Raw genomic sequence first — 72,089 nt, forward strand, 5'->3', positions numbered from 1 at the left:
TTATGTGAGGCCATTCTGTGAGTTGGGAAAAATAACAATATCTCAGTGAAGAACACAGAAAGTGTGTACATTTTTTTATGATAATATATAAAACAATGCAACAATTCATTTCACCATGCCCTGTAAAATTGTTCACCTGAATTGTATTTTCCCCTGTGAAACATATTGATCAGATGTTGGCAAACAGCAACAGCAGATAGCATTTTACTGTAGGGCCTATCAATAACAAATGCTGTTTTTAAAACCCTCAATTCTCTTGTCAAATAGAAAATAAGAATTGCTTCAAGCTATCCTTCAAACACATGTTTTGAGAAAAAAATGATTCAGCACCAATACCAACAAACAATGTGAAACAAAAACAATTGCTAATCTTGCCCAAGCCACAGATGTAAAGAGCGCCTGCCTGAGTGAATGATCATCATTGATTGCAGTAGGGGCGGAAGGCCAGTGGAGGTGGCTGCAGGGGGGAAATAACAGGGTTGATGGGACATGGGGAGTCCAGCCATCCACTGCCCATGGGGTTCTGTCCTGTGCCATCCACGGCCCATGGTGCTCTGTCCTGTGCCATCCATGGCCCATGGGGCTCTTTCTTGTGCCAGGGGTGAATGGTAGGTGAGCCCACACCCATGCTATGGTACCCTCTGTCAAACATGACCACACTGTACAGAGTTGTTCCCATGCCATGGCACCCTCTGCCTCACTGAAACATGACCCCACAGTGCAAAAGGGTGGTTTCCACCTGTTTCCGCCAGGGTTGGTTCCAGGCCATGAGACCTTATGTCTCAATCAAACATGACCAACCACATAATGTGCCATAGTACCCTCTGTCCCATTCAAATATGACCACACAGCGTACACAGTTGGCTCCATCTGTGAATGTCAGGGCCATGGCAATGTCTGTCCCAATCAAACATGACCACTCAGTGCCATGGTGCCCCATGTCCCACCCAGACATGACCACACAGAGTTGTTTCCACCTGTTTCTGCCACACCCTAAGCAAAAGAATGACAGAAGCCAATTAATCCAGTCTCCGTTGCTTGGACACATGACAGGATGTTTTTTATTCCTTTTTTCTATTCAAGCAGGAATTTTATTTGTTATTATTCTATTTCTTTGACCATTTGTGTTGAAATGGCTCGTTCTGGACCCTGGAGTGAACTAGTCTCGCAGGCCAGACCATTCATTTTGAATTACTTCGTAATTCGCGAATGATAATGATTACGTTGCCCACCACAGCAAACTTCTGTTGCTAAACGTGCTAAATTGTCTGTTGCTAAAACGAAAATGCTGAGCTGTGTACCCGACCAAATCCATTCCTAACCCTAACCTGTCAGTATTTGCAACATTTCTGCTGCTTTACTTTTGCCCAGAACAGCAAAACAATAGGGCAATGGCAAAATTGGGCCCAGACAAAAAACACCTCTCACCCTATCCTATCACAAGGAGAGCTAACATGCAAAGTCATAGTGCACACACGTGATAGACAGTTCAAATCAACATGTTATCTCAATGCTTTGGATGATGCCATGTTGCTCTGCCATGTAAAACTAGTGCTCTTAGTAGAGTTGGACAGCCCTCAGACACCGTTCTTGACAACACGTTCTGTCTTGTTAAGCACTTCCAAAACTGTCCCTCAGCAGTCACTCCAAGTTTCACTGGATACTTTACTGGATATGTTTGTGTGTGTGTGCGTGCGTGTGGGCGTGTGTGTATAGGTGGGTTTGGGTGGGTGGGTGGATGGGTTGGTTGGTTGGGTGTGTGTGCGCCCGTGCGCGTGTGTGCGTGCATGTGTGCGTACGTGTGGGTGTGGTGGTTGAGACAGGAGCAGAAACAATGTCTTCTACTCACAGCGTAATAAATATTTATCAATCCATTTGAATAATGCACTTTTTCACTACAGCATAGTGTCACTGATCAGAATGGAAAGGGACGGGAAAAAACATTTAATAACAAAAGACATTAACCATAACCAAATACGTAAGTCCGCCCAGCCTCCAACATCAAGTGAATGGCTACCGATGATATCAGGAGTAAAATCTTTAAGTATATCACTCACTTGTCAAGGGAGGTGCTGTGTGAAGTGTGGGCGTCATCAGGCATCAGTCAGTGTACCGGTAAGAAGCTCATCTGAGCCTAGCGAAGGGATTGTGCTCAAGCCTATTTTCCAAATACACTCTAGCTCTCTAGATCCTCATTCCACATCAATACGCTGCTAAATACTGTTTAAGCAGGGGATTAATCAATGGAAGTTGGCGTAAAAGGCAGAGGAATGATTAAGATATGGATTATGCCTGTGCTGACGGCGTGTGAAAGTGATTTGTTTGCAGTTTGCCAAAAAAGTGCAATGTTGACAAATGTGGTAAATAAGTCATTACTGAGACGTTTTCTCATGTATTGTTGCATTTTGTAACTATGTCTATGTGCCTGTCTTGAATAAATTGTAGTTCTACTGCATGAGAATCGCAGATTAGCCTGAAAACCCATATGGTTGTTTGCCAATAGTGATACTTTTCATTTTATTCATCCATTCCGCTATCCCCCATCTCACATTAACATTAACTGGTGTGATTTTGGTGTAAATTGGCTATCCTTCTATCACTACTACTATGTCAAAGGATGGCCAGCTCTAGGCCTACTGTACAGAATCACATCCTCATTAGGAGCACATGGAATCATTTTCACCTTAATACCACAGCAGAATATGTTGCCATGGTGCAATGAAATGATTCCCTCATTTTTTTTCCCTCATTTTGTCTCACTCCAGAATGTGTCAATCAAGCTACGGATGGAAGAGCTTTACTTTCATGTGGCTGCCACATCACATGACAGCTACTGTATGTGCTTAAGGTTTTTTTTTGTCTTCTGCCTTTTCTGGATACTATGCAGTAGTTTTGATTGTCAGGTCGTATATAGGAGCAGACATACTGTATAGTCTTGTCCTGTCCAGAACGTCAGTCTTAATGCAACTTTCAATCCATGGACTTCATGCAGCCTCTACCTGTAAGCCCCTCCACACATACTACTGTGTGAGTGTATGCACGCATGCACACACAACTTTTATTGTTTTGTTTTCTTTTAGACTCTCTGACAGACTGAAGCGGAATACTTTCTGTCTCTCTCTCTATTATTTTAGAAGGATGACTTTTATTCGATGTGTCATATATGTCCTATAGTATTCAAATCTGTATTCTCTATATTCTCTGTTATGTATTGGACATATTGGATTGTGGCCGTTGCCTTTTGAATTGCTGTGTTGTGTAATTGGGTTTCAGGGAACATATATCGATGTAGGAGATAAATGACAGCCACACACACACACACACACAAGCGCACACACACACACACACACACACACACACACACACACACACACACACACACACACACACACACACACACACACACACACACAAGCGCACACACACACACACACGCACACAGGATGTGCGCACACAGACACACACACACACACACACACACTCACACACACACACACACACACACACACACACACGCACACGCACACGCACACGCACACGCACACACACACACACACACACACAGATGGAACTCTTACCTTTGGAAACTGCAATGTCAGTGGCTTTGTGGCACATGCTGTGAGCATACTATAAAGCCTTGCAGACTTTATACTTTCTCAATACTTTCTTTGGTCTTAATATTTTTTTTGTATTTCACTTTTTCAGCTCCCGGTTCACTGTCACACTTTATTAGGCAAGATTCACACTGGAGCGTGGCAGAACGGCAGCGAGAAGACTGCTGTCTTTCTGCTTAGTCTCAGTGGGTGTGTTCTACTCAGCCTTTCACGCCGTCAGCGTCCAGTTCAAAATCTCCCCTTCGGCCAATGCTAATTTGCTACTTTGTCATTCATTTCAACGGGACACCGGTCGTTGCTGTTCAAAATCCCCTCAAGTTCTATTTTCCAAATGTAGCGTGGAGTGGAGCTGGCTGGAACCAGAACATTGCTTCTCTTGAGAGACTTGTATGCAGGACAGTTTGAACAAGTGCCCATGAGGGAGTCAGTTATTGTTCCCATGGGTGCCGCTAGGGGGAGAAAGATGTTACAGATTCTAAGGGCCCAAGCACAGACAGCACTGACAGGGGCCCCAAAATTTGAATCTTTCATGGCGCCCAAAATCTTTCTACCTATAAACCTACTCATCATTCTCTCAGCCATTACTTCTTTTGTTTTCAGAGACCTGCAGAAACATCCAGTGGTCATGAGGAATTGAAATGTATGTGTGGTGTCTATGTAATGGTGTACAGTGTCTGTGTAGATGTATGAATCTGCTCAGATACTAGCTTTTGCAGTAGACTCATTAGCAGGACTGAATGTGTCGTAGCAAATAAATCTTGTTTGTTAGGTGCCACAGTCTCGCTCCGCTCCAGAGGATTGTAGTAGTTATTTATTTTCAGATACCGTTTTGCATACTGAGTATTAAACAGCCATTGTGAGGATGTCAATGGATACTTTTTTAGTGTAATTTATTCAAGATATTTGTTTATTTTTTGCACGGGAGATAAAGATTTATTCCTCACCTTCCCTCCCACGTCCCTGCAGTCACATCTGCTTATGATTAGCTTCATAAATGTTTGTGTGTATTAAGACAATCATTTGATGCAAATTGAAAACACTACGTCGAAATAAAGTACCGCCACAGTTGCTCTCATTTCATTTTATTTTCAACAAGTGGATTTTTGAATTTGCTCAAAGGTTAAAAAAGGAACCATTATGATTGTGATTTAACTTGCTGCCCCAACTATAATCAATACAATTGATAGTTCATTGATGCGCTGTGAGGAAGCTGCATGGCTTTTATAAACCTCAACTGGATGATCTGAAAGTAATTATGTCTCCAAATGGAGGTCTGTTGTCAAGGACGTTTCTCTCCACTTGCTGCAACACCAGCAGAATTTCAATCAGATCTGAGAGGAGGTATAACAGGGGACCTGTACCAAGACCTGTACCATTTACCTGCACTGTAGATTCATTTCCCAGAGTGACTTGCCTGACTCAGGAGTAATCATGTGTTTTTCTATACAGTTGGTGGAGAGTTATGTTGGAGCTATCATATATCATCACACCAGTTCTCTTTGTAGTTGCCTGTAAATGATGATGTTTTTGGGGAGGGATACAGCTGTGGAGCTGCATACATGCTGCTGGTGTGCAAGGGCTTTTACCATTGATTAAATCATGAAGTTAAAACTGTATTAGTCTACGAATAGCAAATATGTCACCATCTCTCACTGAACTCCATTGATCTTCATTATGTTGCTTTCCATGATTACAATGACCTCAAACATACACCTAAGGCCAAAGTTGATTTTCTGGAGAGGTGAGAGTGAATCAGTGATTAAGTATGACAGCAGATCTGCGTATTTGAAATGTTTTGAAGTTACTTATCTGCTCATTTTCACATTATGTTCGATAGGCGACAAAACTTTTGTCTTGTGAAAATCTGCCCTGTCTGTGTTCATTAAAGGGTCAATCTTTCTCTGGTCCATGACATTTATTTTTGTACATACTTTTACATAAGCATGAGAGACAGGACATGAATAATTTGCAGAATTATATAGCCTTACACTCTGACACTATGACTATGACCCACAGAGTTCAATTATCAATACACTACTGCAGAACGGTTTTCTTTTCTTCTTTCCACACTGTGAATTCATCATGGAAACGAAAGCACAACATTGTTCTCTTCCTGAAAGTCTCTCTCTCTCTCTCTCTCTCTCTCTCTCTCTCTCTCTCTCTCTCTCTCTCTCTCTCTCTCTCTCTCTCTCTCAATACATATTCAAAAGTGTTGATTTGTTTTGGAAATTAATGCAAATAGTATTTCTGCTGTGATTGGCCATTCCGGTTTGTTCACACTTTAACAGAGTGGAGCATGAAAATATATTTGTGTGGGTTGTTATTAAAATTGAGTTTTTTGACTGGATTATCAATTTCCAAAACATAATCTAATCAGTTATTCCAACTTGTTCATAATCAACATGCAAATGCTGTGTATTGTAAAATCAGGGCTGAAAAGACTAAGCTAAAGCTATGCATAAATATTAGTGAAAATGTTTGAAATTATTTTCTCCATTGACTGTGCTGGTCATTAGCAGACCCACTGGCAATCTTTAAATACATGAACCATAAATTACCCAACAAAAAAGAAACAAACACATTTGAACTGAGAAGTCAACAGTTTTGGCTGGCCATTTGCTACTGCAGGGCTAGGTTTTGGGCATGAACTGGTGTGGACAGCTGCACTCTTATGGACAGACAAAGGGAGCTACAGCCAACATAAAGAACTAGCTTCATTGCACAGTACACATTGGTTTTGTTTGGCCTTTCTTTAATAACTGTAGTGTATCTCCCCCCCCCCCCCCCCCCCAACACATGCCACAACCTCTACAATGCTGGATAAGATTATGGGAAATAGGCCCCCAACTGGGCAGTCATAACTCCTTATACTGTACAAACACTAAACTCTGCATTCTATCATGCAGAGGTGATAAAGACACCCAGCGTGAGATGTCAAGCGGCTTGTACTAATATATTAATGATTATTCATGGAGACTTAAAATACCTTACACTAACAGCAGGAGAAGAAATATTACACATTCTACCAGATAGGGTCCCCGCCACTGCACACAATTGCAAGTTTTTTCCCACTGATGATATGCTGTTAACAAATGTGTGTGGCATAAGGGAGACCCTGGTGTCAGATTTCTCCTACAAATCCCATCTCCATAGAAGTTGGGATACAAGGTAAATTGTGAATAATAAGAAAATACTGCCATTTTCAAAACGTCTGATACTTACATTAGGTGGAGAATGGCACAAAGAAAACACATCAGCCATCAAAACTGACCAAAATTATTGTTTTAGGACAGTGTTTCTCAACTGGTGGGTCGCGACCCAAAAGTGGGTCGCGGAAGGGTCACGGGTGGGTCGCGGAGCCTTGGTGTAAAAAAAAACGTAATTCTAAAAAAAAAATAATCCAACTTTTCCTGCAACAATTTACAACTTTTATTTTGATAGGCTAGTGAACTCAGTGTCATCTGTTGTCATAGATACAATCTGAATGTTTATGCAAGATAGACAGCGTGCAACCAGTCATTCGATTCTTGGTTACATTTTGAGAATTGCATTGAATAGACTTGAACGCTAAAAAAAATTGGGTCGCGACCGAATGAGAGTGGAAAATGGTGGGTCCCAAGACTGTTCCAATTGAGAACCACTGTTTTAGGGGATATTCATGAATATGTAAAAACAATACGTCTCAAAAGAGTTGGGATGGGGACAATAAAAGGCAGCAATTGTCGAGGAAGACTAAAAACAAAACAAAAGACAACATTTAACAGTTAAATACATTAACCGATTAGATTATTTTATATAAAAAACAGTGTTAATTTCTACCTTAGACAGATTTCACCACCTTAAATGGTGGGTGTATTCCTTGTCATGTTTTGCAATGTTTTCCTTTCTGTAGTGCTTACAGTGTGACAGGTCTTGACCAAAAGCCCGCCATTTTATCACCTGCTGGTCCTTATGATGGCGTTAAACTGTTAAAACATAGTAGAGAATATAATTTGTCCTTACTATGTGGCAGTAATAAAAGATGTCCCTTCAAAATATAGAGCATGCGGGCTGTTCAGGCTGTTTAAAACCCATTTATATCATTCAGCACTGTATTTAACTCTACAGATGAGTGAGAACAACTTAACCAATGCACTACTGCAACCCCAGTTTCCCATGTCTTCTGGGTCTATTTCAAGTGAGCTCGGGTGCATAGTAGAATGGTAAACTCCTCTATCGTTTTCACACATGAAGCGTTCTTAATATGGTCAATTTTCAATAGTCGTAATTCTTGGAGTGCTAGAGTGAGACTACAGCCAATATATATTTCATGATATCATGAATCTATACAATGATTTTAATGAAAAAAATATGTCTTTTATACACTCAATCATGGTGAATCAAAGGGAATTCAAAAATGTATGTAATAACTATGGTAGTTATTTGCTCTGCATCTTTAATTCTGAGTGACTCAGCCTCTTTGTGATGGTGTTATACCTGGACACTCATATTGTCCATCAGTACAATTCATTTTGAAATGTTCTTCTTTGTTGTTTTATCTTATTAGGATGTTTGTTACACTGATCCCCGTCCCAACTTATTTGAGACGTGTTGCAGTTATCAAATTAGAAATGAATACATACTGTATGTCCCCCAAACAATTTTTTCTTGGTTTGAAAACTTAATATGTTGACTTTTCACTAGTCTCCATCTAATGAATGGATTGAATGTTTTGAAAATGATATCATTTTGATTTTATTCACAGTTTACCAAACGTCCCAACTTCACCGGAGTTGGGGTTTGTATTTACTGTATGTAACCTGCTTTGGTCAAGATGGATTGCTCCATCAATTTTCTGATGGATAGTCCAATGCCCAAGTAAGCAAAATTGCAGATTAGAAGGGAACATGTGCTTGCAGCAGCATTTTTTAACCATTATTCTGAAAATTAAAAACTTGTAGACTCTGCTGTTGTACTTTGGTGAAATTGCTGACGTATCTCATCAATCCTCTGACTATATATTTATTCCTGGGGTAATTTCATTTTTCAAAGACTTGTAGTTGAATGCAGGGCTGATCTGGTCATTGTAGGTTTGTAGCAGGCATGTTAATGTGGCCCTCAAATCTATAAGGTGTGGAAATATAGTAGTGAAGGGCATGGCGATTCTTTCATGCCTTTGTCTCTGTGGACTAGGTGAGCTACTGAGCTCTAAATTATGAATTAAATACCTGCTATGTGTAAGCTATCACATTAAAAGATAAAGTGGCGCCCCTTTGCGCAGATTTAAATGCTCATTGGACAACCACTTCTGCTACTGACTGACAGTAGTGACAGAGACTGGTGATTCAGCCATGAATAGAGGTGCTTAACTCGAATCTTTGAGGCGTCCGGATTGATTGGATCATTCCAAGGAGAGTATCCGGATTAGACGGATCACTCGGATCACACGGATCACTTATTTAAAATAGGCCTAAATAAAAATAAATAATAATAATGTATTTTTTTTTAAACGTTTCTGCCGTTAAATAGCTATGCCTTTGTTGTTCCATTTATCAATTCATGTTGATAAATCAAAGAGTAAGACAGTTTGATCAACAAAACTCACTTTATGAATGTCACAGTTCCTAAACTCATGCTGCGATCCGACCCACCTCTCCTCACTAAACATGCAACCACAACTCGAACAGCCTTTGGCAGCAGTGAAACGGCATGTTCCTGATTTTGCAATAAATAATGTGTGTGTTTGTATTTAAGAAGACTAAAAGTCAAATATTTGGGAGCAGAAGTCTAGTTGAGCAGGGATAGTCAGGAGGCGAGCAGCAGATGACCACTCGCTTCCGCTGCCGAGTTGCCTTGCGACTCGCACACTCGTGGCAAAAACGAAACTTAAGCGTTGATCCGATCCGTAGGGGATTCGCTGCTACCAACAACTCAGTCAGGATTTGTCTCACCGAGTCGCCGAGGGCGCCGCTGCTGAGTGACTCGGACGAGGGGAGTGACAGCAGTGGCTTTAAAGACTGTAGCCTACGCTGTAACGCAGTGAGTGATAGAGTCACGTCTGTGGACTATAATTTCCCTAAGAGTAGCCTACAGAGTGAGATGTTAAAGCGTTGGGCACTGTTAACATTTAGAAATGTAGAGCTCAACAGAGTCAGAAGCACACACATAGGGAGCGGGGATCCGCGACTCAATTGGCCACAACAGGCTGGACGGATCAAACAGGCTCGATGAATGACGAGGCGGGAGTTGGTTCAGTTTTACTCAGTGAATGTTCGTGACTGAACAGCATAGTAGGGAGATTAGAGAATGGCTGTTGTAGTCAACTAAAGAGGATATATTCCGGTTTCACAATTTCTCGCGCTGTAGGCCTAACTGCCATTTTGTTGACATATTAATGAATTGCCGTCTGACCCGCCTTTGGCGGATCAATGCACGACAGCCATCCGGTCTGTTCGGATGAGGTCTTTACCCGGCTCTCCAACCGGATCCTCCGGGTTTTATATCATCTCTAGCCATGAACGAAGTGAACGAGAGGCGGGGAACTAGTTCACTTCGTTCACTTCAAAGACTTGTTCAAAACGACCGGTTCGTTTGTGAACGACACATTACTAGAATATAGTATAACAAGCTACCTAGACATCCAAAGTTAGGTTATGTGAGGTAAGGTCTCCAACTTTAAAACTAGACATTACTGCATATTTGAGTTACTTTTGCTCCTAAATGAATCCTGGCAAATTTGGCTGATGCAATTTTGTCAAGGGCACGGTGATGCATCCCGACAGGCTACAAGTTGACTCTTTGCCATGAGCAAATGAGGAAATTGCTGAAAAGACCGTGGCTAAGATAAAAAGCTCAAAGCAGTATTCCGTTTTCGCACAGTATAATTAGATCCCTGGGGGTGAAATGAAAGCCTGGTGAGTGACAGAGGAATGAGGAGGCCATTGATCAGGAGCGAAATGTGTTTTATACCTGAGAAAAAAGGAAATAAATGAAAAGAAACCCGGCAAAGTTAGAACAGAGTAAAGCAGCGATTGGGGTTAAGAGGGTCTCATTTACTTAAACCCAGTGCAGACCTTACTGTCCCAAAATTGTAATGACCATGTATTAATCTGTTACTTTGGCCTCTCTGTAATGTTATAGTGATGCTTTTTATGATTTAGTTGAGTATTGATGATTTGGCATTAAATCAGGTGTAAACAAACAGCATTCCAAATGAAGATTCTAAGCGTGTCTAAATCTGGTGCAGTATAGGAAGAGTACATGAAGAGTACATGTTTGTACTATCTTTGTGTTGGGGTGTCAGTGTGATTGCAATTATGTGTGCTTCCTGTATATGTCTCACCTCGCTGAGTTGTTGTAGCAGTTGTGCCTGGCAGTGCGATGAACGTGTGTACTGGCTAGTGTTGTGGCTGCGGTAACCAACCACTTACTCAACTGAATGACAAGGCGAATTGATTCTCATAAGCATTTTTAAGAAATCTTTACAGTTTTAGATAAGCAAGAAGCCACTTGAGTCTGTGGGTTTGTGTTCGCTTTGTATGACCACTTGTACAATTTGACTGTGGTTGGATGACAGGTAGTTTATGTAGTTCAAGAATACTGAAATTAGGGCCCGAGATAGAACCTTATGGGCATCCTTATGCATTTCAGATGCAGATCAGATGACACCCTTCAGTATTACATGTTTTAAGTTCTATCACAAAGAAATGTTCGAAACCATTTAGCTGCCATACATGCATGTCTGAAGCACAGACCTACATAAGCACATACATATGTCTGGTGCACAGTGGTGGAACAGTGGTGCACAGAGGTGCACAGTGATGGAATGATCATCACTAGGTTTGTGTGTGTGCCCTAAATGTCATGTTAATGAGACTGGATGTTTGGTGTGGTGGTCATATTGCACATTTGGCACCCCAAGGGCCTGTGTTTGAAGCTGGACAAGCAATGTTATCCCGTTTTGCTCGTGTCAGAAGTGGGATTGCTTTTAGATATGCCATTATAGACACCCCCACATGTGAGCATAATTCCATGCAAGTGACCACAATGATAGGGCTTATCTCTAGGACTCAGGACCCCAGTTATGGGTGAAGCCCAGAATAAATGCAGTATAGTGGGAGTTGCGTGGGGAACACAGTGAGTGTGTAAATCACAAAAGATGTGCCTCCCAAGCAGGAAGGCAGAGTCGACTAATATCCTGTAGAGAGAGACTATAATAGATAGACTAGAGACAAGAGTTAGTGTGCTTTGACTTAATCAATGAGTCTGATTCTTTAGGTACCCAGTACCGCTATTGTAGTACCTATTGTTCTCCCCCATAGATTTAGAGGAATAATGATCATTAGTTAATACCCTATTTCCACTTCTCCACTAAAACTCCCTCTCCTCTACATTGAGATGTTCATCACTGACATTGCTGCCCTCATTACTTTTGGCCTACCTGACTTCAGATGGAATTTCTCTAACATGTACATCCTGATGCGCTCATCTAGAAGCATTCTTACATTCATTTTGTTTGTCAAAATGTGTATGAAATATAAGATGTAAGATATGTATAAGATATTGTCAATTTTAAAAAGTACTTCAAGACATTTTACCGCATAAAATGCATGTGATGTTGTGGTAACACAACCACACACAAACAAAACAATAATAACAATGTCACCCAAAAAGTACCCCATTATCGCACAAAGAAAATCAAAACAATCACAAAGTGAAACCCTTTTTAAAACCTGATAATAGTCTTCATACAGCCTTGTGCACATCAAGGTATTTTTATTTCATTATTTTATCATGTTTAGTTACACTAATTATGAAATATTAGATCTTGTGTCCTTGGCACCCCAAGTGGCCCAGTGATTGTCTGTCAAGAGACAAAGTCCTGCCTTCAAATGCTACAACATAGTGTCACCCAAACCACTCTAAATTGTTCTTCCATGTATTTTCTTGCATTCTGATTGGTTTTGATCATTTAAAGAGACACACACTGGGTATGAGGCTTTGAAAAACATTGTGTGTGCCTGAGGGCAACGTTGTGCAGTAGAGGGTTAAATTACATTTAACAAAATCACTTCTACTTTTCAAGTCAGATTATATGGGCATGCTGTATTAATACTATTATTTTATATGTATATTTTAGCTCAATGCATATATTATTCAAAAAAAGTTATATATGTGCTATTACAATGTTCATTTTACAATTTATAGTTAGAAATCAGTGATCTGACAGTGTCATGTTTTTGCTTTGCAAAGGCAGCCTTGAGTGGGGCTGAAGTCATTAGATTCTGACAGGCTGCCCACGGACAGGGAGGTTTGACCTCGCATGAAAATCATACATTTCGCCTAGACAGTCATCAGTATGCTCATTGAGGACTAACTGTCTTCTTCAAAGTGTACTTAGATGGACTGAAATATCAGAAAAGGTCAAATAAAAGCCACATTTCAAGTTAGTCCCGCCTTGCATGCAAAGCAGCTCAGTGCATTACAGCCAGCATATACAGTCACACATAGTGTACATACTGTATATTGGAAAATAGTTATTGATTTTAGACCTGATGGTTCTTAACGGGGTGATGGGATGCTGTGCAATGTACAAATGTTACAATGTTTCACAATTAGTTTTTGAGATTGAATGTTTTTTATTGCTACACGCTAAGCCACATGACTTAGTTATGTATATCTTGTATGACTTACTATGTTATTTTTTCAGCACATGTGAATTAACTGAGTCGCTCTTGTACATTCAGGGAGAGCACATTGCGATCAGTAGACTGAAAGGCTTTTAAATCAAATCTCTTTTTTAGATAATTTGGAGAATACTCTGGTGTGAAGCAAGGTAATGGTGTGACATGCAGAGTGGGGTGGAAAAATCCTCTCATTGCTAAATTGTAAGTGGACCGAAATTCTACTTTGCTTTGCAGCTATACGAAGGAATGAACATTTCAGATGTCAGGACATTCCCTGGAGTATTACATTTCTACCATTTAAACTGGGTCTTCCTCCAGCAGATTTGCCCAATATGATGTGAGAGAGGGATGGACGCAGGCAGTCATTGGAAAAAGGAAAGTCTATTAGGCATCCAAATACATGCCATGCCATTACGTAAGAGGATCAGGACACAGGTGAAATGGCTCTGAGACCAGAGCAGGGTTTTAGAGTGTTAAGAGGACTGTGCAGAGTAACATCAGGTGTAAGTGGCTTAACAAAATGTGGCTGCAGCTGTCTGTTTTTCGGCTTCTGTAATCATGACTAATTCTGCATGACTAGTTTCTGTATAAGTGTGGGCACTCTAGCATGTGTGTGTGTGTGTGGGGGGGGGGGGGGGGATTTGGTATAAATAATGTGATGGTAATGCATACTGTAGTATAAGTTGCAGCAGCCTTCCCATTACAGAAAATGGATTACAGAATAATGGTATTGTTGAGGATTGGGGGGAGGAATAGATAATACATTACATTTTATGTGGGGGAAGCAGTATGTAGGTATAATATGTGGGCCTACACATTTGTTGTGCCAAACAGCATGGACCGTTTAACTCTTTAATGAAAAGCACACAATGTTTACTGTTTGTGGGGACATGTGTGCACCGAGAGTGTATTCAGTTTTCATCAGCCTGATCCTGAGCCTGCTTTACAGGTCTGTGGGCATTTCTCAAAACCTAGTGCAGTCCACTTCCAAGTGTATCAGCCAAATTAGTCACGCCCAGTGATTGGATACTCATTATTAGTCACACCCACTGATTGGATATTCTGTAGAGTTCACCAAAGAGTATCCAATCACTGGGCGTGACTAATTAAACTAATACACTTGGAAGTGCACTGCACTAGGTTCTGAGAAATACCCTGTATCTTTGCCTGTCTGATCTCATTAGAGTAGTCAAAAGTTATTTAGTACATCTCTCTCTCTCTCTCTCTCTCTCTCTCTCTCTCTCTCTCTCTCTCTCTCTCTCTCTCTCTCTCTCTCTCTCTCTCTATCTCTCTCTCTCTCTCCTCTCTCTCTCTCTCTCTCTCTCTCTCTCTCTCTCTCTCTCTCTCTCTCTCTCTCTCTCACTTTTCTTGTCAAGTTATATGAACATTAGCAATAGCATAACCCATCTGTCATATTGTAGTCTGTTATCTTCAGTGAGCATGCAGCAAATGATGTAGACAGATGAATGCAAAGTGGCTCACAATCTCTGGATAGCCGCCAAACCAGCAGCAGCACCCTGAAACGTCTACATCCCGGACCACTGATCGGGGCCAGGGGTGACACGTGACTTCCCCTCTCCTCTCCTCTCCACATCCCACAGAGGTGTAGGACATGCTTGTTATGGCTGGGGATCATTTCGGGTGACCCATCCAGTTCAGCATATGTTGAGGTCTGCATCCCAGCTGTGGAGCCCAGGAGCCCAGCCGTCCAGCCATGGTGGTTCATTACTCAGCTCAGCTGCCCGGCATGGCATCTCCTCTGCCCTGGGGATGTGTTAGTGGCTCCACTGGCCCACCAGCGTGGCAGGAGAGTGGACTTGCAGGCAGGGCCTCTGACAGCCTTCTCTGAGCCCAGGACAAATTCATCTGAAAGTGCCCCCCTCTGTAATGTACTGGTGACATAATGTAATGTAATGGTGACATAATTCTGGGCCTCCTCTCGCTCCTGGGCCCGAGAGAACATACCTGTTTGTCCCCCCACCCCCTGTTGGCAGGGCTGCTTGCTGCCTTCTGCAGAGCTGCAGCATACAGAGCTGGCCCAGGACTCCAGATGGTCTAGGCAGATGACAGAGTCCTGAATCCTGGAATGACAGGGATGGGAAAGATGGAGGACATTCATTCATTCATTTACAGTAATGCAACGTTTCAGTCCTCCAAACTTCTTCAGGAAAAGAATGTAAGTTGTAAGTTTGTTGGTGAAATTGACAGTGTGGGGGATTTCTTTACACTTGAATGACAGCCCCACTGGGATAGCATCATCCTACTCACCTCTATAGCTACAGAGGTGTGAAAATGTGTTATTTTGAGAAGGATGGACAGAAAACATTTATATCTTCTCTATATACATAATGATTGGTAACGCACATCTAGTATTGGATGGGAGGGACATACTATGATGTATAGGAGGACAAAAAAGTTTTTGTAACACTTTACTTAAAGCCAACATTATAAGCGCATTTATAACAAATTATAACGCACATTATAATTACTTACAACGTATTATGACTACACTCATAATGCTTCATGATGCTTTATATTAACAGTTATGAATAACTATGAATCTAGCTTATAATGCTTTATAAATCCAAGGGTGTCATGAGTGCTCATGACTGGCTATAAACTACAGGCTGCCTGATGGGGCTTATAGTACATTTTGAGTACCTATACCCCTCTATGCACAGACCTGGATGATAAACTGTCATAAGGGCTCATACGATGCTATAATGTTTCATGTGAGATCACAAGTCGTCAATGTGTGCTCTAAGTAAAGTGAAGTTCATATGGATGCATCTATAATGCACTGTATAATGCACATCTATAATGCATCATAATGTACTGTACTATAAGCCCCATCAGGCTGCCTGTAGTTTATATCCAGTCATGAGCACTCATAATACCCTTGGATTTATAAAGTGTTATAAGCTAGATTCATGGGTATTCATTACTGTTAACATAAAGCATCATGAAACATCATCGGTGTAGTCGTAATGCGTTGTAAGTAATTATAATGTGCATTATAATTTGTTATAAATGCGCTCATAATGCGCTATAGATATGGGCTTCATAGAAAGTGTTACCAAAGTTTTTTTTTAAATCTGTTCTCTAACTAACCAAGAATTTGGACACCCTTACATAGCCTGATGGCAGATACCTGGAAGGTGAGGGGTAGAAAGCTGGTCAGCCGGAATGTTTTGCTTTCACGATACCATCTGCGTATCCTCCAACCGTCAAATTTTTGGATGATCCTCCACACTTTTAAAAACCCTTTTGATTGGATCCCATCAGCGATTCATTTTCGCTTATTCATTCAGATATTATTCTTATCTTCATTCTCCTCAGATGGTTTCGTGAAGAAACAACCTTGCGTATAGTTTGGCGAAATGCAGCCAGATGGGGATGGGGGGAAAAATGAATGCCAGTTACTTATCTTATGTAAATGAGAGTAAACAAGAGTTGATCAACCAAACTGGCTAATATTGAATGCCAGTGCAGGCTGAAAGAAGTGTGGTGTTCCAAGAGGGTAGGTCATATGGCAGCTGCGGAGAGGGGTCAGGCACACTTGTTGTTTAATTATTGGGGTATTACACCATGTTCTTGATAGTAAGACATACTGTTACAATTTGTTTTTAGAAGTGTTCTCTAAGATATCAGTTTGGTATTTTAAGACTCTCCTTCTATGTATTGGTCTCTACTCAAGGTACAGGACGACAGTGATAGGTATGTGTGTGTGTGTGCGTTCATGTGCGCCCGCACACACATGTGCATGCCTGGCTGCTTTCGATTTGAATGTTTATTCCTCCATGGCGTGGTATGCCTCCTCTACAATGCTGAGCTTGCAGAAGTCTCCCAGTTCTCCATCCCCTCTAAGCCGCCATGACACTGAATGCAGCCAGCCTCCTTAGGATTATCTAGTGTGTTGGTGCGTGTGTTCATGTGCGTGCATGACGGCAGTATGGGAAGGGACACAGAGAAGGAAACAGAGGGAGAGAAAGAAAGAGAGAGCCAGAGAGACGGAGAGAAAGGTTTTGGGTGGGCGATTCAATTCTGAGTCTTGCCCTGGTCACGGCTAATCCAGCACACCACAGGCAGAGCAGCAGCAGCACAAGCTGAGACACGTCCCCTTCTGAAAGGTCTCGCGGATTGTTTATCACACACAATGTATGTGAGTGGAATTGAAAGACTCAAATAAACCATTCAAGTGTGTGCATGTGCGTGTGCGGTTGCATCTGTGTATATGTGTATGTGTATGTGTACTGTATGTGTATGTGTGGGGACATTTGTGTGTGTGTGTGAGTAGTATGTGTGTCTCCCTGTTTTCTCCACACAGAAGATGGCCTTTCGATTCTTTCATACAGTAAATTGAACTATGGCAATACATCTGACATCAAAGGAAAAACAGGGAAGTAATGGTGGCTATCAAAACGGCCTGTTATCAGTCGGTTCTGAGAAAAGGGTGATATCTTCAATGGAATGGTGGATACATGATGCCACCTGTCATTTCTGCGGTGGCAAATATGATCTCATCTTGGACGTGGAAAATCAAATATGTGCTCTCTTCCCCGAAATGAAATGTGTCCAAGCAGATAGCCCAAAATGGAATCCTTCAAAAAGTCTGAAGGATATGTTCACTCGATAAAGTTGTTTCAATCAGGATTGCTGTTTGTTATGGCTGAGCAATGTCCAGTTCCGGAAATGAGAAACACACAAACAAGAAAATAAAACTTGAGGTTCGTCTCAGCATGACTTACGTTCTTTTTTATTGCTATGGCGATAAGAAACACAGCATATTGTATCGTATTGCTGATTGGTAAAGTAAAGCGGTTGACTGGTATATAAAAATGTTTGTATACGAAGTTACCACATTGTTCATACAAGTCCAATACAATACTGAATCTTTCATACATGCATATACATTTGGCATCATATAATATTCCTCTTTTACAATAATATATTCCACAATAGTGTGTTTCACTTTGTGGTGCTGCACATCAGACTTCTACTCACATAGGCACTTGACTCTTGACATATTGATCTAGCCGCATGGCCAAGCTAATCATCTGATATGATTGAACGATCCAGTCCATCTGTTCCTGTACGATGAAACACCATCCCAGTGGGAGGACGGAAGAGTAATGATTTCTGTACGACGTCCAAAATCACATCAGCCCTTTCGGATAACTATATTGCAATGTCAATTCAAAGTTAATGACTCTCTCACGGTCCACGTAATATAACAAGACAGTGAAGGAAAGTGTGTATCCCGACAGTGAAGCCCTGTCATGTCAATGAAGGTTTGGTTTAGTTTTTGGTTTTTATATTGTAATGGTTTAAAAATGTTAACTTGTCCCAGTATAAAAACGATGGACTCAGCCATTAATTTCCATGTCTTAAGCATCTGTACAGCAGCAAAACAAAATTAACCTACATCTTTAATGAGCTCATAATTATGTGATGTCTTTTTTGTTGTGAGGAAGCAGCGCTTAGTTGGTACTATATGGAGCAACTATTTTAATCTAACTTTACCCCATCCAATTTTACCACAAAAATAATGTTGTTCTTCTTCTTGGAGTTGGGAGAATGAAGTGTGTGTGTGTGTGTGTGTGTGTGTGTGTGTGTGTGTGTGTGTGTGTGTGTGTGTGTGTGTGTGTGTGTGTGTGTGTGTGTGTGTGTGTGTGTGTGTGTGTGTGTGTGTGTGTGTGTGTGTGTGTGTGTGTGTGTGTGTGTTTGTGTGCATGCGTGTGTGCGCGAGTGCATGCGTGTACGTGCGGGAATGCGTGCATGTTTGTGTGGGTGTGTGTGTGATTTTCAGGGAGGGGGTGGGGGGTGGTGTTGTTGGTTAAAAGTCTTTGAAATGGGTTTCCAAGAGCCCATATATCTACCCAGTGACCCAGTAATGAGAAGAAAATAGAAAATAAAACCTCATCGGCTAAACACAAATGCATACAGTACACAGAACACCACAAAAGAGGCAAACTCATTACAGCTCCCCATGAAGCACAAATTCAGGAGGAATTTAATGACACCACTCTGCATGTTACAGTCCGCCTGCAGCCAACAAAACAGAGGCAATATTATCCCAAGTGGGTTAATGGTTTGCTCTGCTGCTCTCAATATTGCTTGGAATGAAGTCCAGTGAACAGGCCCAGTAGGCAGAAAAGCAGTAGGAGTGGGGGGACTCCCAATGGAAGCATCTAGAAGGCAAAGCACATACTGTACAAGGAAGTGCTTGGGTAGCCCCAATATGTTTTTTCATATAATTTGTATTAGTAAAATAAAGTATATTTTGACAGTAAAAAAAATGGGAGGTGGCAACAATATTGACCCATTTGTAGAAATAACTATGTGGACACATCCAGTTTTCACAGAGTCAGTGAAGAGGTAAACAAGACTTGCTATCACCCATTCAATTCTGCTGTGGTCCTGGTTACACTGATCAATGCAAAAAAGACTCAATTTCACTGTCAGCCTGCACACCATCTTTACCTGGAATGGACCCACTGACCATGTTGTAGTGATCATAAAAGCTCATGACTCTTTTTACACTCTTCGGTTTTCAGTGAAAACTCCTTGTATTAGCTTTCAATTCCAGATCTATTGCCATAGAAAACAGCCATGACCTCGCTTGCCCCCCACGAGTCACACTGCAGCAGGCACCACACAGTATCAACTGAGATGTGTAAAACCTGCCACTGTGAAAAGTTGATGTAAATACCTTGTGTATCTAACTTACTGCATGCTTCGGGGCATACATTTCACAATGCAAAAGCACAACTACTATGCCGCACAAATGTGCACAAGATGCATACAGTGCGTACATGAACTGCATACGGTTACAAGACTGTTAGGTTGTTAGCGACATGAGTTCAATAAGTTAACAGACACTGGACTGAAAGAGGGTCTGAGGGTAGAGCTCATACCATGGGTCCAAAATCTGTGATGGGTCCTTATTTTCCTAGCCTGCTTGAGTACGGACTCTTCATATGTAGCTTGCAGAGTGATAACTCATCCCTACTACTTTCAGTAGTGGAGTGTGGTCCGCTATATATGATCAAAGACCATTTCTTCTTGTTTTCATTTTCACAGTGAGGTGGTGATCCTCACACCAATGCACAAACCTTTGTTTATAGACTGAGGTGTTTAGATCCCCATCTAACAGACACAAGATGGCGGTGCATCAGAAATGTCAACAACTGAAACAGCTCCCATTGTCATTGTGACACAGCACTCCACAGCACACAAGTGCACATGACACACACTGCACATAACGAAATTGCAGTTATGCATTTATGCCTCACTCGTGCAAGGGGGCAGCCTCCAATGGTGGCCAGAAGGGCGTAGTGCAGCAGGACAGTACCATGCTCAGGGTACCTCAGTCATGGAGGATGGGGGACAGTACGGGTTAATTACTTCCCCCACCAACCTGGCATGTCGGGAGTCAAACCGGCAACCTTTGAGCTACAAGTCTGACGCCCTAACCGCATGACTGATGAAAGATATGCTTTTTTGAAAACGCCTTAGTTGAATTTTGCTATTAAACTGCTTGAAGAACATGGTGCTTTATGTAACATTGAGTACATGCGCATGAGTAGGCGCCATAAAATTCTCTTCACCACTTACCAGCAGCAGGGTTTAAAGGCTGGGGAATAAAAAGCTATCATGAAAGAACACTAGTTTTGTGTCTCTCCCTCTTGGCTGTTTGTTTTTGTCTGTTTTGGCAGATTCACCTGTTCATTTCAGCAGTAATATGGCCTGCTTATGTGGCAGAATCACTTGTTCGTTTAAGCAGCTTTATTGCCTGTTTATAAGGTGCAGCTAAACTGCAACGACGGCACACCTTGTATCCCACCAGCAGGCATTTGCATTTACTAGCATAATTTACCATTCAGCAGCTGTGTGCGTCTATGTACATTACTTGACAATATGGCTCAAGCTTGGTTTACTGGAGCAGACATGCACTCCTCAGAAACAGCATACACTTCCACAGTCCCATCACTTCCCACAATTCACATGGAAGGAAGAATAACAGCTACCCAGCAGACAGTACATACTTAATGGAAAGGTGCATTTTGTGTTGCTTGTGTGATTGCATGTTCTGTATGTGTGAGCATGTGTCTGACTGTGTTTACAGAAGCAATGACTATTTGACCTCTTTTGACCCCCCCCCCTCATATCTCATGAACGGAATACCGTATGACTACGAAACTTGGGGAAGATGATCTATATATGGACATCTATGAATGACATAATTTTGTGTAATTATCTGGTATTATGACGTCATTATGACGTCATTATCTTATTAAGCCCAAAATCTCGCCATAATGGATTTTCCAACAAATGTAGGTAATGCACTTACATTTTAATGATTTTGTGCTTCAAACCACTTAGATAATCACAAAGTTGTGTGAAGCTAATGGAAATAACAAAAAAATATGAAAATATAGGGCGTCATAGATATGGTAAAGTGATTTTTGGTCAGACATACCTGTCAGAAAACCGTTGCCATGGCAACGGCAAAAATGATAAACCTAATCTTTCGGTACCTAACTGTAGCCAACTAAATGTTAGGAAAAGCCACAAAGTTTCGTAGTCATATCTTAAGTCGTTAAGGAATTATACGACATCAAAGTTGGTGCGGGCACTTTTAGCCCCCCCCCCCAGTCTGGATAGGGTTAATAGTATTATGTTACATTAATGTTAATTATATATACTTTTTCAGATGCGGCATGAAGCCCCTAAGAAACAGAGCGAAAAAACAAAGTGGCTATTGTGAGCAAAAAATGCACAATATGTAAAAGAGTGTTTTTTTGTCTCACACCGTCAGATGTCACCACCGTCAGATTTCATTCTGCTCATCATCTTGTTCCATATTTTACTAAATTGTGCTGGTTAATGAAACATTACCAGACATGTTAGTAATAATTGTGACCCAAACTTATACTCCAGCCTCCACTGAGGTGCATTTGGAGGGTTTTTTGTCACAAATCCTGATGGTGGTGACATCTGATGTAGTTCACAAAAAAGCATGTGTTTTACATGTTTTTGACAAGTTTTAAGAATATGCTTCCAATAAGTATCTACAATTATGTTGAATTGTAAAAGTAATTCACTTAAATTCAGTAAACATATTTTTTTACTTCTAATTCTGTCTGACGCTGGTGACAAAACCAAGAAAACCCATTTTATGAAAAATGTAAAACATGGGGAACTTTGCCAATACATTCACTGCACAGCCAAGACCTTCATCTATGATAATACACCTCTATATTTTGGATTTGAACAACTTAAAACCTGTTTATGCCACATTTTCAATAATCTAGGCCTACTTACTAGAGTATCTAACAAATGAAGAAAAAACACATGCACAAACATACTGTGCACACACACAAATAAGGTGTTTATGCTAGATGTCATTGACTTGAGAGGGCTATTTATTTTGCTAAATGTAGGTAATAATTTGGTCACTTTCACCATCTTCAGATTACTGTCATCACCGTCAGTTCTTAAGTCACCACCGTAAGAAGGAGTTTTGGACATTTTAAATTAATGTGCTTACGAAATTTTGCTTTGGAGTTGTTGAATTATCAAAGTAATAGCAAATGTAAGCCTACACGAATATTTGTGAAATTACAAAAAAATGTTTGATCTATTTAGGCATTAAGTAAGCATTGTCTGATAGCACATATTTTTAAATTAGAACACATGAAGCAGTATTAAAATAGAGTGAAAGTGAATTTTCAACATTTAAAGGTGTATGTGTGAAGCAAAAAACACACAAAAACACTTAAAAACTCATATCAACTCATACATATGCAACCAAATCAATACACTTTTTATTGCTTTTAATTGTGTCTGACGGTGTTGACAAAAAACAAGGTATGAGCGGAGAAAAACCTGATTTCTGAAAAAAATTCAAAATGGGGAGATTGGCCTTGTGCATTTCTGAAAAGCCAAGACCTTTGTCTACGAGGATATACCATATTATTTAGTCATTCACTTCGTTTTTTTCTTTCAAGATTACAACCTGTTTTAGCCACTTTCTCAAGAATCAGTGACATAATACAATCAATAAACACACATACACCTTTTTGCAGCCCGCACACACACACACACACACACACACACACACACACACACACACACACACACACACACACACACACACACACACACACACACACACACACACACACACACACACACACACACACACACACACACACAATAGTGTCAGCACACCTCTCTCTGTGTGGTCCAAGGTATCCCTCTTGTCTCTGAGCCAGATTTCAGGCCTGCTCTCCTAGGAGGAACAAATGCTATCCTACTTCGCATGACAAGTAAAGATTGGGAGAACACACCCACACGTATGCACGCAAGCACACATGCATGCACGCACGCACACACACTCGGAGAGACAATAAGATGAAGGAAGTGCTCAGCCAGTTTAGTTTAGATTACAAGAAAAGTAGGCTATAATCACTAGCACTATGCAGATGCACTGTCCATGAAGATCATTAGAATGTATTTTTCTATACTTGGCATGCTCTGCTGCATGGCTCATCTGTGATGAAACAGGAGATAATCAGTGTAAGTGAGTCAGTTCATGATGATGTGTTGTGTTGTGTTCTACTCATTGTACCATCACTCACTGCAACTCTTTTGCTGAGTGCATTGCTTTCAGAAAAGATTACTTTCTTGACAAATATGTGTCATTATTCAATAAATCTCATCCTTCTATCCGTTAGCGCTCTCCTTTTTGCTCGGTCTCTCTCTTCTTTCTGACCTATGGCTCTCTTGTGGGGACCTCCCACCCCCCACACACAAACACACCCATCCACACACACACACATACACACACTTTTCCATCCCCCATGTTTATATGAGCGTGTGTTCCTGTATGATAGTGTCAGCATCTATAGTGCAGTGGGCCATGCGTCATGATATGTCATCCCTGATTGCCTGGCTGCCTCCTGAGCAAAACTACATCGATCCTATCGCACCTCAAAAGGTTCACAGAGAGTGAATCAATCTTCAGTAAGATATTGCAGGACATTCGGCCACGGGCAAAGGAAATGTGTGTTAGCATCTGACTATCCCCTTTTCCCATCCATACAACTAGGCCCGCTGACAGTGTTGGGATAAGCAAGTCATTTCTTTCGAGTCTAGCTAGAAGGGGGACACAGAATTAAGTAATCATTACAATTTGAAAGGGGACCCTTTTCGGTGATTTTGCTCTGGGTCCAGCCAAAGCCAGCAACAGCCCTAAATACAGCCTTACATGTTCACATAGGGTGCTGCCCAAGCATTTTCCCCCTTACTTATTCCTTGATGATAGATCACACTATAATGGCATGGGTTCGATATGGCCTACAACACATTGTCAAACAGACCTACATTTGAAATATAACTCATAATAATACAATTAATCACACAGTTCCCTCATCATTTAAATTAGGGTTAAATGTGACAAAGGTTAAAAAAGTCAAAAAATCAGTAAGGGGGCAAATGCCTTTCCAAAGCACTGTATGAAAGATGGCTGTCACTCTACCGTGCTCTCTACACATTCAGGGATCTGAGCAGGGTAGCAGATGTCACGGTGTCATCAAAAAGAAGCGGCCCAGTTTGATTCCAACCTGTGAAGTCCGATATGATGTTGCCTTGTAGCCTTGTCACTGGTTGCTGCTGCAGTACATGTGGCATGTCATAAATTAAGGGGAATTTTCCTCTCCAAATTGGCACGGGACTAGTTTGGCAAATAAAATACCATTTCTTAAAAAAAAGAAAAAACTATCCTTTTTGAAAGCTTTCCAGTTGCCTCAGGGTTGGTTGGTGGCTTATCTCGAAGAGTTGGTGAATTGCTGTGCTCCTGCTTGCAAATATGTATTCTAATCACCAGAAATTGTTGAATTGAACAGCTGTTGCATGTTTTCTAACTAAAACAGTGTGGGTGATTGTGGCATTCCTCTGTGGATGTTGCTGGCATGGAAAAGCAAACCGAAAACAGTCCCAATTACTCCTAATGTAATAAATAAAGATGAATGACCATGGCAGCCAAAAGTGTTTTTCTCTCCCCTATGTCACTATTTCTTTGCACCACATGTGTGAAACCTCATTAAAATGTATATATTCCAGTTGGTGTTTGTTTATGAAATGCCTTTCTGCCCCTGGCAGGAGCTACACACACACACATGCACAGGACTATGTGCACACAGTCCACAGTGGGCGCAGGTGGGAGGAAAACAGACACATTAATTTGCATGGCCAGATATTTCCTAAACTAATTAAAGTGTGCACTTAGCTCACGGACATGCCACCGGGCCTCCAGCTGTGTTTTTTTTTTTGATGGCTTGTTTATTTCTGTTGCCTTGCCGGCGTGTGTATCTGACGGCTCTCAGACATCTTTGTCTGTGTCTCTCGTTTTGCCCTCTCCCTTTACTGCTGTTTTTTTTTTCATTCCCCTGACTACTGTATCCGCCTAGCTCACTTTTTCTATACTTCCTCCATCTCTCTCTCTCTCTCTCTCTCTCTCTCTCTCTCTCTCTCTCTCTCTCTCTCTCTCTCTCTCTCTCTCTCTCTCTCTCACTGCTCGACTGTGGTCAGCAGGGACAGACAGGCTAAACAGTTGGATTGAGAATCAGAGCCAGTGAGTGAGAGCCCACTTCCCTCTCTGTTGAGCATTTGGGACGTCTGTGTCTCATGAGTGTGAGCAGACAGGCTGTCTGGGAGGGGGAAAAAAAACAAAACAGGGACAAATTTGGTCTTGTGGAGTGCATGAGTACCTTTTTCTGTGTGTGAAAGAGAGAGAGGGTGGGTGGGGGGTCGGGTGGGGGCAAGAGTGACAGAGACAGAGAAAGAGACAGAGCTTGCTGACAAATCTGCACAATCCAAAGTTCTCCCAATTTACAAAATGCGTTTAATGATGACATTTTGTTTTGTATCCTAGAGTGTTTTTTTTTCAGCACACATAGACTTACACTTTTGCAGGCATCAAGACACAGCATGGAGAGGGGTTGTTAGCAGCAATTTATACTCCAATTACCACTCAAAGGCTGAGGAGGGCTATCTATAGCTCTGTCAGCACATTCTGACATGCCAAATTGGTACGATAACATTAAAAAACTATCTTACAATGATGACAACATTGATGCCCTATCAAATAGCACCAAATTAACACACTGCGATGGGGTGCACAGTGCTTAGACGTCATGAATATCAATGACCAATCAATTAAAAATCACCTGTTTGCACTAGGGTACATTCTGGGAACTAGCTAAAGATGTCACTTTATGAGATGTAATAAAGATGTAATCTTTGCTGTCTCAACAAATCATAATATGATGCAGAGTGCCTCGTATGATGCTAAGATCAGCCAACTTTACCCAAAAAAAATACAGGAACTGAAACCCTGTTCAAATATTGGTATGCCTTTATTTTGTCTTAGCTGCCATATATGGTTCAATGTAACACTATAATTATTGAGGTTAAATATTTGCCGGTATTTTCATGGCAACACAGCTGTGTTGGGTGAAGGTTGGGTGAAGATTGGGTGAAGCTCGCCCACAATAGCACACTTGGCCTGACCCCTGTAGCCCCCTTGACTCAGTCCAGACCTTGTTGCTGGAGAGCTCATTTGTGGAATTTAAATGTCAGTGGGAGTCGTTTCATGTATATTAACAATATGTGTTGACCTGCTGTCCATATGTTGTGGCTACTGATCTGGGAACAGGCCTGGACATGCATAGCATGAACCCCTCTGACCCCAAACAGATTGCGTTGCATTACACAAAACTCGCTGGCATACTGTACATCTGAATATTTCATGAGTTAAAATATGGATATTTGCATTCTAAAGCATTAAGTATGACAGTTATTGCGGTCTGTTATTGTGTGTCTTACTTAGGATTTAATTTCAGATTGATTAATATTTGTAAACTTTAAATTTATTTCATCCAATCTGCTCTTAACTAGCTGATCATAATAAGTCTAGAGGGAGAGCTACACAGTGAAGTAAACTGGCAAGGAACCCGATGGTGAATCTGGCCGTAGCCAAGTGATTGTAATGTCAGTGGAGAGACGTGTGTGTGTTTGCTCAGAAATGGGACCAACAAATTATACGGAATTGTTTGAAGCCCTCGCATCCAAAAAACATCTGACGTGGAAGCCGGGCAACCAATTTTTTTAAGTTTGCTTCAACCAATATTTTTCTGCTCCCCCTTAAAAAAAACATAACGTTTTGGGTTTTACCAACAAATTGCAACACATTTGCTCAGATTTCAAGATTTCCACCCATATCCCCCCCAATCAGTAAACTTTCAGAGACAGGCAATCCCACCCTGTGCGTTAGCACGTCTGTCAGCATTGCCTTGTTTGCTCAAGCCTAGCTGAAGTGATTTGCAGTAACAAGGCACATTTGCTTTTCTTGTGCAGACATCATGTAGATGGACAGGGCTGTAAGTAAATCTCTCTCTCGCGTGCGCTTTCTCCCCATCAATGATCCTGATGCTCTCTTTCTCTGTCTGTCTGTCTGTCTGTGTCTGTCTGTCTGTCTCTCTGTCTCTCTCTCTCTCTCTCTCTCTCTCTCTCTCTCTCTCTCTCTGCATAATGAGGGCATTGGTGGCAAAGAGGAGTGTTTGCATTGCAGTATGGATGACTTCAGCACATCAGAGGCCTCATTTATCATCAGTTCGTAGAATGTCTTCTAAATTGTGTCTTACGAGTGAAATTTAGAATGTTCGCAAGTACAGAAAAATCGGGATTTATCAAACGTGCGTTGGCTGCTACTACGCACAGGTCTGCATGATAAATCCCACACCTTCCAAATCGCTGTGCATGCGCGCATTCGCGGTAATTTGCATCCCGAAACGCCTCCAAGTAACCATATATGGTATTAAAATATATTCAAATGCCATGTTAATTCGAAGGCGCCACCCTGTTTGGACACACATGAACACACGCGGACACACGCGCCAGTCGAAGCGTTGGCGGGAAGTGCGGAGATTAAAAAAAAGCAAACTGTACCTTACACAGTCAATATTATTTGCAATTTCGTGTTTCTTCCACTCGCACGCATGGTCTGAGGTGTGCGTAGATTTAGGCACATTTCTACGTTCAAGTACATGTTCATAAATCCCACACTTTGCTCAAGAATGATCGCACGCACACTTTACGCACAGATCTGTGCCTAAGAACGCTTGATAAATGAGGCCCCTGGTGTTTCCTAGCAGCATAAATGGAGGCAGAAGGAGGTCTGTAGTGGATGATTACTGGAATTACCAACCAAAATGACAGGTACTCAAAGCAAGCCCATCAGAGTTCAGACATACTGTAGTTCCATGTAGACATAGCCTTGGGCCACCCAAGCAAAACAATGTTTACCAACAAGGATGGAGAAAAACAAACATCTTGAGAGTTACAGACCATGGGCAGGAGAGTTGGGGAAATGGCAAAGGTTAATTTCAATAGGAAGGGGAGAGGTGTATTGTGACAAAACTTTTCTCACTGATATCGAGCTGATATACTGACATACAATACAGACTTTGCATACAACACAGTAAGTTTTTTTCTGCTTCTGTGGTCCCCTTTTTTAAAAAAAACACTTCATGCTAGAAAGCATGATGGAGGAAAACATTTTACGTTCTTTGAGTTATCAAAGAATTTCCCATATCTCCATGTTCTCCCTGAGATTCTCCCTGACTGAGCATTTGACAACCAAAACTAACAAGCACTTGTTTGTCATCCTGTGCAGTTTTAAAGGCTCCTGTAATCTGCCGCTATGATAACAAAAACTAACACACTGAGACACAGTATGTTTTTATGTGATTCACTTCGTCAGGAGAAAAAATCTCAAAGTAGAAGAAAGGAAGCCATGTGGCGATGCAAAATTGATTATCAAAAACAAGTAGTTAAATTACAAACTATCAATCCGATTTGACAGCCTGCTAAGAACAGGTTAATTCACATGTCAGAAAATGTTTGGTAGTCTTCTTATTTTTTTGTAGGCAATGTATAATGGATGTTCATACCAAGAATTACAAAGTAGTTGAGGAGCAACTTGTCTGTTAAATGAATAAGAACCAAAATGTACAGTAGGACCTCAGGTAGTGGTTTGCAATGGAATGTATGTGGGCTATGCAGGAACACGTGGTACACAGTAGATGTGTGGTCCTTAGTACAGGTAGGTATCTCATGATAGCCATAATAATGCAATGCCATGGCTTTCTAGGAATGAGTCGTGTCCATTCATGTCCCATTCATGTGGGGTGTCCATTTTCTTTTCTACTTGACAACACAGTCAGTCAAAATTGAGAGAAAATGTTAACATTCATTGAAAAGGAAATGCTGTGGAGGTGTTCTCTTTTGTTTCCTTCTAATCTGTTTTTGTATTTAGCATTTCGTCATTTTCAAAACTTAATGAAGCTGATAATGCTAGAGTCAAATGGACAGCCCCCTGTCTGCTTTTTCAGACCTTAAAAAATCACACAAAACCTGAAAACAAATGAAGAGAGCAGCACATACCCATACATGCCAATGTGGAACACTGGGGATGGATGCCATTGATGGATTTCTTCCATTCCTCTTCTTAGTTGCTATGCAATTGGTTTCCCGGGTGTTGCCCTGGGTGGATATGGAGTATGTGGGTAAGGGTTACATTCCAGTTGAGTAGGTTGGCTGGTAGGAATCGGCAGGCGGATGCCGGCACACTTGTGGTAGGCTGCCTGCCTTGTTCCCTCGGTAGTGGCGGCTGAGGAGAGGAAGACAGACGAGGAGGGCAGGAAGTAGGCCTACTGTGTGGTACAAAGATGAGAAGAATATGAGGAAAAGCCCAGCAGAAAAGGAGCATATTTGAAGACTCAGAGTCTCATGCTGAAAGAGAATGAAAAGAATAAAGGAGGGTGAAAATGTCTGAATGTCCATATAGATTCCGCAGCTATCCATATTGAAAGCTGTATAATACCTCAACCTGACTTTCTCTTGCAGTGAAATATAGTCTACATTTTGCCGTCTCACTGAAATGATTTTTTTTACCATCAACATTTCTATGCTTCTTCATGTCATGGCACAGTCGAAGAAAAAGCAAGCGAAGCAAAAAGAGAGTGAAAGTTAGCAAAAGACAACATGCTTCGAGGCATAGCGGGATTTATTCCTGCAGTGTTAATTTCATACATACTGTATCTTTTTCTATATCATTTTGTAAGTTTGCCTAAACTCCTAAACTAAACTAAACTAAAGAGTAAAACATAAATATTCATAGCAATATAGATTTACATGAAGCCACATTTTCTCCAGATGTTCCAAGCTAGGCATTGCAGATTTGAATTCGCAATGCAAATTTCATCGCAAAGCTGATGGTGCGTTGGCAGAGACCTTCTTCAGTGTATGTGCCTCACATCCCTGACATTTTAGTTTTTTTTCTCCTTCACACCCTGCATTTGATCTTCACCAACCTTCATCTTGATGTCTTTCTGAGATGCATAATCTCCAGATAAGGTACAGATGCATGGGGAGAAAAATCTAAATCTTTTTGCTCCTCCACCTTTGTCATCTTTTTTCATGGCCTCCTCCTTTGACAGGTTCTGCAGGGAGGCAAAAGGCACCGAAAGAAGATTACCCATTATTCAGTCATTAAGGATTCATTACAATTATCGCTGCATGTACTGTATATCCCATTGCATAATTATTTTTTGAATAATGAGTGTCATCTGAAAAAAAAGCATTACAAGGTGTTTCATTTTTCCACCCGAATCATGATCAGCAGATGTTGCTTTTTGTTCGGTACGTATGCATGGACTGTATGTGTAATAGATTTGTGTAGAACCAGCAAAAATAGAAATTAGAATTACTAATACTATGGGTACTAATATCACTGTCACTCACAAATTGTGTGCTCTGGTGATGGTTGTACAGGGAAGTAGGGTGCTAAAATATGTCGTCTCATAATACATTAAAAGTATGGTAATGCAAGAACACTAACACGCAATCCTTGCTATGTTTAACCGTCTTTTTTCTCACTTTATAATTGTAAAGGGCCACTGTTACATGTATGTTGTAATTAGATTATGTGGGGCAAATATCTGAAACATCACTCTCTATATATTCAGAACAGCAAAGGCCTGTTAGGTTGATAGTCTCTTCTCCTTGGGTCCATGTAGCTCAGCTGAAAATACCCCATGCAGCGCCATAATCTCCATGCCTGATTAAGAATAAAGGCACATCATGATGACATGCAACCTCCACCACCACCGCCTATGCTGATTAAAATTGCATTGCAATTACACACATGTAATGAATACATGGTAATGGTATCATATTAAGCCAGTGCAAAAGGACTGCAGTTTTTTTAACTTTTTTTTTCCTCCACAAAAACGAATTTAACTCCAGCTTTCCGCATCTTTAATATGACTTTACTTAGCTTTTTACCTTTTGTAACAGAACACATGTCTGCATACTTGCAGACATCACTAGTGAAAACCCAGAGATAGGCCCAACACCGGAATCCTAGTCTCGTGCTCTGCTCCTTAGCTCTGGACTGTAGAAAACATTTCATTTTGCATCCTAATTTACCAAGTTTCCGTATTATGATGGGATCTCAGTCGTAGATCTCCCTAGTCCCAGGATAATTGTGTGATTGCACTCAATTAATATAAACTGCTCTTATTATGAATATTCCAACAATATCGGTTAAGTCTGAGTCCAGCTGTCAAGGGTTTTATATCCATTTACTTGTAGAACTGATTTGCACGCGGCCGACTAATTTCTTTGTGCATGTCCATCCCATATGAGAGACGTCTAGAATAAATCAGAGGTTAAAGTTGCTGGAAGGTACCATACTTATGAGATCCTAAGCCCCATACACTTTACCCCTATTCGACTGCAATAGGAGGCGAGAGGTGTATGTCGAGAGCTACACCCAAAAGATCTGATCACCCCGCTTAAGTTCCAGTTTACGATAACATATTTTTATCCTAAGTAGACACCATTGACACTCGGGCTGACCCGAAGTATAGCGTCCCACTCCACATGGAGAAAATGTCCTTGGAGCTGCTACGTTCGACAGTACAATAACCTTATGAAGGATAAACGGGATCTACAACAGATATAGATCAATGAAAGTTTTATTACAGGACAAATCTAATTATACGACAAGTACAATGTTGAAAAAGTCAATGCTACCTAATTAAGAGGAAATGGTTACATGGACACTAGGTCCACGGGAGCCCTTTAGCGGGGTTTAAACTCAAAGATTTGATCATTACACCAAAGTTTAATACCTAGGTATCTCGTGGGACGACCCCAGCCAGGGACCAATGACGTGCCGGCATTTACCTGGGCTGGGCTTAGCACAATGGCGCGGGGTTGGGTTGTAACCAACACCGTATCCAAATCCTATGATTCTAAATCTTTAATAAATTCACTAATAACAGTTTCAAAACCAAGACCTGTTCACCACCCGAAGTATTTCCATCAGATTGATACTAAACACATGCATAGAATTTCAAACACATCATAGTAAGCATTTAAAACAAGCATATTAGATCTGGCGGGAGTTTCAGTCTCTGCGTGGGCACGGGAGGTGCGCATGCAGGAGCAAATGGCCGCTGGCCGAAGATGCGCTGGGAACGCACAATGGGGGGTGCGCGCTTTTCACGCCGGGAGGTGCGCAATGCATACAGGTGACCGGAGGTTTTGAGCGGTCCCCCCGAAGGGGGCCCTCTGTCACACAGTGCTTTTGAGATCCAGATGTCAGATATGCAATGTTTATCTTTGAAGTCAACAGAAAACTCAGAGTAGTAAAATAAAGGCGTTGAAATAAGGAAAAGAAACGCAAACAAATGTTAATACCATGCCCGTGAGCCACCGGCGCTGTGAATTCAGTGCCCCTTTGTCAGGGCCCATATGGGGGAATCTTACAGTGGCCCCTCGGAACACGAAGGTAAAAGTCCAGTGTCTTTCGTGGCCGGTAGGAATGCCCCCACCGGCTGTCACTGACGAAGAACGGGCGTGAGGTATTTGCTGGCCGTCAGTGCTGCTTCAGACTCCCTTTTCTAGGAGCGGATGAGGTGTTTGAAGTAGCAGCACTGGATTAGCGTGAAGAGGAGGATGAGGGCGCTGGCGAGTACACAACCCCTGAAGATCCAATCCCACCATGTACGCTGCCTCTGCGGCATGGTTGGTGGAACTGGTGAGGAGCTCTGCAGTCTTCTCGGCCAGGTTTGTTTGTACCTGGGCCTGGTTGAGTACACTGTACCCGCTGGATGAGCTGCTGTAGGGTCACGGTGTCAGCCAGCGCCTGGGTCCCCTCCTTGTAGAAGGGGTCGGTGTTCTCCCTTCAGGGAGGGAGGTCAAAGTCCAGTGGAGTTGAGTGACCCCATGGGGAGGTCATCTGTCAACGCTAGACAGAAGCTGTGGTTGGCGGGGCATGTCAGCCCGCCATAGGAGAAAGAGTTCATCTTACTGATGCCACACACTCCTGTGTGTTGGACACCTGGACGGAGTTCAAGTATTCATGGAGTGACCTAAAGGTTATTAACTTGGAATCAAGAGTATTACAAGTACAGAGGACATATTTGGTCATGGCAACAATTCGAGTGGTGAACAATGTCTCAGTCGTACCAATAGTCATATACCCTGTAAGGTGGTCCCACGTTAATACCTGAATACATTAGAGTGGTCAATAGCTTAGAATACTGTACATTTTTCATTCTGTCAGATTCAAACCACCTATGTAAATCCAAGATCACTATAAGATCTTGCAGCGCACGCTTAGGCACTCTGTGCCGCGCACATCTAAAACTTGCTGGGGGGCAGCAGTAAACAAATCTTGTGCAAATGTCTATGTCTATAGGCTGCGTCACGCTCGAGCTTGTAGGTTTGGTTGAATAATGCTAGACTAGTGGTCAGTAGCGCCTGCGCCTCTGACCGCACAGCCTTAATGATTCGTTTATTGGAGTTAGTGAGGTGCTGGAATCCAGCGGCCGCATGGCTTGCCAGCTAACTTGTGTACTGTGACTGTCCGTTCATTCTATGCGAGTTCACTACCGAATTGACTGTACCAAAGAGGCCAGATATTTGTGAGAGTAAATCTCTTTTGCTGCGCATAGAATTTACTTGAGCCGCGAGTCCAAATCCATAGTCAGTAATCGGGTCTTCGATGCGTGACTGCAGCCATGTGTATGTGTCTCCATTCGTGTCACGATGTGTAGTGTAGGCAGTCAGTATGTATGAAATGTGTGCCATAACTAAATTGACATTGTGCAACAAGGTTTTGTTCATGCTACCCTTAATCAGTTGTGTGTGGGTGTGGATGAAGTATGGGACATTGTGTTGGTCATGTATAACACAGGTAGTCAATTAAAACATTTCTTGGTTCACATGTGCAATCAGAGGTGTGGTGTACAAATTGTTACTATGGAGTCAATTGACACCACAGTACACTTCTTTCGTCGGTTCTCATCTGTGAGGGGAAAAGACAGGTTAAGCAATGTCGTTGTAGACTATATGTGTGAGGTTATGTACAAGGTCCTACGTGCGGTAGCACTTTTCTGGATCCTTCTCATCATGTTTTATGTGATAGAGTATGTACATAACACCAATGTTAGCGAGTGGGCAGTTTTAAACTGATACCACATAATGCTCCTTTGTAATTCTTTAGTGGGCTATGGGGTGCAGCCTACGGTGAGTTTAAAGGGAGGATGGATGGAGCCTTCATTACAACGTTTGTGTGTGGCAATTTTGACCCGGAGCTACTCCGGAGGGCCAGGCTATATCTTGTTTAGTAAGTAATGAAATGAGATCAGTGTGTACTGGCCCCTTGAAGGACTTCCAAACCCATCTCCAACATCCGTAGTTGTGGGGGAGCTGCACCCCTTGGTCAGGCCTAATGTGTGTCGGCCCGACAGTCTTCTTTTTGTCCGGCGTCCATGGAATGGCCGCAGCTTCTGTAACAGAAACATAATATGATTATTCATCAGATGAGCACCTAAACCTTTTCCATTGCACTTAAGTGAAAACATCGCAGTTCCCCTGGTCACGGCCCAGAACAACTGTTGTTCACAGCTTTATGGGCCGTGCCAGTGTGGGACAAGGTATTTTCTCTCACAAACACGCGCATCATTGTTCATATCTCCCGCAACAAATTAATTTTCAGCAGTAGGATTAAGTGTGTCACTTCTCACATTAGATTGCTGTTGCCTTAGCTTAGCCTGTGCATACAGTGCTTTGGGCAATTTGTCAGCGCTGTGGGCTGAGGTGGCCACCGTCAGTGGTCTCAAGTCATTTGGAGAGATGCAGGCCAATGGAGAGTCTTATGACTCGCCCTGTCATTACTTCAAATGGGCGGAAGCCCGTGGCATTAGTGTTTGTGCTGCGTGATGTGTTTCGAGAACCTTTGGCGAATGTAACACAAAAATGTTTTTCCATGACTTATTCTGTGAAATGTCCCATGATCCGATTCACTTTGAATCGATACCCCATGTGCTGGAACAATTTGTCTAACCAATACTCGCACTACGTGCGGTATTGTTTCGTATTGGAATGGCTTCGACCCATTTTCAATAATTAATTGACTATCACAAGACAGTTCCGGATCAGGAACTGCGTATTAAATTGGTGCGGCTGGAGTTGCTTTGGTTCCTAGCGGCGGACCAGGCAATCGCCGCCCCAGCTCATGACGTCAGAGGCCCGTGTAGGCCACCAGAAACGGCGTTAAATGAGTTGGATCGTAGCTGCGGAGGAAATATTCCTCTCCACCAGATTTAGTTGCAGGTAAATAACACTAATAGCAAAGCCTTTGCGGTTTCACACATAAACAGCTCTAGCCTCAAAACAGCTGTCCGGTGCACACAACCAACGAGCAAGCACAACATTTTGTCTACTGCTCTAGTAAGTCTATGCAGAGAAAGACAGCCTTTGTAGGCGAGCCTAAATGGTTCCAACCTGCAAACAGCCTGTCTATGGCTTTATAAGCACACACAACAGCTAAAACATATTATTTAACCCTCAACCTTCTGTACGGTGCAAGTCATCTACAAAAGTTTCTGGCATTGCTTCAAATTAGGGGGTCGGGAGACGGCAGTGGCTATGCTCAATGTGGGAGGCTCAGTGTATGTGACTTCCATGTGTTTTACGCGACGAGTGCAAACGTGCTATGAAAGTATCCAAAAGTTAGACTATCAAATGCATGACAGGGAATCCGAATTTAAACCCCTACGTCGCTTACGACGTGGGTTCTCTCATCTCTCATGCCTGTTTATCTTGCCAGCTGATCTTGCCAGGGCAAGTGGCGCGTGCGCGTTCTCGCGAGGGACTCGTTGCCATGGAAATCTACTATACATCCGGGTTATCACAACAGCTGAGCCGACTACGGCTGCAGCATGTGTTTGTTATCTCGAATTCGTCCGGGAGTTACTACCATTACTGCATAACCATTTCATGTTGTAGGCGCTGCATAGCACAAAACTGTGTATGGACTCTGGTGGGATTTCGGGAGACCATCCTGGAGTAGCGTTTGCGCTTACAACGTTAGCATGGTCACCGGAAAACTCACCTCCAAAACACTGCTATGGCTAGCTCTACAATGGAATACTTATGGAGTTGGTAGCGGCTAACTCTGTGGGCCGTGTGTTTGGACTCAGTTTACGAGCCCATGGACCATTGAATTTACTTTGAGAGGGTGCGTAAGGCTTTCACTGACCTCTCCGGTTAGTGCCAAATACGATTTGTAGAAATAAAGCGGTGGGAACACCACCCTTTGTTCACATTGAGCCACGTTACTGCCGTCACTTTAACCATCCCAAGACCACGGGGTAACTGTCTTGGAAGTGATGCCTCCTAGCTCAGGCGGCAAAAGACATTTTTCAAATAATCCATGGCCGAAGCCATGAATTGTACATCAACTCTGTCGTATCCCTGATGTTTCCCCACTACTTTATTCAACCCTTATCAGCGTTCTACGGTGCTGATCTAAACTCGAGTATGTCGACTCGAAACAACAAAAGGATGTCATATATGTGTAGTGTGCTAGATTTGTCCCTATCTTGAGTTGTGGAAAAAATGAAAAGTTTTCTTACCAAATCCAGGCGTAGATAAGAAGCAGTCCAAACCTCATGCTTTATCTGACTCCATATTTTACGCATCCAGGGAATCACGTCGGGGTCACCACTGAAAACCCAGAGATAGGCCCAACACCGGAATCCTAGTCTCGTGCTCTGCTCCTTAGGCTCTGGACTGTAGAAAGCATTTCATTTTGCAGCCTAATTTACCAAGTTTCCGTATTATGATGGGATCTCAGTCGTAGATCTCCCTAGTCCCAGGATAATTGTGTGATTGCACTCAATTAATATAAACTGCTCTTATTATGAATATTCCAACAATATCGGTTAAGTCTGAGTCCAGCTGTCAAGGGTTTTATATCCATTTACTTGTAGAACTGATTTGCACGCGGCCGACTAATTTCTTTGTGCATGTCCATCCCATATGAGAGACGTCTAGAATAACTCAGAGGTTAAAGTTGCTGGAAGGTACCATACTTATGAGATCCTAAGCCCCATACACTTTACCCCTATTCGACTGCAATAGGAGGCGAGAGGTGTATGTCGAGAGCTACACCCAAAAAGATCTGATCACCCCGCTTAAGTTCCAGTTTACGATGACATATTTTTATCCTAAGTAGACACCATTGACACTCGGGCTGACCCGAAGTATAGCGTTCCACTCCACATGGAGAAATGTCCTTGGAGCTGCTACGTTTCGACAGTACAATAACCTTATGACGGAATAAACGGGATCTACAACAAAATATAGATCAATGAAAGTTTTTTATTACAGGACAAATCTAATTATACGACAAGTACAATGTTGAAAAAGTCAATGCTACCTAATTAAGAGGAAATGGTTACATGGACACTAGGTCCACGGGAGCCCTTTAGCGGGGTTTTAAACTCAAAGATTTGATCATTACACCAAAGTTTAATATACCTAGGTATCTCGTGGGAACGACCCAGCCAGGGACCAATGACGTGCCGGCATTTACCTGGGGCTGGGCTTAGCACAATGGCGCGGGGTTTGGGTTGTAACCAACATTGTATCCAAATCCTATGATTCTAAATCTTTAATAAATTCACTAATAACAGTTTCAAAACCAAGACCTGTTCACACCCGAAGTATTTCCATCAGATTGATACCAAACACATGCATAGAATTTCAAAACACATCATAGTAAGCATTTAAAACAAGCATATTAGATCTGGCGGAGTTTCAGTCTCTGCGTGGGCACGGAGGTGCGCATGCAGGAGCAAATGGCCGCTGGCCGAAGATGCGCTGGGAACGCACACCGGGGGGTGCGCGCTTTTCACGCCGGGAGGTGCGCAATGCATACAGGTGACCGGAGGTTTTGAGCGGTCCCCCCGAAGGGGGCCCTCTGTCACACAGTGCTTTTGAGATCCAGATGTCAGATATGCAATGTTTATCTTTGAAGTCAACAGAAAACTCAGAGTAGTAAAATAAAGGCGTTGAAATAAGGAAAAGAAACGCAAACAAATGTTAATACCATGCCCGTGAGCCACCGGCGCTGTGAATTCAGAGCCCCTTTGTCAGGGCCCATATGGGGGAATCTTACATAAGAAAAAAAAATCATGCTTCAACTGAAATAATAGAGAAATATTAATACCAGAACATGATGGATCTTGTTTGCTTGAGTGCAATATGCATCCATAGCCATTTCCCATGAGGTTGTTCTATTATTCATACCACATAATGTACTATGTATGTGAGGGGCCCTGCAGCGTGAGGGGCTCTGTTAGTGGATCGACATCAGGGCTTCTCCCTCTTGCTGCACAAGGTAAAGTGTGTAGTAGTGGACAGGGAGGCTGGACGCTAAACGCTCTCCGTGGTGCTGAATTGATTTGCGACATGTTGTGCCTGTTTGAGCTCAGCTTAGAAGAGCAGTGCTGGTGGTAGTAGGATAGTAGTTGAACTCACCTTGCACCTGTCTGGGCCATCACTCTCCCTTGTGCATGTGATTACATTTAAATGCACAGGTTGTCTGTGGCAGCACTGCTCTGGCTCTATGTGTGTGTGTGTGTGTGTGTGTGTGTGTGTGTGTGTGTGTGTGTGTGTGTGTGTGTGTGTGTGTGTGTGTGTGTGTGTGTGTGTGTGTGTGTGTGTGTGTGTGTGTGTGTGTGTGTGTGTGTGTGTGTGTGTGTGCTTGTGTTTGTGTGTGTGTGTGCATGCGTGCTTGCGAGCGTGTGTGGGAAGGAGGGAATGCTAGTGGCTCAGTGGTGTAGAGGTGGAAAACATTTTGGTGTTAAAATGTCAGAACTTATCAGATCAGTGGGGGAAATTGTTTTCATAATGTCTGTGGCACTATGCTGCACAAATCTAAACATGCAGGCACACATAAACAAGTTTGTGTTTTATGGCAAAGGCTATCCTCAGGGGTAAATGTGACTTGGATGAGGGAAGGAGGGAGGAAAGGAAGTGGGGGGAATGGAGTCGGGGTGCTGGAGTGGGGACCTGTCAGTCATGATTGACAGGCCTTGGGCCATGCCATGCCATGCCGATAAAACTCCATTAGGTCTGTCCTCCCTGACACCTTCTTTTGGCAGCCCCAGCCCGCTCTCAGCCCTCTGCCTACCCCAGCCAGCCGTCAACCTTTTCCTGCCTTAGCCAGCCGTCAGCCTTTTCCTGCCTTACCTCAGCCCGCTGCATGACCACAGTGGGCAGAAACATCAACCGTCCTGAGATTACTATGCACCTCAACCACCACAGACCCTCTCTGTCACTCACTCACTCACTTCATCCTACTCCCTCATTCTCATTCTCATTCTCATTCTCGTTCTAGTTCTCTTTCTCTCTCTTTCTCTCTCTCTCTCTCTCTCTCTCTCTCTCTCTCTCTCTCTCTCTCTCTCTCTTTCTCTCTCTCTCTCTCTCTCACATACACATACACACGTCACCTTCCATCACCTGTGTTTTTACTTTTTTTGCTGTTTTTTCCCCGCCTGCACCTCCATCTCCAGTACATTTTTTGTACCCATCTGTCTCACTCTCACTATCTGAGTTCTTGTGGTTCAGACACATTAGTATGCAACATGCTGGTAGATGTAGATCCACTCAAGGTGTTTGCTCTCACACTCACTCACTCCTTTCTATAAGTCTGACGAATCACCAAGCCACAGCCGCTCCCATTGCCTGTGCAGTGATGGCAGGGTTAGCACTTATCCTGATATTCAATCATTTTCAACTTGTTCTTGTTCAGCATTCAGCCACATTTTTATACAGCACTACTATACTGTAGCAGAAGGAGCTGATTGTATTGTATTGGTGTTTGTAGTATTGAGGTGAGGCGGCGATCATGTGAATGTTGAAGGTCCAATTTATTGCGTTTATCGTGTTTATTAGGAACAGACCACCTTAATACAGTATGTAAACAAAGTGACCCATTGTTTAACTTGTTAGAAGGAGACAAAAAGATACCAGAACTCTTTAATATTAATCCTTATTCACTGTAGATACATGCATACTGCATATGGTAATGGCACATGTTTTATATTGAATTTGAAAATACCTTTGGACCCTGGAGCCATACAGCATGAAGGAGGAGAAAAGGATAATAGAAATATTTAGCCTTAATGCTTATTCACTTTAGGTACATGCATACTGCAAATATGGTAATGACACCAACATGCTTTGCACTGAATCTGAAACGACTCTTGGACCCTGGGGCTATACAGTATGTACAAACATATTTAGTTGATCCAACATTGCACAGAGCACTGTACATGCATGTAAATGCAATGAGATTAATGATGATGCTATTTACTGTACTGTAGCCTGTATGTGACAGGTCTTAATCTCAAGCATGATGTACTGGTTACTCATGATGCATTGGCTGACCTAAAAAAACTGTTGGATATTCAACTTCAAGGCTCAAAGGAGTGTTATGTCTCAGGGGCTCGTCTTCAAAACTTCCTACTCTGGAAGTCTTCAGATTTTTGCGCCTTCAGGCCCGAATGGCGAGGTTGCCCTGTGAATGAAAGAGACTTCAGATAAAATATTTTGTCTTTTCCAATCGCAACAGTCCTTGTGTAAATGGTAGCGAAAACTTTGAGATGAGACGCTACTTTTTCCTCTTCTGTTTTGATCATCACCATATAAACATGGCCTCATTAAATGAGGGGGAAAATCGAAGGGCTGGAAATCCTTGTGCGCTCTTACACTTCACAGTACCCAAACATCTTTTTTTAAGTGTGACATCATCATTACAGAGATTATGGTGCAGAATAGAGGCAACTAACTCACTCCAATCCAGTTACTATGATGGAATTGATATCTTTATAAATGTGTCAGCTAACTAGCTCACTCCAACCCAGTTACTATGACGGAATTGATATCTTTATAAATGTGTCAGCTACATCAGTGGTTCCCAACCGTTTTCTTAAGGGACCCATGTTTTTACTATTGTAAGCTTTGGTGACCCAACCACGCGAGCGCCCGCACGAGACAGAGTCACAAGCAGGGCTGGACTGGGAGATTTTTTCAGGCCGGGCATTTTCCAAGGCCAGGCCAGGCCACCATGAAGCAAAAAACAATAAAGCTTATGCCTATACCTACACACTGCGTTTTTGTGCAATAACTTCAGCCTATGCCATCTTCCCAGTTCCCTGATTAGGGGCCTACTTAGGGGCCTACATACACCAAATAGATACTTAGGCCTACCCCTCTGTACAATATACAGTATATTGCATAATGCAAGAATCATGAAATTAGGATAGGATTGAGATTAATTATTTTCTTGAAAATATTTTTCTAAGCAGGCTAGCAAGTTAGAATAACCAGATAAACAGAATAGAAATCACTTAAAACTAATAAGTGTTGTGTCAAAAACCTTGGTGTGATGTTGGACAGTAATCTCCGTTTCAATGCTCACATCAAAAGCATAAATCAGCTTTGGCGTTGTAGGAACATACTGTAGCTAAGATAAAGGATTCTGTATCTAAACAGGATATGGAGAAATTAATCCATGTGTTTATTACCCATCTAGCCTACTTATAGGTCTTCCCCAAAAAAAGGCACTCGGGCAGGTGCAACTAAAGCGACCTTGGGTTCATTGAAAGGCGCTATATAAAACCAAGTTATTATTATTGTTGTTGTTGTTGTTGTTGTTGTTATTATTAATAATAATAATCCAAAATGCTGCAGCTAGAATTCTAACCAAAACAAAGAAAATAGATCACATCACTCCAGTACTTAAGTCAATACACTACCAGTGAGATTTAGAATGGAGCTACAACTCTTCTGGTATTAGTCATTATATCATTATTCATTATGTTGCTAAATTCTGGAAACAGCTTCCTGTCCAAATTAGAACAGTAGGCTATCAAGTAGACTACAAAGCCTTTGGTCATAGTCACCTTCTCATTATAATACATTCTTTCTTCTCTTTCTTTTCTCTCTAGTACATTGAATCACAGTAAGGGCCTATATGATAATATGCTTTAGGCTACAAATACTATTAATATTGCTATGTTAGCCTTCTTAAATTATCACAGGCATCTGTGGAATTACATGTAGGCTTCTGCCTAATACTGCAGGTCTAACTTATTCCTGCATCTCCCCCTTTCCATCATACATCCTTCTCCCAACTCAGTTCCTATGCACTGGCCAGACACCTCTCCAAATGCAACGTACCTTCAAATAAATTGTCTTTGTTAACAGACATAGCCAGTAGATTGCCATGTATTTCGCCAGCATGCCCAAACTCATTAATTCATTCCCGTGGAACTGAACGCTAGAACATAGGAAGTAAAAGGGGCGCGTCTTTATATTTACCATCATGCACCACACCATTTCTGTTTCCAAATTCTTCATAAACATGTTAAAAAACACACCAAATAAAACCAGATCATTTTGTCTTTGCTCAAATTGCACTTCTGTACTATATTTCAACTGTGTTGTAGGAATTTAAATTTTTGAAAAATGACTTCTCACAGTACAGTAGGCCTACATGTACATACGTGTATCCACCACAATAAAACTGCCTCTAGTTAACCGTTTATATAGGGAGAATCCACTTCTTATAAATGAATTGTTTTGATATGATAGTCCTTCTTTAGACTTCAACAATGTGTATGTTGCAGATAGTGGCCTACAAGACATGTGTTGTGGCCTGCTACGTTTGTAACGGATTTGGACTGAATACAAAAATAATAAATACACGTCAAGCCACCGGGCCGGTATGCCCTATGGCCAGTCCAGCGGTGGTCACAAGATGCCCTCTGCTTCCTGCGAAAACTAATTTTAGTTATTTTATTCCTCAATTCGTCTTTGGTCAAATTTAGAATAAATGTTTAATGTAGCACTTATAATTTGCAATATGCATTTATTAGTTAAATGCTTTGTCATTTATTCAACATGGGCTATATATATTTCAAATGAAACCCCTTAAAATCAAGAGGGCTCCGCGACCCCCTGTGGATCTTTGGCAACCCATAAGTTGGGTCCCGACCCATAGATTGGGAACCACCGAGCTACATTATAATAGTGTGTATACGGTACAAAGTTTGGCTTTCTGGCAAAGTAAACAAGTCATAAGAAATGCAGATGGTATGTTATGCATTCATCTCTGAATATGTTCATACTTGTACAACAGTAACAGCAGATGCTGATACACACAGTACATCGTGGGTCAGGTGAAGCATTCACCAAGTCACATTATGTTAACACCAATGTCATCCTAATGTAGAATATGATCAAGTAGGGTCACATCAGTAGAGTGGCATCAACTAAGACTTGTGTAGTACACTGCTAGCAAAGTGGCAATGAATTAATGTTATGTGACAGCCTTGCTCTTTGTGCTACACAGTACTTCTGAACTCAGCTGCAAGGAACTGTATTTTGTTTAGAACTTGTTCACCTTTCATCCCCTCAAAGTCTTCCTCAGTTCCGCTCTGATGACTGGGAACCTCAAAATGACTCCAATTCACGGATGACTACATCCATGGATCACCCATGTGAACCTTTTGTCACATGATGAGGGCTGTGGCTGTGTAGCAGTGTAACTACACCACATCCAGTTCAGTGGACCGTGTAGTTCCTGGTTTCCCATCATCAGTCCGGAACTGAGGAAGATTTTAGATGAAAACATTTTCAAGCCCCCAAAATCGGTTCAGTTCCTCAAAACTTTGAATGATGATGTTCAGACAGCTGATGTTTCGGATTAGAATGTCAAACCCCCCGAGCTCCAACATACATACCTAAAGCAGAGCTCCCTACAGTGCATTGGCACAGCGTTAGGGTTGAGAAATCCATCACATTCCCCTGACTGTAAAGAAATCAATGGACTCATCATTACTGTAGAGCGGTGAGTAGAAATATTGCTGGATCATGACCACAAATGGGGTTTTCACTGAGTTATTATTGTTCAATATCTGTAATTAAATGCACTTGCAAAGGATGTGGAAGACAGACATAGGATTCGGAAGTAAATTATGAGGCGCTTTATCAGCCATCACCCATTGAAAGTTGGCTGCATGTTTATATTCCACACTCAAGCAGCAGCAACACTGATAAGAGTAATTTACTGAAATGATTCATGACGATTACTCAGTGGAATAAGGAGTGGAAGTGACTTCATACCAGACTCTGCACATGTAAACACTTTCTCATCAATGCATTCAAAAAGTAATCAACGTGCAATTTAGGTAAAGCCTCAGCAATATTCACCTGTGTAGACCGTTGATGGCTTCTATCCCCCAGGTGGCCGGTGTAGACAACACACAGACATTATTACTGTCGTGGCCTCATAACTTCTTTCACTACCTATCTCCCACCAGAACTGTCAAGAGACAGTGAGATTTAATGCATCATCAAATATGATTGTTTACCGTCAGCCCCATTGCCAGCAAATGTAGCTGAAAGATTGAGTGGAAAGCCATTGCTCTCTCTCTCTCTCTCTCTCTCTCTCTCTCTCTCTCTCTCTCTCTCTCTCTCTCTCTCTCTCTCTCTCTCTCTCTCTCTATCTCTCTCTCTCTCTCTCTCACACTCATTTTGATACACTGTCATGTAGGATGAAGGGCCAAACCCTTGTCAGTGGACAGGCTCTGCTTGACATGGGTGACGGCACAAGGCGCCATGCAAAATATGTGCCTTTCACAGCTCAGAGGGCCGAGTGGAGGAGACAGGACAAGAAGTGAGTCAGGGAGCTTGGACTTACAAATGCCAAACAAGCCCTTCCAGCCGTGGCCTTGGCACAGGTGTGATTTCTGCACCACTGGTTGCAGATGTTAAACCCCCTACATCACTTCTTGACCTTGTGTTACTGAGGGTGTATGTGTGTGTGCGTGGGCGTGCTTGTGTACGTGTACGTGTACGTGTACGTGTACGTGTACGTGTACGTGTACGTGTACGTGTACGTGTACGTGTACGTGTACGTGTATGTGCGTGAACAATGGTTTGGATGTTGTCCATTCATATCTCCCAGGCATTCTCAAAGCTGCAGATGTCCGGCATTCTCTTTATCTCTGTTCCACATTACCAAATGCAGTTGAGTGGCGAGGCTGAATCTGACTGTGAGAGCTGCAAATGTCAAAGTGGTCCATAATGTGGTGTGAAAATGGAGGGTGCTAATGTGAAGATTACTGTAATCTCTGGATGTTCTCAGGGCATCTGCATAATTAAGACAGATAGGAAAAGGCAGATATCACAGCACTCTGACAGACAGCGTTTTGAAAGAAAAATCCCAAAGCGCTCCAAACATTTTCCACTTCTGTGTTTGTTTTGACTTATTATTGAGATAATGGAAATATGCAACCTCTGTTTTGTTTTCATCAAATGGAAATTTTGTGTGAGTGAACGAAACAAAATCAAGCCAAACCTAACTTCACCTAACTTCAAATATGCTGGCATGTAAGTGATAGATAAATATTGCACTTTGTTTGCGTGAATTGCATTGCTGAATTGCAGGAGCTGTCTGACTGGATGGTTTTCATATTTGTGCAGGCTGATGTTATACACAAGGACAGAAAAACAAACTAGAAATGCACACAGAGAGTGCAGACCTCCGACAAGGAAGTTCAGTTCTTTTTAAGACACATAAGATATTTATGTCATCCATGCAGATTTACTGTATAAATACCATAGGTGTGGTCAGAAAATTGAACCCTCAAGTTGTAACCAAATGATATCTGTCTTTTATAATTAGGCCTACCAATTCCTCTGGTTAGCTATAATAGTTCACCTGTGATTGTGGTTGCCCTATTGGCAAAATGATCGTTCATGATATACTGTGATTTTCTCATTGTTGAGAATGACTCAATTCACCTCGTGCAACTTGTGCCAGTCCGCGAAGGTGCCAGCACATCCATTGCCAGTTTGCCTGTGCTCAGTGCTCAGTTAACCTTGCGCACCTTGTGACAGGCCATGAAATAGCAGCGAACACACAAATGAAGAAATACAGTAAAAAAAAAAAAACACAATTCATTTATGGTAAATTTGAAAAGTAAATTGTGGCTTCTCATGAATTATAGATCAACGGTGGCTATAACTACTTTGCCAATAAAGTGCTGAGACTGAAGCGGCACCCCATTACTGGTCAATGGCTGGAGTAATATGCTGGAGTTGGCTAATGAATGTTTTAACAATATACATAAAGGGACCCTTCAGGTTGAAGACCTAATCACTTCCATGATCAAGGGCCAATAAAATCAAAGCCAGGACAAGTGTCAGAGTAGCTTTGATTTATCATCTCTGACTGTAGTCAGCCTGACATTAAACACTGTTTGAACTGTAGCAAGAAAGTCTGCCTTCTCTAGGGAAGGACTCCACCTTGGGTCTGTAGATATTGCCTTTTAGAACAATGGCGAATCCTATTTAATGCTTTGCCATCCATCCACATACAAAGTAAGTTTTCATCTCCTCATGCTTTTTGTCCTTCCCCCAGCAACAACAAGCTGTGCTGGTGTATTGTTTGGTGCAGGGCCCAGGCAGTTCTAGTTAGTGGAGGTCTGAGGTAGTGCAGATAAGGTACAGTCACATGGTGCAATTCAATAGGTGATCTTTGTGTGTGTGTGTGTGTGTGTGTGTGTGTGCGTGCGTGCGTGCGTGCGTGCGTGCGTGCGTGCGTGCGTGCGTGTGCACCTGTGTGTGTGCAACTGTGTGTGTGCGTGTGTGTGGACTTTTCCATGAGGGGCAGCAGCGACAAGACTGTATGTAGTCTATGTATGATGTGCTGTATGTTGTTGCAGCTCCCAGACAGTTGTTGTCTGCAAGTACTAGTTACTACGTTGAATCTCTGCACATTAAAAAAACATACAAAGTTGTTATCACAGATTGTATCTACGGTAAAAGGAAAAGGAAACACAATTTTTTTTACCCGCAAAAAAATGTACAGGGATGCTGTGCGAGGCACTGGGAAAGGAAGTATTGCAAGACTCTCGGACAGTTTGATCATCCTCCCCCTCTCTCTACTGTACATCTAGTAGGCTTGCATCAGCCAGAGCACCTAGTTGAGAAGCAAGCGCAATGAAGCGGTGAGGAGAGGCTGTGTCAGGTGGAGTTTCCTCTTTGAGGAACAAAAATGAGGAAAAAAAATAAACTTCAGAAGTGAGAGTGCAGCCTTGATCACCCGTGTGGCACAATAACCAAGATCCAAGTGTGTGTGTGTGTGTGTGTGTCTGTGTGTGTGTGTGTGTGTGTGTGTGTGTGTGTGTGTGTGTGTGTGTGTGTGTGTGTGTGTGTGTGTGTGTGTGTGTGTGTGTGTGTGTGTGTGTGTGTGTGTGTGTGTGTGTGTGTGTGTGCGCGCGTGTGTGCGTGTGTGTGTGCGTGCGTGTGTGCGCGCGTGTGTGCGTGCGTGCGTGCGTGTGTGTGTAGTTGTGTGTGTGAGTGCTGTAAGGCAGAGAAAGTTTCCAATGACACAGTTCACTGATGGGGCTCTTCGTTGACAAAGGATGGGACAGGCAGAAGAGAGAATATATGACTGCACTGCATATCAGATCATCCTGACTTTACTACCTCTGTCAAGAGCAGAGAACATGGATCACACAACAGGCACTTTCACTTTTCTTTATTCATGCCGTCCTGCTAAAGGAGGCCCTGTCCACAAGGTGTGTGTGTGTGTTTGTGTGTGTGTGTGTGTGTGTGTGTATGTGTGTGTGTGTGTGTGTGTGCGTGCGTCCGTCCGTCCGTCCGTCCGTCTGTCCATGCGTGAGAGAGAGATAGAGAGAGAGAGAGAGTGCATTCATGTGTGCGCGTGCGCGTGTGCGTGTGCGTGTGCATGTGCGTATGATTGTGTGTGTGTGTGTGTGTGTGTGTGTGTGTGTGTGTGTGTGTGTGTGTGTGTGTGTGTGTGTGTGTGTGTGTGTGTGTGTGTGTGTGTGTGTGTGTGTGTGTGTGTGTGTGTGTATGATTGTATGTGCTGGATTCCTCTAAATAATATCCCCCACACAACAACACAAATATGATGAGGTCAAGGGGTGTTTGTTCAAATAAGGTTGAGAACCAGTGATTTAGTGCAAGAATTGTATTGCAATGTATTATTTACTGAATTTGTTAGTTAACAGATTTAAGAATCCAGACTGCACATTAACGCGTCACAGACCACTGATCTATAATGTGGCAAAGGAAAGTATGGAGAAAGTGGTATTCCAAAGTTCTGCAGGACTTGATGATTTTCCTTACAATATTGTCACAATATATTATGTTACAAAATTAAGCTGCCATTTTGCAGTGATCGAAAAATAAACTTAAAAAATGACAAATTTGGACAACAAAAGTCATTAAAACAGATCCCCTTGGAAACTTCATAATATTTTACAGCTAGGATTTAAATGGAGGTTGCATCTTTCTTTGTGGCCCATTTGCACTGCTGGGTGGGTTTAACTGTGGAGAAGTTTAAAAGAGATTCTGTATCATCAGTCCTCAGCACCACGTGGCACAGGACAGCATAGCCCTGCACAACACAGCACAGTACAGCACAGTACAGCTGTGATGCTTCTGGCTTACTGTAGCCCCTTTGCTGCCTTTGACATTAATGCATGTCCAAGAGGTTTATGCTGCACGCTGATCAGGCCCGAAAGCTGGAGCACTCTCATACGAGGCACTTCACAAAGTCTCAGCTAAGAAAGAAAGAAAAACAAATATATGCGAGGCAAAATGGGCCATGCTAATTGGCCATTGGAGAAGGACACAAGAGGACCCATACAGTACTAGAACACAAGTGTGGCCATGTAGCAGGATGTTGGACTTAATGTTGAGAGTGTTTAATTTCCTGGCTGTAGTCTTTAATCTCCCCATGGCTCTTTAGAGTTCGGGGGCTGTGGCACGGAGGTTTAAGGCAGCTAAAACAGACTTAGCGAGGGATGTAACCTCTCACCCAAGTCATTCCCATGGGGCCCTCAGCTGCTACTCTACCTCTGGCTGTCACTACACTCCTTCTTGGAATATTCCCTCATGCCCAACTGGGAAACTTCAACTCCCATTGTCATTGTGACACAGCACTCCACAGCACACACAAGTGTTCACTGCACGCAACGAAATTGCATTTATACCTCACCGGACCCGTGCAAGGGGATAGCCCCCAACGGCGCCCCAAGGGAGCAGTGTCATGGGACGGTACCATGCTCAGGGTACCTCAGTCATGGAGGAGGATGCCCTGTCTACTTTCCTGTCTTGCATAATAGTGTTTTCATCACCTCATCGAGCTGCAAGTAATGATGGTGTGACATTTTTATTCATTTATTTATTTATTTACACAGAAGACACCTTACAGTATGTGGGGGGGGGATATCTTGACATAAGACCTATTGATAATAAATATGGTTCCACTTCCACAAATTGGTTAATTTCGTTTTCATTTTTTCACACTCTTTTTCACTTTCCAAAGGGGTAGGGTAGTGCTACCACATATGAACAAGCAGATTTTGGATACATTTACACTTTTTTCTTCTTTATTCCACCATCCTCTGAGGTGCCACAGATTGTTAGAGTTGACATTTCAGGATGCTGGTGAACTCCATAAATGTAATGTAAATGTAAAAAGTAATTGCCTAGTTGCACAGTCTGAGTGATTTTCGAGAATCAAGAGCTTTTTATTGTCATGGACAAATAAATTTGACAATGAAATTGCATTTGGAGTACCCGGTACACGTACGCAGGGGCGCAGCATCATACCAGCATCCACTTACACAACTCCTACACCACCTACACCTACAAGCTCAGTACAAAACACATCCCATGGCTCCACATAATATTTTGCTGTCCTCATGCCTGCTCTGACAATTACACAATTGTGGTAGAGAGACTCACCATGAGTCATAAATACAGTATATCACGAAAGTGAATACACCCCTCACAGTTTTGCAGATTTTTGATCTTTTCATAGGAAAGCATTACAGAAATGTAACTTTGACACAATGATTAGTGACCTTTTAACAACATATTTAACCGCTTAAATTTCTTGTTCACTTTCGTGATATACTGTATGACTTTAAACTTTCACATGAAGTCTCTTGAAAAGTCTTTTTTCAATAATCACCAAGGTTGTCGGGGAGGAACAGTGGTTGGATTTCAATACAATATAAATGAGGACTTTCAGCACTTTATCTTCCTGTAAAATGCACAACACACAAAAGAGCGTACAAGGGAAGGGTCGAGAAGGACCAGGGTTTTGTCCATAAATCCATGACCACCCTCAGAGCTGAGGGTGACGTTCCAGCCTTCTTGCTGTGCCATCATTGGAGGTCATTGTTGAATCATGCTTCCCTAGCAGTCCGAGTGCTGGCTCCAACTTTGTGAACAAGAATGTGCAACTCACCAAATAGACCTTCAGTAGACCTTGGGCTGTGATCTGGCAAAAGTTATATCTCCTGCATGCTGTTTTTGTACGCAAAGTAGGAACCTGCACTCGGACTGCTAAGCAGAGGAACCGACGCAACAATAACCTCCAATGATGGCACAGCGATGCTGGAAAGGCAGTAATGATTCACAGCTCTGAGGTGGATCAAGGACTTATGGACAAAACCCTGGTCCTTTTCGTACCTTCCCTTGCATGCTCTTTTGTGTCCTGTGCATGTTAAGTGAAAGTGCCACAAGTTCTTCATTGTGCTGTTGAAATCCATAATACTGTATAGTAGACTTGCTCTTTATGCAGGCCAAAACAACTATACAATAAAAGAAAAACAAGATACAAGATGAGAAATTTGGCAAGTAAATAATTTTGCAAATATTTCCATGACCTACTTAGTTTGATAGCAGCCAAAATGTAAAAGTGCAAGTTAAATTCATTGTCTTTTTTTCAGGATGGTCCCAGGGGTGGGGTTTCAGCCACATTTTGGCGATGTCACAAGTTTTCATCTAACAGATGGCCTACCTGCTGCACTGTACAATTTGCAATGTTACATAATGCACAGTACTGTTGTGTAGGGCCAACTGGAAGAGTGTACGTTTTGACTCTCTAGGTGTTGAATTCACACTGCAAAATATATTATGTGAATGCTGTTCGTGCGTCACAGTGTTACTCTTGGAGATGTTTTGAAGCTACTTTTCTCAACAAGGCTATAACCTTGTTATTGTATTCAGTGCATTGTAGACTTCCCTTTGTCACACTTGGTCTTGCTGCAATTGATGCAGTAACAAACAGCATGCCCTCGGTTACATTACCTCTTCTGTGATCAAATGTGTACACATTGAGGGTCCCAAATGAAAAAAAAAATGCTCAATGTATTTTTTGTTGTTACAACAATGTTTTAATGCTCTATTTTCCTCCTTTTTCCTTTCTTCTTCTTCTTCTTCTTCTTCTTCTTCTTCTTCTTCTTCTTCTTCTTCTTCTTCTTCTTCTTCTTCTTCTTCTGTCTCTCTCTCTCTCTCTCTCTCTCTCTCTCTCTCTCTCTCTCTCTCTCTCTCTCTCTCTCTCTCTCTCTCTCTCTCTCTCTCATGCAGGTAGGTTGGTGTGAGTTCTCTGTTGCTGATCGGGTGCCAGAAGGGGTGTGCAGCTATGCAGCTAGTTCAGCCCACTTGGTTAGCAGCGGAGCAACAAAGTTCAGAGGTTGCAAGGTTTTTAAAGACTATTTACAAGGCAACAGCACAAATAAACTTCAGTTCAGTTCAGTCCAGTCCACACCTGGTGAGTTTTGAGTTTGAACTCTGCTGGCTGTAAGTTCTACAGCGTAGAGGCAAGTGAGTAAGAAAGTGATTGAGTGACTAACTTGCAAGGCTGTGGCTCTTTATTTCACCTGCCTTAGCTAATGAGGGAAGTGCAGTAAATGTGATGATTAATCATTAGACTGTTGAGCCTCTGTGCTGGCTTTGCAATTCCAGAGGCAATGAATTTCACACTACTTTAAAAGCCAATTGCTGAAAGAGGCCTAATTGTGTGTGTGTGTGTGTGTGTGTGTGTGTGTGTGTGTGTGTGTGTGTGTGTGTGTGTGTGTGTGTGTGTGTGTGTGTGTGTGTCTGTGTGTGTGTGTGTGTGTGTGTGTGCGTGCGTGTGCATGTGCGTGTGTGTGTGTGTGTGTGTGTGTGTATTGCACCAATCTACTGTGGGGAGGCCACTGCTATTGGGGCAATACGGGGCCCAACGCTTCATGCGGGGCCCAAATCTGGGACCCCACATGTTTTGATCCATTTTGCAGCGGTAGTTTTGTTTAGTATTCTTTACCTATTGTTAGCGAAGGCCAGTGAACCCCTACCCGCTTGTTGAGATGCACACTTTTGAAAATAAATGTTGTTGTGAGTATGAATGGAAATCAATGGGAGGGCCCCAAAAAGATATTACGGTGGGGCTCTGTGTGTGCGTATGTGTGTGTGTGTGTGTGTGTGTGTGTGTGTGTGTGTGTGTGTGTGTGTGTGTGTGTGTGTGTGTGTGTGTGTGTGTGTGTGTGTGTGTGTGTGTGTGTGTGTGTGTGTGTGTGTGTGTGTGTGTGTGTGTGTGTGTGTGTGTGTACCTGTCTCTGATTATTTAGTTTCTTGATTGGTGATATGTCGCTGTATTCATACATCTTTTTGGTGGTTTGAGAACAACTGGTCCCCCTCCATTGTGTTGACTGAATCTGCCAACTACTACACGTGTCTATCACCGTTGGAATATTTGACACAACAGGTGTGTCTGTTCAAAATAAAATGGCTCATGCCATTGATGTTGATTCATGCTGTCCCGTTTTTTTCTTCCCCACACCACAAGTGTAAAGATGTAGGACATCGACTTGGCACAAGGCAGCAAGTGTCCCTCTATCCCAGTGAAGTATCTCACCATGTATCTGCCACATGGCAGCTGGGTGTCCTTTAAGATGAATTAGCAGGAGAGAGGCCCGTTTCAACAAGGCTAAACAGAACTAGGCTATCACAATTCTTTCTCCCATTTTGATTAGGATCCTTTCTGTGTTTTCTTTCTTCACCTTTGAGAGTGGTATGCTAAGCTTCTCAATACATTTCAGATGATGGCGACAAACAAAGTAATACCAGACAATCATTAATTTCCCACAAAAAAACTGACAGGCAATGAAATTCAAAGACATTTTCAGACAGAAAACCGATCACTGCTGTTTTCTTTTTTTACATACTCTTGAACAGCTAATTTTGTTTACTTTGTACATTGAAAATCATTCACCATTCAGGAATAAAAGAAAATACAGCATATTTCCCAGAAGGGAAAATAATAACAAGGTAAAGCTGAGTTTGTACACATACATGATCAATCAAACAGAGTCACACAAGAAAATACAAGAACAATAAAGATCAACATGCCTGAACAACATGTTCATTCTCGACTTGCAATTTCCATGTGAAGATACTGTTGCTTTTTTCATTTAATTAAATTACTTATCATGTGGAGAAGTTGTCTAGTCTAGGAGGTGTTGTGCCCTTCACATAATGTTGTGTGTGATTTTTTTCTGCCAACTGACCAAGATCTGACACTCATAACACACATGAAATTTAACATGCCAGAACATGTTCACTTTCATCACATTTTGGAATGGCTACCTATGGCTGCCCCAAATGCAACAGTTGGTGTTCTCTCTTCATGGCTAAATTAAATCTATTGTGTTCCTGGACTCAGGGTGGATCTAAATGAGAGCCTGTTTGTTATTGTGTCGTGAACCAGTTCCCTCCTAATTAGGGGACTTAAGAAATACCGCACAGGGAAATTGACTCATTAACACACTAATGCAGCTGTGCACAGAGGTGCACGACTTCAGCCACTGGGCAGCACTGATGAATATTCATGAGGTGAGGCAGCGGCTTCCTCTGAGGAGCCTCACGAATATTAATGAGACAGATTTGCCAGCTACCAGACGGTGTAACAGTCATACACAGGCACAGTATTGCAGAATACAGTGTTTGGGGTAGTCTACAGAGTAAATTGACAGCAGGCTGGTACGAAATTCCGAATTGACTGAATTTCAAATTCAAAATAATGCCATAATACGAACACTAGGTGGTGTCATTACCTTGAATTTCTTTGAATTTAATCTACACCACCCATTGAAAGTATATAGAATACCACCACCTAGTGTTCATATTATGGCATTACTTTGAATTGAAATTCTTTCCATTCAGAATTTCGTACAAGCCTGATTGACAGAGCTTCCAAAGAGCTATAGTAAATGTGTCAGGGCCCAGTGTAATATTTCATTCTATGGAATATTTAATTATTTTCCAATATGCTGTATATGCACTTATGAAATCCTTCTTTTCTGACCGTTTGACACTTGTGTATGAATATGCAAATATCTAATAAGTTACTCTAATGTAATAAGTTAACTTTAAGAAACAAATTTGCAACCATCGTATGTTGAAATGCCATTTCACATCACACGTCTGGAAACACCAGCCACGGCTCACCAAAGCAGCTTTGATGATGATCCACAGCATATCTAATTAAACCTGAAACATGTCTATTTTCCCCCGCTGACCATCATAGTCCTACCTGTCAACTTTGTGCTTCACTATTAGCAGGTTACTTCCAATAATTACATTCAGAGGCATGCTAACGCACAGCGATGCTGGTTCTCTTGTGAGTTGTAGACCTGTAGTTGTAGCTACATTGCATTTTTTTTTTATTTTTAGCAAATTCACATTTAAAACAGAGCAAGAATTCGGCAACCTAGAATTGTTTAGATTACAGTATTTGACAAAGTTAGGGATGTTTTTGGGCAAATAACAATGAGAGAAGGCAGCGGAAAATAATTAAAAATGTGGCAATTGTTGTATAAGCTTGATGACATGGTGTTCAGATAGCCGAAAAGAATGCATGAGGTGGCAAAGAAGCCACAACGAAGTTCCCAATGGGACAGCAGCGGATACAAGAAGTCTCTGGCTGCACTTGTACAACAATGTTTGGGAACTGTGTATCTGTGAATTGTACCATTGAAGCTTATGAATATGTTCATAATCGTATTCAGGCTCTGGCCAGTGACTTGGTTCCATGCATTTTCCATACATATAAAAAACAATACAAAAAGTTATAAACAATTGCTTATTAATATTTTCACCCCCCGAGACAGAGAGAGAGAGAGAGAGAGAGAGAGAGAGAGAGAGAGAGAGAGAGAGAGAGAGAGAGAGAGAGAGAGAGAGAGAAATACACCTGTAGAGATTACATGCTTTAGGCAACTGCAGGCTTATTTGGAACCCTGCCGCCTGTAACCAGTGAGCCAGTCCATTAGCAAAATTAATATTTGAGCACCCCGGGACACCAGACATGCTCATTTCTCATTCCACCATGCACATACTCTGCCACAGGGACCACATGAGACAGAGTGGAAAAGAGATAGATTTCTGTGGCACCATAGGGAGAAGAGTTAGATAACCTGGGAAAGTAACATAGCCGGTCCAACGGTGGTTGTTTTTCAAGCCCAGACCAGTTGGCCATCTATACCTGCTATTCCCCAGGAGCCCATGCTGCCAATGAACTGATTAAGGCTGGCTAATAATCAACCCTTATAGCCACTGATGGAGTTTTCTAGTGGTCTCGGAAGCACAACGTGATGTGATTAGCCAAGCCAAAGTGACCCATCACCCCTATCAACAGAGAGATTCTGTCACTTTTCCTTCCTCAGTGTGAAACACAGTTTGTAGGCTAGAAATGGATCACAGTTGCAGTTGTTGTATATGCAGCTCAGGTATGGATGAGCCACCATCTTACTTTGTATGCCCATTACATGCCTACCACACACATTTGGATACAGGCAAGGCATGGCTGTTGTTTTTGGCATCTGCAAAAAGTATTTACCGTCTTAATTATCACGTAAACAACACTTTAATATCAAAGCTTCGGCACTACCACTTACATAAAGTGTGTCATTGGCACTTCTCTGCGGTAAAATAAACATTAGACAGCACAAGAAGCCCTTCCTAGGGTCAGCCAAAGAAGAGCCAGAATAAAAAAGAGCACAAGTCCAGCGGATTGCTTGCTAGATTTGTGATGTGAAATGTGTGTAATGAGACAGGGGATTCTGCTCAAGGAGCTGGCTGCCGAGGAGGGTTTGAGCTGTGAGAATTGTTTGTTTTCCTTCCTAGTCTTAGAAATAAGGAAATAAATAAGTGACTGGATCTCTGACATTCATTCTTTTGCATGCATTTGTTTTCTCTGTTTATTACCTCCGCCAAGGAGGTTGTGTTTTCGGTCGCATTGGTTTGTTTGTTTGACTGTCTGTCTGTGGTCAGTGGTGGTGATCCATTTCTAGCCTACAAATCTAGACGCCCCTCGTGACCGCATGTTGAATTGCGGGACAGAGCGACTTTTGACATTCCAGTTTATACCACCACAAAAAGAAGGCAGAAAGACTTAAAATAAAAATAGGGTGTAACATAGTCAAACGCTCTGTCAAACAGCTTCCTTGGCGGAGGTCTGCACTCTCAGAGTGCATTGCTAGTTTGGCGCTGATTTCAGCTGTCTTCTTTCGGTGGATTGTGGATAATTGCTCGATAGCTATGGTCAGGCAATTCCTTCATTTGAAGATGTCCTGACATCACCCTACTTCTCTTCACTGAACAATTCAATCCAATCCACACAAATACATAATCAGCACAATTGTGGTTGAAAGATTGACATGTCGATCTTTCAAGGCAACTTACAAAACCATTTTGATTGAAGCAGCTCTATAAACAATGGAGAGAAGAATAAAGAATGGAAAGGAATAGTTTTGGCTTGCTGTGTTTCTAATAAATCATTCATCACACACACTCTTGTTTTTGTCTCTCCTTTCATCAGTCTCCCGATCTATCCTCTCAAATGTGGGTATTTTCCTCGAAACATTCAATTTAAAATCTGATGGCTTCATCTGGTGCCACGAAGTAAATCAGTTGGGCCTCTCCCATATGGCATGGCCTGAGCTGTTCTTGACTGCGCATATTGGACTTGAGACCTACTTTCAGTTTCTTCAGAGCCTAAATGAAAGCGTGTCTGCTTCCTCTGAGCTCATACTAAAGCTAGTCTGCTAATTATTCTGCTAATTATTCCCACCCCTGGTTAGGGTGCATCAGTTGCCCCCTATGAAAAGATATCGCCTTGGCCCTATAGTAAAAATTTTCTACACCCAGTAAAAACACACTGTGTAAAATATTTTGAAATTTGGATGAAGTCTACCGGGGCCACCAGCCCCATGAAAATAGAAAATAATGGTGATAGTCAGAATCTTGGAATAGAAATGGACATTTTGCTGCATAAAGCTACCCAATAAAAAACATATTGTCTCAGCTCTGTGATAAAAATGTTCTATGCACAGTAAAATCACTCTGTGTAAAATATTTTGAAATTTGGATGAAGTCTACCGGGGCCACCAGCCCCATGAAAATAGAAAATAATGCTGACAGTCAAAATCTTGGACAGAAACAGGGCTGGACTGACCATCTGGCATGGCGGGCATTTCCCGGTGAGCCCCGCACCCTCGTGGGCCCCCATTTTTTTTTTGTTTTTACGTTACTGAAAATAGGGGCCCATGAGGGTGCAGGGCCCACCGGTGAGTCAGTTCTCCGGCACTAATAATCTCCTTAAATCCAAAAGTGCCCGGGCCCTATTTATCGCCCAGTCCAGCCCTGAATAGAAATGGACATTTTGCTGTATAAAGCTACCCAATAAAATCATATTGCCTCAGCTGTGTGATAAAAAAAATGTTCTATGCACAGTAAAATCACTCTGTGGAAAATGTGTTGAAATTTGGATTAATTCTACTGGGTCCACCAGGCCCATGAAAATACAAAACAATGGTGATAGTGATGGGCAACCTGGATTCCAAAGTCCAGTGCCACATATTCCAAATATAGCCAATATAATGAACCAGCTGACCCACTGCCAGTATCAAGCAAGAGATTGCGAAGTTGTATGACTTTTGTGTGCTTCACCTGTGGGCCTACAGGATTGTACAGGTAGCTGCTAATACCTGGTGGAGCATCTGTACTAAAGCTGTGAATGCTCCTTGGAATGACTTGTGTTTTTTTTAAGAAATCCCTGCAGTAGTTCAATAGAGTACATACAATAAAACTGTATGTGATGTTGGAAAGAGCGACTTCCCAAAACCTGTACTTAAGTGGCTTCTAGGTATGTCATGGGTATCACCAGGTCCAGAGTCCATTGCCAAGGGCCTCTCAGGTAAGTTATGGTACTCATCTGATGGAGTAAAGTGAAATACTACCACAGGCGATGGGATAAAGAAGTAATGGCACTCTTCAATACAGTTGTATTGACTGCTTTGTAGCCTAGGCATTCCAAGGAACATTCACAGCTTTGGTACAGATGTTCCTCCATGAATTGTAGGCCCACAGGTGAAACACACAAATATAACAGTCATGCAGCTTTGCAATCTCTTGCTTGATACTAGCAGTGGTCCAAGGCAGCAAGGAATTGATATTGTGTTGCAAAAGAGCAAATTTGCCTAAATATAGCAGTTTGACCATCAGTCTGTCCTGAGACTGAAGTCTGTGTAAGTGGATAGACTGAATACACAACCTGCTTAGATATTCCTTCTGTTTGTGCTCCCAATACAGGTGATCTCACTAATTACCCCATCAACCTGGCTTAAGTGGTAATTAGGCTCAGCTGGTTCATTATATTGGCTGGGGCAAATGTGTCACGCGGTTTGTCCACCTCTGTTTTAAGACAATGGCAAACCTAGATTCAAAAGCCACAATCCAGTGCCACAGATTTCAAATTACCTGGTTTTACCTGTCCAATTGCCCTAACTGGAAAGGTAAAACGAGGTATGTCATTTGGAATATGTGGCACTGGACTTCAGCTTTGGAATCCAGGTTGCCCATCACCATCACCATTATTTTGTATTTTCATGGGCCTGGTGGACCCGGTAGAATTCATCTAAATTTCAACATATTTTACACAGAGTGATTTTACTGTGCATAGAACATTTTTATCACAAAGCTGAGACAATATGTTTTTTATTGGGTAGCTTTATGCAGCAAAATGTCCATTTCTATTCCAAGATTCTGACTATCACCATTATTTTCTATTTTCATGGGGCTGGTGGCCCCGGTAGACTTCATCCAAATTTCAAAATATTTTACACAGTGTGTTTTTACTGGGTGTAGAACATTTTTACTATAGGGCCAAGGCGATATCTTTTCATAGGGGGCATCTGATGCACCCTACCCCTGGTGCTCTCACCCCAGTCAAGCAGCAGCTCTCAGCTCACTCAAAATACAGCCTCCAGGTGCACAACCTGCTCTATACTGGGCTGTTCTGCATGGCTTTTTGGAGCATTGTTTACCGGTTTCTCTGATGATATGCAACAAGGAAATCACACTGCAATAGGCATAGAATTCCACATAAGTAGGCCTAATAAAACATGGTTTGCCCAACTTGCTAAATCCAGCTGACATATCCAATATGAGAGCTCATCATTGTGTCAGCAGACATGCAAAGTTGTACAGTACGGTTATGATTTATAATGAAAATGGGCTTTAAGGGATTGATAAAATGGATTGAAAAAAATGATATGGGGCATAACTTTTGGAGAGGTTCTCCATTTGTGTTTGTATTGAAATCAACAGACAGTAAGTGTTGAATTTACAGTAAACTAACTGACAATAAATCCATTCAATAAGTGCAATTACAGCAAATAAAGCCGCCACCATTACAGTAATGTGTATTTTTCCATACAATAAAAGTATTCACATGAAACAAGATGACTCACAGGATGACGCAAGTTAATATCCTATGCGATTAATGCCAAAGGAATTTATCTGACCCATAGTTGTGTCTTCTTTATGTCATGTGTGTTTGTTGTGATTTTAATGGAGGCACTGACATGAAGTATTGAGTTACAACACTGTGTGCATAATGACCTCAGTCTTTGGTTGTTTTTAACTTGTGTGTATTGTTTTGGCTAGGGCGTGAATAGCTTCAGTATCCATGAGTCCCTTTAGATTTCCCCTGTCCAGTGGTTCAGTAAACTTTTATTTTATTGCCCCTGGTCTCAATGCTGTGAACATCAAATGCTTGGAATCCTCACAGAGTGTCATATTTCAACCCTTTGCTGTACCAAGCCAAGAATGTCCTCACCAACCATCAGTTATTTGGCGTACGTCTGTGTGTGTGTGTGTGTGTGTGTGTGTGTGTGTGTGTGTGTGTGTGTGTGTGTGTGTGTGTGTGTGTGTGTGTGTGTGTGTGTGTGTGTGTGTGTGTGTGTGTGTGTGTGTGTGTGTGGTGTCCATAAAGAATCCAGAAAAATGTCTACGTACAGTATATAGATCTTACAGAGGAACATTTAATATTTTGATTGCACCTTGTCCTCCATTACTTTTGGAACAAAGTACCAGTTTAAAGAGCAGTTGATAAGTCAGGAAATCCTGAGCTTGAGGAGGGATGATTTAAGGACACCACTGCACATACAAATGTTTCTTTCCTCCATAAACCATGATTTAGTGGCCTCAATAAACTTATTTTTTATGTCCTTGCAACCAGACCTGGAGAAAATACAGTACATCCTTCCAAAATGCTAACTAAGTTCTGCTTGAAAGGGAAGCAATCAGCAATCAGACATTGATGGTCCTAATTAAGTCTGATTTTATATTATGACATAATCTAAGATGAGCTCTTCCACTTCCCTTGTATGAAGTGGAGTTTAAAGCCTCTGTACACTTTTAGATGGGCCTTTTGTTATCTCAGTTTTAAGAATCGTTGCAGTTCACTTAGACTTAAATAACCTATGGGAATACGGTGTAGGCCTATTTGAAGGATGATTGAGTTCTTTGAAAAAAAACCTGCAAAGTGCAACTCTGCTAACACTATAGGGAAATAATACATCATTAAGATCTAAGTGCAGTAGATGACAAATTCCTACCTACAGTACCTCTACCCAAAAAGAGTGAGCTCAACATCAATTAGAATTGAATTGACTCCTCTGCCCTCTCCCGTCATTCTCTACTATTTCGCTGTCTTTTTTTTACTTTACTTTGCACTTCATCAGATTTTCAGATATATTACTGTATCTGTTCATTTTGATACCCCTCCGTTCCTACCATTCACTCCCACTCTCTTCTGTCCTTGCCAAGCAGTCAGGAGGAACCATGAAAGGCAGAAGAAGGGATGAAAGAAGAGTAGGGGGATGATGAGAAATTGAGAAGAGAAGAGAAGAGAAGAGAAGAGAAGAGAAGAGAAGAGAAGAGAAGAGAAGAGGAAATGAAAGGAGAGTAGAGGCCCCCCACAGATCAAATAGTGCCAGACGACCCCCAGAGTACACGGATCAAACCTGCTTCTCGTTGCATTTTCTGCTGAGTTCGGATGAACAGAAGCAGTGCCTGCATGACAAATTAATCTTAACATTTCCTTGGTAATAGGCACTCTGCTCGAGAAGAGATGAGGAAAGAGAGAGAGTAAAAAATAAAGGCATCAGCAAAAGCAAAAAGAACAAGGAAAAAGGTTAGAGGTTAAATTGAAGGATGGGACAAACGAAATTAAATGAGACATGGCGTTCTATCATTTCCATTTACTTTTACATTAGGCTCATGCTGGGAAAGCGTAGCGGTAATCACACCTGGATGGATAGTTTGAAAACGTTTTTTTTTGTTCCCATTGTTGCTTTGCTTGACTCACTACTGTATGTGTGAAGGCCAATTTGAACAAATCACATGGGTTTTGAGGGATGCTATGGTAGAGATATGAGCCAGGGGTTGACACCCCTTTGTCTCATAGGCTTAGGTAATGGCTTGAATTAGCCATTGGGACAACCTCTGCTTAGACAGTGCTAATGCCCTCGAGTGGTTGGCAAAGCAGACGAACAGCTACTCGCTCCTTCAAAAGGATCTAGTGCTGCAAATGCGTAACGCACAGACAGGGCACAAACCGTTTTGACGCCTCTGTTTTCCGCGGAGGAGAAAGGTGTTGCACAGCAGGCCTACAGCTCACAGCTGAAAGCTGAATCTTGGGGACGAATGCAAGGATCAACCTCAACGTGACATTAGCATCATTGTCAGCGAATTGTGCCCAAGCAGGATTCACTTACAGGGCAACGCCAACTAGTAGCAAGAGCTAGGAGAAGAGCTATCTTCATAGAGAGGATCCCCAAGTCCACCTCCTGGAGGGGTTCGAAGGGGGCTCCAAATAAAGCCTCTGGGAGTATCGTCTGTCTTAGCAAAGGGCGTACGCGCGCCTGGCATCTGGTGGACACTCAAAGTCACCGTGCCAATGCCCACATGGCATGCATAAATAGCCGTTAGATAGATAGTTAGATGGATTTTAATGGTAGAAAATGACTCGCCTCTATCCAGGAAGTCTTGCAGAAACGACAGCACCATAGGTAGGCCTACTAAACACTGAAAAGCTTGTTTAGCACGTTGGTGGGTCCGTCTGTCGACCATGGACCAAACAGCCCATTTGAGGTTACAGAGATCTTGTACACTGAGCCCTGGTGCTAGCTGTTATTTGTGTGTTTGGACCAATGGCACCTTCACACACCAACCATCACTGACAGAAATGGTCAACAATATTCCACAATATTCCAAATCTGGAAATATCAGTGGTTCCCCTCAGCCCAGTAGGCTGCCAAGGTAGATCCCAGATACTTCGCTTTGCATATAACGATCTTAGCCAAGTAGCCTTCAATGTGGGTACTGCCCTATATTTAGCAAGGGTAGATCCATCGAAAAATAGCTAAAATATAGGTCAGGCTTTTGCTAGGGAGCGTCTGGGCCAGGGTAGTACAGAGGTGTTGCATTTAGAGTTGAAAAATACTCATCTGTAGTTTCTTCTTTCACCCTCTTGTATGAGACTGTCATCCAGGACACAGCTGTCTTCCCAATATCACACCATGCCACACCATACCATGCGTATTTTGCAAAAAAGATGGCAGCTTTTGTGTTATTTGTCCTTTTTACGTTTCCTCCATTTCGGGGAGAAAAAAAAACCTCTCAAGACAAAAAAGAGGCACTTTATATTCACAAGACCGATCATTTCTTTAAGGGAGGACCACAGGCATCTGAAATCGTTTCTCCTTATCTTGGACAATCAGGTGTGCTTTTAGGATGTGCTGCAATGAAGATGATTGGGATTCCATTCTCGTTGCCATTTTCTCCCTCCCCAAAGACTCCAATGTAATTTTTTCCTCCTAAATCTGTGTGTGTGTTTGTGAGTGTGTGCGCGTGTGTGCATGTGTGCGTGTGTGTGCGTGCGTGCGTATGTTTGTGTGTCTGTGTAAGTGTGTGTGTGGGTGTGCCTCAGAGACATTAGCATTGGCTTTGCAGTAAAGAGCATTCGTTATACAATTCAGGAATTCATCCTACTGGCCCTTTCATGGCCAGAGTTCAAATGTGCTGTAGTAATTAAGAGTCCATTTGTCAGCCCACTGCTACACATATTTGGCCTCAATTGACACCTCATTAATTTCACATGTGCATGTGAATGTGTGTGTGTGTGTGTGTGTGTGTGTGTGTGTGTGTGTGTGTGTGTGTGTGTGCCTGCGTGCGTGCGTGCGTGCGTGCGTGCGTGCGTGCGTGCGTGCGTGCGTGCGTGCGTGTGTGTGTGTGTGTGTGTGTGTGTGTGTGTATGCGTGCGTGCGTGCGTGTGTGTATGTGTGTGTGTGTGTGTGTGTGTGTGTTGTAACTGGGGATTATTTTGGGGGCTTCTCTCCCTTGCATGAATGTGTGTGTGTGTCTATTGGGCGAGTGAGAGTGTTTGCCCCCTGGTGCGCATGCGTGGTTACCTGCGGAACCTTGACTCATTGTAGAGTTAACTGGAAGTTAATAAAGATGCACCGGCATGTTCCCGAGTGTTAGAAACGAAGTGACTGACTCCGTTATCTTATTATTAAGATGTTAAGCTGAGAAGTTTAAGTTACAACAACTGGCGACGAGGATACACATGGTTTTCCGTCTGATGTCAACTCTGGGACGAGACTTTGACTTTCATTGAACTTCACCTCTGAGGCGAGAGAATTGCTTGACATGGCGACATTTGGAAGGATAGATGCATTCGACTCCAACACGGAACAATGGAGCAGGTACGCCGAAAGGCTGAATTTTTACTTTGTCGCCAACGGCATTACTGACGATGATAAAAAGAGAGCCATACTTTTAACAGTATGCGGGCCGCTTGTTTATGGAGTGCTTCGTGACTTAATTGCAGATTACTGATTTGGTAGCCAAGCTACAGGACCACTACGAACCAAAGAACAATGTCATTGTGGAAAGATTTAAATTTCAGTCCTGCACACGCAGCGGCGAGGAATCGGTGAACTCGTTTGTGGCTCGTTTGAAACATCAGGCTGCTCGATGTGAATTTGCCGCCACTTTAGAAGAAAGGCTGAGGGATCAGCTCGTGTGGGGCATAAATACTGAGCAGCTCCAAAAACGCCTTCTGGCAGTCTCAAATTTAACATGGGTGAAAGCATTAGAGCTGTGCTTAGCTTTTGAAACGGCGGAGAAGGGGGCTTTAGCCTTACAGTCCCCAAAAGACATAAACAAAGTGGCACCGCGCTACCAGTCCAGCAAGGCTATGAGGGGGCCTAGCACCAAAACTGCATCATCTCAGTCACTGCGCTGCTACAGGTGTGGTGAGGCCCACAGGCCTGAGAGCTGCCGATTTAAAGATGTAGAGTGCCACTACTGTGGTAAGAAGGGCCACATTGCCCGCTGGTGCCGAAAAAAGGAACGTGACAGTCAGAGCCCCATGCCTGGCCAGGCTGGGGCCAATGCAATCACCGAACACCCAAATGTGCAGGCTGACAGTGGGGAAGAAGATATTGCACATGTCCTGGCAGTGACAGAGAAAGCACCCAGCCAAATTATCATGCAATTAAACATCAATGGCACGGAGACACGTTTTGAGGTTGATACTGGGGCGTCCCGAACTGTCATGTCAGAAAGGACATTTTCACGGCTACATGCACACACCCCCTCACTGTCTTTGGAACCATGTAACATTTCTCTCAGATCATACACTGGCCAGCACATCCAATTGAAGGGGGCTACTGAAGTTACAGTGTCTTACAAAGGGAGCTCCTACCACCTTAACGCACTTGTGGTGTCGGGTGAGGGCTCCAATCTGCTGGGGCGTGACTGGATCAAAACTCTGCCCTTAGACTGGCCTGCGCTGCTAGATGGGCTCCATCTGGTGTCTGATTACTCCCTAGCAGGGGTTCTCGAAGACCACAAGTCAGTGTTTAATGATGAGCTAGGGGAGTTAAAAGGCACAAAAGTAACCATCAATGTGGACGACACTGTACCCCCACGGTTCTGCAAAGCGCGCCCTGTTCCGCTGGCCTTACAAAAGAAAGTCGAAACAGAGTTGACTCGGCTGGTGGACTCAGGAATTCTCCAACCGGTGACTTACTCAGAGTGGGCTGCCCCAATTGTGCCAGTTCAAAAGGGAGATGGTTCCATCCGCATCTGTGGTGACTATAAGCTGACAGTGAATGTAGCATCTCGAGTGGAGCACTACCCACTCCCACGGATCGACGAGCTATTTGCAAAGCTGGCTGGAGGTGTCTGCTTCTCCAAGTTAGATATGTCACATGCCTACCAGCAGCTGGTGTTAGCAGAAGACTCCCGAAAACTGGTGACAATCAATACCCACCGCGGCTTGTTCCAATACACGCGCCTTCCATTTGGCGTGTCATCTGCGTGTGCCATTTTTCAGAGGGCAATGGAAGGCTTGCTGGCAGGAATAGACCATGTCGCGGTCTACTTAGACGACATACTCTTGACGGGCGTTAACCAGGCCCAACACCTGCGCACCCTGAAGCTAGTGCTGTCTCGGCTGGAAGAAGCTGGGCTTCGTCTAAAACGGTCCAAGTGCGTCTTCATGGCCCCCGAGGTGGAGTATCTGGGCCATAAGATTTCATCGAGAGGGCTACAGCCCCTGGAAAAGAAGGTGCAGGCAATCAAGGATGCCCCGAAGCCACAGAATGTCAGTGAGCTCCGAGCGTACCTGGGCATGCTCAACTATTATGGGCGCTTCCTTCCAGACTTGGCCTCGGTGCTCGCTCCTCTGCATGCCTTGCTCCGGGCAGGAGTGAAATGGGAGTGGATTGCTGCACATGACAAAGCGTTCAAGAAGTCAAAGGCCATGCTAACGTCAGAGGCGCTGCTGGCTCACTACAACCCTGTGGCGGCAGGCTGGCCTAAGACGTGCCCGACCAGTGAGCTGCTGCCATATTTCAAGCGCCGTTCTGAGCTCACCGTTGAAGACGGAGTACTGTTATGGGGGCTCCGGGTCATCATTCCTCCCCGGGGACGGCAATCCCTCAAGGAAGAGCTGCATGAGGCTCACCCCGGGGCATCACGGATGAAAACTGTAGCACGGGCGTACATGTGGTGGCCGGGGCTGGACGCGGCCCTAGAAGAGCTAGCGCAATCCTGCATTGCTTGCAAAGAAATCAGGAACGCTCCCCCGGCGGCACCCATGTGTCCGTGGGAGTGGCCTGGGAAGCCTTGGACACGCCTACACATTGATTACGCTGGCCCCTTTTTAGGTGAAATGTTCCTGGTGCTAGTTGACTCCCACTCTAAGTGGTTGGAAGTGTTTCCGGTGAAATCTGCCACTTCGACCTCTACCGTGGACCATCTGCGTGATGTGTTCAGCACACATGGCCTCCCACACACTGTTGTGTCAGATAACGGCTCCGTGTTCACCAGCTCAGAATTCGAGGAGTTTCTAAAGGTAAATGGCGTTCGCCACCTGACCTCCGCGCCCTACCACCCGTCCTCAAACGGGCTGGTGGAGAGGGCAGTCCAAACTGTCAAGAAATCATTGAAGAAAATGGCAGGGGGGACACTTAGGGCGAGGCTTGCAAGATTCTTGGCGACATATCGGTTCACTCCGCATGCCACCACTGGGCAGTCTCCAGCAGAGATGCTGTTCGGTCGGCGGGTGCGCACCAGATGGGACCTGCTGCGGCCAGACATTCAATCAAAGGTCCTCCGTGGTCAGGAGACGATGGTGGCCAACTCCAAAAGAAATGCAGTCATTCGAGACCTACCACTCAGGGCCGCTGTGTGGGTCAGAGACTTTTCTGGTCGGGAAAAGTGGCTGCCAGGCACAGTGATCGACAAGACGGGGCCCCTGTCTTACAGAGTGGAGGTAGCAGGGAATGTGTGGCGTAGGCATGTCGACCACCTGCTAAGCAGAAACGCCTCTCCTCAAGCCAGACAGGACTGGGAGCCAGAGAGCAGTGACCAGCCCGATCCTGCTCCTCCAGAGGACTCGGCTGTGGAGCTCTCAGACGCTGACGAGGTTCCTGATCCAGAGTCGGCAGAAGCTGACGACGCTGAGCCTGCTGTTGTGCCCTGGAGATCTTCTAGAGTGAGGAAAGTACCTTCTCGTTTAAATTTGTAATTGTAGTCAGGGCGGAGGGCCTCAAGAAGGGGGCATAATAATCCCCCGGCCTGTCCGCGAGAGTGTGGGCAGTCTACCCCTCACTCTCAGTTAGTTCATGTTCTCCTGTTCCATTATTTAGTAGTTATAACTAAATTTTACCCAAGGAAAAAAAAAAGGACTTTGGGGGTTCCTTGTCTGGACTATGGGGGGAGGGATGTTGTAACTGGGGATTATTTTGGGGGCTTCTCTCCCTTGCATGAATGTGTGTGTGTGTCTATTGGGCGAGTGAGAGTGTTTGCCCCCTGGTGCGCATGCGTGGTTACCTGCGGAACCTTGACTCATTGTAGAGTTAACTGGAAGTTAATAAAGATGCACCGGCATGTTCCCGAGTGTTAGAAACGAAGTGACTGACTCCGTTATCTTATTATTAAGATGTTAAGCTGAGAAGTTTAAGTTACAACAGTGTGTTTGAGTGTTTGGACTTGTTATTTGATTATACTAGTTGAAGGTTTTATGGAAAATGTTATGATGAAGAAACTCATTAACAAGATAAAAAATATATACTTTTCCATTACACTAGGAAATCCAGGACCAAGTCGTGGCTTTTGTTTTGGGACATTCAAAGCTTAATCACTTTCAGAATGGAGGCAGGGACTTTTTCAAGAAATAGAAAATGGCATTGTCATCTTATTGACTCTTCTCTTCATATCTAACGTGAATAGCAACAGTTTTGGCAAACTGTATATTGATGAAAAAATAATTGTGTCGATTATTTTGTCATGAATGAGCATAACTCGAAAGTTTACCTCCTGTTAAATTCCTGTCACACTGTGTTGGTCAGAGAAGCCCCCTCTCAGCCCAGCTTGAAGTGCTTGATTGAATCCTCTTGTAACTCTTGACGTCAGTTCCAAAATATATGATCTCATGACAAATTGTCATCCCCTCACTGAATAACAGGTTACTAAGTGCATTTTCTGACCTGTCAAGCTTCGTCAAGGACTGTGACTCTACAGCGGTAAATAACATCTCTGTGCGCTGGCAGGTCAGATAAAAGTGTTTGTTTTCCTTGCCTGGCCCCAGATTGATCACTTCCCTTTTCTCTCAGGGCCTATGCCTGCGCACAGTGACGGATGTGTTTTTTGTCATTGTTGTGTAGTGTGGTTCATTATCAAGCCAGCAAGGCCTTCACTTCCCTCACTATAATCAACAATAAAAATGCATTTTTGTATATGAGGACAATGCCAAGGGTGTGTGTGTGTGTGTGTGTGTGTGTGTGTGTGTGTGTGTGTGTGTGTGTGTGTGTGTGTGTGTGTGTGTGTGTGTGTGTGTGTGTGTGTGTGTGTGTGTGTGTGTGTGACTCCATTTTCCATCTCCAACATAGTATAGTGGCATTACTTAATATTCAACAAAATCCATCACAGTGGAAACTAACCTTCTCATCAAAGCTGGAGCTGTGGTGAGATTCCTTTCTCTTTCCCTACTCCCTTGCACCTTCACAATCTTTCAGGGAAACACATTTTAACCAACAGAGAGAACAATGTGTAGCATATTAATCAGGCTTTACTTTTGCTTAAGTTGGACATCCACAAATTTTTGTGTGAATAACTTTATATAATAACTATAAATATTAGCGAGGGGGACAACGTGGAGGAGGCACGGTTGAAAATATACATGAATTGCTTGTAACATTTTACTTGCTGTAGATGAACGTGGTCAGGTGAACAGTTCGTAAACTCCCATGTTTTGGAAGAATTCATACTGTATTCACACCTCTTTTCAGCACCACCATTCACACCAATTCTGTCCTATTCCCTTATTGACATGCACTGTAAACCCGAACATTTTCAATGAACCCAAAACATTTGAGGTAACACATTGCCTCAAAAAAACTGATTTCTCAACGATTGAATAAACATAAAAAGTTAGGGTTGAGTGTACCACCATTTTAAGGTACACTGCATTGCTTGATTCAGTACAATAAACAAATGTCACGTTATACTAATCTATACTTATTAGTTAGGTTGAAATTGCTTGTTTGTTTAAATAACTTAACACTTTTTGTTATATTTTCCAAACCTTTTAATTTTGCTAGTCTTAAATATGCACTTTATTGTACTACTGAACATGGGGTTGTGGCGATATGTGAATCTTCAGTCTTCTTCAGTATTGCACCTAGACATGTTTGTATGCACTTAAGCATTTTCCTGGTAAATTTGTGGGTTCAACAACACTAAAGGGGGAAAATACAAACTAGAACATGCATACTCTTCCAAACATTTCCAAAATAACAGAACATCTGTTTCTGTGCTATGAATAAAAAACAAAACCAATTGACTGGTCTTTGAATGTTTATTTCAATGCAGGCATGTAAAAACTGACAAACACAAACGCCTTTCTAAATTAGGCATGTTATAACAGAGGAATTTTATGTTTACAAATCACAAAGCAAAAATACACTAATCCCTATATTTTTGGACAGTTTATGGTATAAACATGCAAAGATTGTATTTTACATACATACTAAAGAATAAAGTATTTCCCACTACTGTGGCAGCAGCCTCCCCCTACCACCTCTACAATGAGTATGGGGTGGTGGGTACTACCACAGCAGTGGAAAATACTTTAAACAGTAGCATGTGTGCAAATCTAAATCTTCAGCAGTATATCACATACAAACTGTCTGAAAATATGGTGGACATAGAAACGTAAAATGCCAACTTTAACCTGTAGGCCAAAAAAATAAAGAAATAAATACATTTAAAAAAGCAGGCTTATTTGCCAACGTTGTCAAATGGCCATAATTGTCAATGCCAATATACCCTTTTTACACAACAGTCACATCAGCCGTGTGCACTTTCTTTTAACTACTCCTAACCAAAGAGAACCTACTGAACAAATTGCAGGGCGTTTACCATGTTTACACAGCACAGTAGCATAAAGTGCATATAAATGAAATCACTGACACAGACACACCGGCAACGGCACTTTGTAAAAACATCTTTTGGAAAACGGTATCTTTTCAAACCAACAGTAACATCACTTTTTTTCCCCTCAACAGCTGTGTGCATGTCTGTCTCTCAGCTGGAATGCACCAGAGCATCCATACTAAAGAATAAAGTATTTCCCACTACTGTGGCAGCAGCCTCCCCCTACCACCTCTACAATGAGTATAGGGTGGTGGGTACTACCACAGCAGTGGAAAATACTTTAAACAGTAGCATGTGTGCAAATCTAAATATTGAGCAGTAGGACATACCACATTCTCTGAAAACATGGGAAGTGTACACTACAAACCTGAAGTGGCCTTACATGGCCAGCTGATTAGTCAAAGACAACACTTTTCCCTTCAACTCCTTCCTCCCCAAACTCAAGAGAACCTGCTGAACAAACTGGAATGTGTTAGCCATACATTTTGGGTAGTTTAGATGAAGTGCGTATGTCAAGCCGAAGAGTAGGCACATGGCCTGGGGCAAACTGTGGATATTGTCCATCACAACATTTCCCTCCACAACCACACCCAGGGAGGATGGGTTTAAGGGATGCTGTGCAACACCATCCTGATGAATGGCGAGGATCCCAATTGGGATGTGTCTGTAGGCGTCCTCATCATCCAAAGCCTAGAAATGAAAATAAGAAAGACAGTTTTACTATGAGAACAGAACACTGTATTTGCAATAAAAAGGTTAATCACAGGGAGGCGAGTTAGTAACCTACAATAGTTACATGGGCTACTTTGTGGCAAAATATGAGAAAACCCATACGGTTACATTATGAAAACATATCCACATTTGTGAATGAAGGATAATATTGCCTTGACCAGGTTGTGCCTAATTAACCCACAATGGTTGTACATCAGATTCTGAAAGATTCAGAGCAAAAACAGCAAAATGCTGTTTTGCTATTGTTTCACTTTTATTTTGACGAGTTGCCATCCTTTCGTCTTCCATGATTATGGAAGGTTTGGTATGAAAGTGTTACGGAACAGTTGTTAATGCTTCACGCAAAGTGTATAACAGCTGCTATGAATGTGGGGACACGTCAAATGAAGTGTAACACAGAAGCCATATA

At 42.6% G+C, this 72,089-nt stretch overlaps 1 protein-coding gene and 1 pseudogene across 1 annotated transcript; one reads left to right on the forward strand and one right to left on the reverse strand.

Annotated features, from left to right (window-relative positions):
• Positions 1 to 32,398: 32,398 nt before the first annotated feature.
• LOC134453506 (uncharacterized) lies at positions 32,399 to 34,733 on the reverse strand (annotated as a pseudogene).
• A 29,962-nt stretch (positions 34,734 to 64,695) lies between these two features.
• On the forward strand, positions 64,696 to 68,901 carry LOC134454800 (uncharacterized protein K02A2.6-like). The gene is made up of 3 exons (XM_063205960.1): positions 64,696 to 64,704; positions 64,830 to 68,006; positions 68,863 to 68,901. The coding sequence occupies exons 1-3, from the start codon at positions 64,696 to 64,698 to the stop codon at positions 68,899 to 68,901; spliced, it is 3,225 nt and encodes a 1,074-aa protein (XP_063062030.1).
• The last annotated feature ends 3,188 nt before the right edge of the window (positions 68,902 to 72,089 follow it).

This window comes from Engraulis encrasicolus, chromosome 8 (assembly GCF_034702125.1).
Source record: "Engraulis encrasicolus isolate BLACKSEA-1 chromosome 8, IST_EnEncr_1.0, whole genome shotgun sequence".
Taxonomy (NCBI): Eukaryota; Metazoa; Chordata; class Actinopteri; order Clupeiformes; family Engraulidae; genus Engraulis; species Engraulis encrasicolus.

Excerpts from the sequence above, each read along its gene's own strand:
- LOC134454800 (XM_063205960.1), top strand. Across the intron at positions 68,007-68,862 it reads TGCCCTGGAGATCTTCTAGA|AGAAGCCCCCTCTCAGCCCA; the intron begins GTGAGGAAAGTA and ends TGTGTTGGTCAG.